We start from the raw sequence: 62,186 nt of genomic DNA, 5'->3' as shown, positions 1-62,186 counted from the left end.
ATTTTTTTTTTATAAAAATAAAACAAACTATATGAAATAAATATATACTTTATCTTTTATGTGGAGATAGGGAATTCTAACTGATCATTATTTGAAGAAATCTAACTTTAAAGTTTTTCAATTAAATTTGTACTCTTTAGAAATTTAGGTTTTAGGAATATTAATAATTTCATATCACCAAAGAATGATAAATGGATGTTGAGTTAGTGATTTTTTTTTTTTTTTGTTTAACGAATATTGCTAGGGTAAATCTATCAACACGGATATGAATTACAATCTGTCAATATTTAATTTGTTTATATTAAATTAAATTTATTTTTTCAAAAATTCATTTATAAATAATAATTTACATTAATATATTAACAAATTAAAATATATGTTGATATATGACAAATTTATTTAATACCTTTAAATTATATTTAAAATATATATATATATATATTTATAAAAAATAATAAAAATGTTATAAACATTAAAATATTTATTAAAAATATTTACCAAATGATACATATAATATATTATGGTTTATATATGTAATCTAAGTGAATAAAAAAATAAAACACTTTAATATTATCAAATTGTTTAGTAAATAAACTTTATCATTGTTGAAAAAGTAATATTAGAGTGACAAAATTGTTTACGTTTACCATATTCATCAAATTATTATTGAAAATATAACTCATACAGGAGATACTCTATGAGATTTTTTTAATAGCTAGCCATTTTACCTCGTGTGATGTGAGGAAAGCCATGAGTAATTGGAGACCAAAATAAAATAAAATATCTGACGGGACCCACAAGTCATGTATCCACTTACATCGAATCACCTTTCTTTTTGTCCTCTTTAAATATATATATATATATATATATTTGCCTTTTTATCTTTTTTCTTGAATTATAGATATATTTTATATTAAAAACTAATGAAATATCATTTAGACATGGTAGAATCATAATCTAAAAGTCTGTTTCCATGGTTTTATCGTCAGACCAAATCCATGCATACGTCTTTTACTTTTTTTTGACTTTTTTTATTTATTTAGGAAGTGTATTTAATTTATAATTTTAAAAATTTTTAAAAGTCTAAAAATATTCTATTTAAATTTTGAAGGAGTCCAAGTAAATTTTCAAATTTTAATGGATTTTATAAAAATATTTTATTAGATTCTTATAAATTTTTTATAAAATCTATGGAATTTCATAACAATCCATTAAATTTTTTAAAATTTATAACTCATTTTAAATCTATAAAACTATAAATTGAATACATCCCTTTATATTTTTCCTTTCTAGAAAAAAAATTAATCAATTCATTCAGTTTCAATGGTTTATCTTTTAAGGGACCATATAGGGGATCATATATATATTTTTTTTGGTACATTATATATGTGGCTTATATCATTTTGATATGTTTAGCTTTGGGTTGGGATAGAAATGATAATATATTAATTCTCTTTTATCGGATATTTTTGTCATACTATGTATTATGTATGGATAAGGATCATATCCAACAAATTTTTCTATGCTGATCTACAATCTCTTAAATATTAAATGTAAATAATATATTAACTAAATTAATTTTATTAGACAAAATATGAATAAAAATGTCATTTTAATTAAAAATTAAAAACTTTAGCAAACAATGATAAGCCAATAAAATATATATATATATGTACACTATTCTAACATGCTGACTTGATACCTATATTGAAAACGTGCAGAATATCATCTCGGGGACTGCAATATAATGCCAAACCCACTTGTATCATACAAACATCTTATGACCGCACAGTCACTATCCTTCATTTATGTCTTATATATATCCTCTCTAATTTTCTTTTATTATTTTTAAAGAAAATCTTCCCTAATTTCGCCACGTGTTTTTATTAACTATAAAACTTTTGCCAGTCCCTCCCAATATTGCATAATTTCCATTCAATTAATTTTTTTTGACAGTTATAAAAATTTAAAATTTTGTCTTTCACCATATTCATTTATTTATTACAACCCTTTTCTTTTGGTAAAATTTATTCTTAAATGATGATGGGTTTTGACGTTTGAGTGAGAAAAAATTGAAACTAGAGTTGTTGATTTTTGATATAAAATTAAAAAGAGTGCAAGTGCAATTTTTCTATTAGTGTAGCAGTTATTTATCTCGATGACTTTCAATTGTGATGATATTTTTCTTTAATATTTCTTAGTATTGAATGATTGATCAATATATGCATTAGTACTAAAAACATTTCCACCTAGCTAGCTAGGTTCTTCGAATGATATTAACTCAATTTGTTACTACACTAGCACATAATATGACTCACACATATATGTATATATCTGAAGTGGACCTGTCCGCACCACACGGAAAGGACCTGAATGTCCATTTTCTTCGCCTGTTTAATGAAACGATGCGTTTGCACCTATTAAAATCAGCTCCAGGTTCATTCTTTCTCTGCTGCCCAACTCCAGCTCCAGCTTGTTCCTCTTTTCCTTTCTTTCCTAACTACCTAAACCAGTTCCAACAGCTCACCCACTTTCAGGTTCCTTCTCTGCCATCCAACAGCTCTAGCATTTTCATATTCCTTCTCTTCCTCTCTCACTCTGCATTTTTCGATCTGCTCACCCTGGAGCTGTTTTTTTTTTTCCTTGTTGAAAATAGGTGTCAATGCACCGTTTCAGTAAATCACATAATGAATGTGTTTTGTTTTATTTTTTATTTTTTAAAATAAGTGCAAACGCACCGTTTCATTAAACGGATGAAGAAAATGGACGTTCAAATCTTTTTCATGTGGTGCGAACAGGTGCTTTTCATAGCACTTCTAATGTGTATATATATATATATATATATAGCCATAATAAAGCAACCTAAAAGTATCTTTTGTGCTGTCAAGGCAGTTTTATTTACCAAGCAAAAAAAAAAAAAAAAAAAATCAACCTAAAAGTAATAATATAATAATATTGAATGATTACCCATATAAACTCCAACCTAATTCATAATATATGTATATATATAAATCCCAAACTAAAATTTGGCGCAAATTTTTTTTCCTAAAAAAAAGAACGGTGTTTCAATTGCCATACATCTTTATCCACCAAAAAAAAAAAAAAAAAGAGTCAATTACCTAACACTTGTCAAGACTCAAAAATTAATGTTACCCTACATTAATTTCGGTGCTTTTCTTTTGCACAAAGTCAAGTATGCGTTTTTCTTTCTTCTTTTTTTTATTTTTTTAAAGTCAAGCATGCATAAGCTCCATTTCAGTCCCATTGACTTATTAGATTCAAGAAAAAAAAAAAAACAAAAACATTAATAATTAATGCTATATATATAAAACAAGTAGAAAATAATAAAATTAAGAAAGAAGCTCCTAACACCACAATATACATGGTAAACGAAATTGATTCACTTAGTATGTCTTTTAAATCTACTTCTATAAAATCATGGGTTCGATACATTTATAGGAATGCCATTTGGCCATCTATTTGTGACCTAAAAAGATTTTTTTTTTTTTTTTCCCAAGACACATCATATTATTAATAATAAGGGGTTTCACTGGATTGAGCCTCCAAAACCATGATAATCTGCCACATGTTATGATGCATGTTCATATTTATAGAATTATATTATTTCGAAATTTAGATAATGATAACGATGAATTAACCAACCTAATTTTGTATGATAATGGCTGTGACCGACCATCACCACCCCAACATAAACTATACACCATAAACATAAAAGTATAAGAATAAATAATAATAATAATAAGTGACATTTCATACCCAAAAAAAAAAAAAAGAAAAGAAAAGAAAAGAAAAGAAAAAAGACAATAATAAAATAAATGACAAAGAATATCGTCCAATATTGATTTGCGTCAGTATTTCCTTTTATTTAATTCTATGGTGGAATTTATTTAATTTTTTATGGAATGGAGAATTTTTTTTAATTATTGTTTTAAGTGTGGACAAAAAATAATTATCATTTTATAGGTTTCATACAGTTTGAGAGCATTTTTGGTATAGAGACCAACTTCTAGTGTACCCAAACCGTTGTATCAAAATATTACCCAAAAAAAAAAAAAATAATAATAATAATAATAATAAGATAAAGAAGAAAAGAAAAGTTAACGGGATCTAATCTATATTTTAATCTCTCAAAATCAATCCTTTAAAAATAGCAAACATTTTGGAGGCTGAAAATCACTTTCGAATATATATAAACATTTATATAATTATCATTAATCCTTTTAAATCATACATGAGAGATAATATTTACAATTTTAAGTAACTTTATAAATTCCCAACAATTCAATTAACCTAAATAATCTTTGAAAGAGCAATCCAAGAGATATATCTACATACCCAAAACCATATCTTGGTTGGTATACCATACCAACTCCATATTGATCTTGTTATTACCAAATAAATAAATAAATAAATAAAAAAGGCTCTCTATATTGAGCTTTTAGTCACATGTCTTAGAAGTCTTAATACTCCACATCAATCAACATTATCAAAAATCCATAAAATAGCACTCATGCTTTCAACCACATACAAACAGCACTGGCACCAATCCTTTAAAAAAAGAAAGAAAAAAAGAAAAAAGAAAAAAGAAAAAGTGATTGATAGTCAAACTTCTGTAACATTTATGTATATTTAGGTCTAAGTGAGATGCAAGAAAGCGTGACTGGTCCTCTTGTATCATCATAGCGTGTGAACAAAATGGATTTCAAATGCTATCCATTTTATTATGAGGTCTAGAAGTTCCTTTCCTAATCATCTCACTTTTCTTATTTTCCTGGAAAACCCACCATTTAAGAGTTGAAATAATGGACAACACTAAAAATAATATGGAGGCCAACATCATTCACAAAAGCACACATCCAAAAAAAAAAAAAAAAAAAAAAGCACACACATCAGAGACCATCCAAAATATATATACCTATACACACATATACATATAGTCTTAAAATGAGTTGACTAAGGTGTATAAGTCCATAATCTACAGTTTTGACATGATAGTCGACATTGACAGGAAATGGTGAGCAATAATCATTCTGAAATGCACACATTTAATGCCAATTGCCCCTAATAATAATAAAGTGGAACATTTTGGTTGACTATATAAATGCCTTATGTTCTCTATCATTGACTATTATATACATAAACATATTGGGGATTGGAAAATATATATATACATATATATATATATATATATATATATATAAATGTAAATGCCCCGAGTAAAAATGACATGCCTAAGATCAATACTGAGCCGACTAAGCCTCCACTAGAAAAAAACAAAACTTTATTATTGAAAAAGAGAGAACTTTCCTTGTGTCAAACAAGAACACTTCTAGAAATTATTAAAATGTGTAACCACGATAAAAACACTCTCTAGGCAAAACACAAAGAATCAATCTACAACTCAGGAAATGTTATTTCTACCAATTATTCTTGAATACTTCACCTGCAACCTACTGCCACTCTCAGCAAACTGTTATGTAAAAAATTAGAGAAACCAATAATGGCAACCAAAGGATTTCACTTCAAAATGGAATTTATACCATCAATGGATTCCATGTGATATCTTCTTAAATTAGAGAAACCAATAATGGCAACCAAAGAATTTCACTTCAAAATGCAATTTATACCATCAATGAATTCCATGTGATATCTTCTTCACATTAACAACTATGGAGATTCTGAAGTTGCTTGAGATGAAGAATTATAAACTTCAAAGTAAATTGAAGCATGAAGCTGCCATATTTTGCTTAGCTCCTACAGGTTCAGGAAATTTTCCAAGCAGGCATTTTCTTATAAGGCCCATTTGCTATGTTAGAGATCTGCACCTTCAATTGAATTATGATGGATTCTGAACACCCATTCCAACTTTTTTACCCCCTTCTCTCTCCAAGCACTAACAAAATAATAATAACTAAATTCAAATGAAACCCCATAAATAATTGTGTGGTAATGGTTTTCGGGCTTCCTACAATCAATATTGTTTCAAAGTATCAGATTATCATCCTTCTACAAGGGCTGCAACTATGAATTATGATTTCTTCCCAAATCCCAACTGCTATAAATAATTACAATGTACTTGATAGCCCATCACATTTTCCTTTATCCGGAGCCTAAGTAATGTTAATCAGGGTTGTTATACACACGCTCAAAAAAACACAAAAAAGGAAAAAAAAAAGAAAAAAAGAAAAAAAGAAAAAAAGAAAAAAAGAAAAAAATACAAAGTCAGGTTTTTCGTTTCAGTTTTTCCAAATATATTTGCAACCTTCTTGATCTTAGGACACACGATTCTAGCCTCAAATTTCCTCTAATGTAGAACCATGTTTCCCAGCAATGCCTTTAGCAAACTTTGGCATAGAAATTGACTTAAGCACAGATAGAATAGAATGGAAAACTGGCAAATGGAAAGAACAGAATGTAAGGGGAAAAAACTGGCAAATAACTTGAGCACATATAGAAGGAGAATGTAGGAAAAATAACTTTGGCATAGAAATTGTACACGGCCAAACAAGTAAATTTCAGTCTTGATGTCAAATTGATAACAAATGTAACATAAGCAATTTAATTAAGAAAGTAGATATTAACGAGAAGGTAAAAAATTAAGTGCAAATGACGCTCTACTAAACTACATATAGAAGTTTGATGGAAAAATATAAATAAGCAATGCATCAAAATACAAGACTCATAAAATTTAGAGTTAAACAACAAAACCAAGCTCTTCTATAAAGGGGGAATGGGCTAAAATGTTCGAACACTCGAAAGAAGTATCAGTACTGTTTCAGAACTCGAACATTTTTCCAGAATCAATGCTGGCAAAATCAGGGCAAGAATTTGTATACAGCAAAGGTCTAATTCCTTATAAACAGAAAATTCAGCACAGAATAGTTTATTATGGAACTCTGGAGCATAATACCATATGGATTGCAAATGCATGCTTTACCATGATTAAGTCTAAAAACATTAGACAATCCTAGTAATTTGTCCAACCAAATGATTTCAATGACCCGACAATCATTTTTCAGAGATTAATTTTTGAAGGAACAATGAAAAAGGTATTATAACATGAGGCACAAAACCAAACAAACAAGCAAGATGGAATTCAAGATGTAGCATAGACAACAAGAAGGGCAAATCCAGAAAATAGCAAAGATGGCCAGCAGAGAAGTTTCTGCAAATTAATTCATAAAGAACATAGTTACAAAATGGAATACAAAGATGATGTTCGACCTTCATTTCAATTAGATCCATTGCTTTTTCATCATTTGCAGTCGCACTTCATGCTAGACTATCAGTTATCAAAGTCCTACCAAATCGTATTCCTCGAGATATAAATATGGGAATTTATATACACCGCCAATGACAAGAATGTTTTGCAAAAACAGCATAAAATGTCAAAACATCATAAATATCTATTACAAAAACAGGAGAAATACTAGCCTGTACCTGCATTTCTTTTACAAAACTGTAACAATGTACTCACAACCAAGCCATGTTGAAGATGCATAACTCAACTGGAAGCAATCTAGCATCACAGCTGATAGATACATCTTTTTTTAAACTACCTCATAAATTTAAGTGTCTTTAGCTGATTTATTTTCATTGATGAATGTTCCTACTGATTTGAACCAACGCATTAGATTTCGATGATCTTTTACATACAGCCATGCTTGAAGAAATGGAAAGAGACTATCATTCACACCTCGCTCTTCTATGTAGCTGTGAAATGCATCTCTCATCCTTTCATCCAGATCTCTGCCAATTGGTAAAAATTGACGTCAAATATTGAAAAAGTTATCATGCAATATAATTAAAAGCCATTTTCTATTTATACAGAATCAAAGGGTAATTAAAAAAAAAAAGGAAAAAGGAAAAAGAAAAGGAACAAAGATCCACTATCTGCATCCTAATGAATATTAGAGAAACCACAAAGTGGAATAATCATTCCAATAGCAATGCATCGTAGCTTCAAGAACATTTGATCCAAGAATCAGAATTACCTAAGACAACATTTACCCATGTAATTTCATATAGTGCAATCACCAGATATTAATTACATATAATCTTTGAGAAGCCACTATAATATATAGTGCTAAAAAAATTTATAAAAAAAAAAAAAAAAAAAAAAAAGCCTTAAAACTTAGGCTGAAACCTTTTCATACAGTGAAAGCTGATAATTCTTTCCACAGATTCAGCAAAAGAGGGGCAATTTTGGTTTTCTTTTGCACATTATGGTTGGAAAGAAATATTGGGTTTTTTAAGGATGAGAGTCAAGAATCATCATGTCATTGCATTTTATGGACAGTTAATGATCGATGCATCCCTATAGCTAAGGATAACAATTACGGTTATCTATGTTCTACACATTGTATCAAACTGTGAATGAAAAAAATTATTACATTTGGTTCATACTTTATTTAAGAGTAGATACTACATTAAGCCTGATATCAACACTCTTAAGGCCCACACTTAATAGTGAAGAGATTTTTTGAAGATGAGTAACACAGACAAACATTAAAACTTAAGTTTTTAGTCAAAAGAAGCCTCTTCAGTCACTCAAACACAGAGCTTATATATTGATCTTTCTCTTCGAAGTTGTTAAGCCCTCTTCCAGCCAGCACAAAACCAGAAATGAAATCCCAAAACCTTAAACTATTCAATTATGAACTTCTAACAAGAAATGACTTTCCCAAAGCTTAAACCTCGATTTTCCTCTGAAGTTGTACAAAAGCCGCCAAAAATATAGGGCAATATTCATAGGTGACTGCACCCAGAAGAAAGCATAAAGTCAAATCAAACAGCCCTTATCCTAAAAGGGCAATTGCAATCATCTACAACAGCCCTTACTAGATTAAGGTCTTTGATTAATTCTTTCCCATCACTCAACCCAATCTAGAGCCAGACCTCCCACTTCAACCTTCTTCTTTGACTATCCTTCAGAGCATAAGACCATCAAACAAGGCATATTCACTGGTAAACAATACAGTGCCATGTCATGTGACATATCACTATCTGACTAGCAACTATTTTAGTTATTTGACTAGCAACTTCAACTAATAGTTAGTTCTATTTGGATAACTTGGTTGTACTGCTGTTAAGTTTCCAAATACTGTCCACATAGATAAAGACTAGAAAGCTCTCAGAATACCAATCTGAAAGAGCCTAACTCTCTTTCTATTCACTATCATTATGCAAACAAAAGTAAGAATTACAAGTAGAAACAAGAAACAATCTTCCTTACTCGAAAAGAGGGCCATCGTAGGTGTTGGGTACCGCAAGGGAAAGCGAATCAGCCTTGACCTTGGGTCTCATGGAAACAGAGTGAATCCCCAGAGCATCAGGATATAACCCACAAAGAAAATGCAGAGAATCCGACCGTCCGGGCTTGGAAACATCCACATGAAGGAACAGCTGGTTAATCCCACCATCCTCATCACCATCACCACTATCCTCACCAGCTCCAGGAATAATGTTGGCCAACCGCATTACAGATATGCTAACCTCCTCTTCGCCATAGCTTCGCCTTAGCACCGGGCCGTTTCCATCCAGAGAGCCCTTTACGACCGTGAAAGGCGAAGGAGGGCTCACTTTCTGATACCCATTTGTTGGAATCGACAATAGAGAAAGAAAATCAACTTTTTTATTGAATTGAAAACAACTCTATGTAAAATCCATATATGCCTGTGTATAAAATGTATGTAATAGATATAATGAGAGAGAGAGAGAGAGAGGAGGGTACGAACAGGAGGGGGGGTCATCTTGGAGACTTCGTGGTAGTGTTCTTTGAGGGAGCGGAGAATCATGGAGTTGACGGCGGAGGAGACGGAGGATGAGCTTGACCTCCGGTTTGGTATAAGCCGCCATGGCCGCTGCTTTACTGCGCCGCTTAACACTTTCCTCCACATTCTTTTGCTTTGGGGTTTCCCTTCTGCGCTTGAGGAGTTGTAATAGTCCGAATTAAAATATCATGGTCGGATCGAACCCCCTAAACTTTTTTTTTTTTTGGGTTCTAGTTTTAATTTGTTCATAAACTTTTTCATTTTATATCTATATATATATATATAAAGCAATTTTTTTTAATTTTTTTTTGCTAATATATATGAAGCAATTTGTCCTGTAAATTATGCCATAATCATAATACTAAATTGGTAACCTTTTCAGATTTTTTAGATTTAAAAATTCTTTGCTTTGCATTTATAGATTTGATCATTTATCTCTTAACATCTATGTTCATAGACATCACATAGTTGAACTTTTTTTTTTTTTTTTTTTTTTTTTTTTTTTTGGGTAAAAAGAATGTACATAGTTGAACTTGAACCTATAAGGCCAGTAATTGGGCATTGAAAGTAGGCATGATTCACCTTTTTTTGGTGAACAGTCAGCATGATTTACTTGTAACTAGTCTGTGTGGGAATTTTGCCAATTAGCATCTCCACCAGCTGTATTGTTTCTTTTCTTTTCTTTTTTTAATGGAAAATACTTTCAGATACATTGTTGAGCAAAGCTACTGCTTTAAAAAAAAAAAAAAAATCAAATTATACAAATTAAAAAAAAAAATTACATGTAGTTTTTCTGTCACAAACATATACGTTCAATATGTTAGATTGTAAAATGAGTTTATACACCTACAATAATTAATGATTGATAACCATTACCATATAACTAACGAAATTGACATATCATGTAGCATTTCGATAAACTATCTAAAAGAATTTATTTTCTCTTTAAGCAAAAAACAAAAACAAAAAAAAGAATTTTCTCATATTCATTTTTTTTTTGACAAAAGGTGAATTTTTTTTCTTTTAGTATATCTATTCAAAGACACCAAAGTTCATGTCAAAAATTAAACTAAAAAAAAATTGTATTCCATGTTATGATATAGGTATATATAGTATATGGGATTAGTAGAGACAATTAAAAAACACATTTATAGTTATATATAATATATGATAGCAGTAAAGGCGATTAGGAACTATTTTAAAGAGCTAAATATATTGTGCAGTTTAAATCATCTTCAATAGTTTTGCATATTATTAAAGTTGTTACTGTATTAAAAAATGGATAGCTACTTAAAAAATATATTTAATAAATCTATCTAAACATGTTATTAAACTAACATGGTAAAAAAATAATAATAATAAATATTATTAAATAACCTTTTATTTTTTATAAATCTACGGGACTTTATAAATTTTTTTAAAAAGTAATTCTTTTTTAAAAAGTCAATATTTTTCCAAAAAAATTAAACAAAAAATATATGATTAATAAATAATTATAAATAATTTTTTTAACATTATTATTAAAAAACAATTTTAAATTTAACTATCTTACTAAATTTAGACGTATAAACAACAATCTCTTGGAAATGCTTTTATGATGAATGCGTTTGGCCGCCATGTTTGAGTGAACTCTTTCACACATCGTCTTTGAAATTTGGACTCGGGTTGCACATTGATAAATGATTGATGTTTATGTATGGACTTTCTTCATTGAATAACCTAGACATTCATTTCCTTATTAAATGGGGTAAAGGAAAAAGAAGGTGGTGACGATGAATGATCTCAGAAAACACCAAATAAAAGCCAAAGGCCAAACAGAGAATACCAGACAGTGTTCCCATGGGCCGGCATAAGAAACCTACGAAAGTGACTTTCCAACGTCGAAGCTGTTTGGAGGAATCTCGAAGTCTAATATTAAATACACTTCAAAAACACATAATATACGTGGAGAGGCTCTATGAAGAAATTAAAAATCAAAGTCTAGGGTAATGGTGATCCATATATTAAGGGTAATAGGATGAATATTCTAGATTCGCACGAGGATGTGAAAGTTTGAACAAGTACTACAAAGTCAGGGTTTTACCCAAAAAAAAAGTACTACAAAGTCAGGGTATCTTTATTTTAACCAAGTACTTTGAAGTATGATTGAGACTTATAAAATGTGTATCAATTTCTCTTTAATTTCCATCAACCTTGTGGTTCTATTTTTCCAAATATTTGAGTGACTTCAAATGCAATTTTCTTCTTGTCTTTTTTCTTCTGGTAGACTAATACGATTTTGGGACTCTACTGTATAATAATCTTAAATTAATTAATTACCCAACCGACTAGGTCCATGTAAATTTCTCCCTCTCTCTATATATATATATTTCTATCTTGGGTACTTTCTATGTGCATAGCCGCCCACCACTGCCTTCTTTATAGATTGCATAGAAAAAGGAGAGCTAGCTAGAATATCAGACATAAAGAGAGTAGTCATGGTGGACTTGTCCCATAGGAGTTTGAATGTTCTAATGCTTCCATGGTTAGCTCATGGCCATATATTACCATATCTAGAGCTAGCCAAGAAGCTCACTCGCAGAAACTTCCACATCTATTTCTGTTCCACCCCTGTAAATCTCAATTCCATTAAACCTAATCTTTCCTCTGCAGATTCAAGCAGCTACTCCAATTCTATACAACTAGTTGAGCTACATCTTCCTTCATTTCCTGAGCTTCCTCCTCGTTACCACACAACCAAAGGGCTTCCACCACATCTCATGCCCTTACTTGAAAAAGCCTCTAACATGTCTAGGCCTAATATCACAAATATCATTCGAACCCTTAAGCCTGATCTGATTATTTATGATTACCATTTGCGTAATTGGGTACCAAGATTAGCTTTTTCTCTTAAAATTCCTGCCATTACCTTCCTTACTAATGGGGCGGCTCTGATCACTTTTTTGTATCATTATATGAAGAAGAAAGATGAAGAATTCCCATTTTCTGAACTATGTAAAGATGATTTGAAAGAAAAATTTGTCCAAATGGATTTAACATCATCTTCAAACAATCCGTCCGAGCAACACGAAAAAGGTGATGGTCATCATGAAGATGTCGAATGGAAAGGACCGTTTTCTAGTATGGTTTTGTTGAAGTCTTTTAGAGATCTTGAAGGGAAATATATGGATTATCTCTATGCTTCTTTTGGCATAAAGATGATCCCAGTTGGTCCTCTTGTTCCTGACCTAGTCAACAACGATGACAACGAGGGCACGGACATCATCAACTGGCTAGACAAGAAAGAGAAGTGGTCGACCGTGTTCGTTTCGTTTGGAAGTGAGTGTTATTTGTCAAAGGAAGATATGGAAGAGATGGCTCATGGCCTAGAGCTTAGCAAGGTGAATTTTATATGGGTTATTAGATTTCCTGAAGGAGATAAAGTGAAGCTGGAAGACGCTCTTCCACATGGGTTTTTAGAAAGGGTAAGAGAAAAAGGAATGGTTGTTGAAAATTGGGCACCACAACTAAAGATTCTAAGCCATTCAAGCATTGGGGGTTTTGTGAGTCACTGTGGGTGGAGTTCAGTGATGGAGAGCATAAAATTTGGAGTTCCAATCATAGCAATCCCTATGCAACTTGATCAACCATGGAATGCTAGAGTTGTAATTTCTTCCGGTGTTGGTTTAGAGATTGAGAAGCGCAAAAACAAGAGGCTAATTGAGAGGGAAAATGTTGCTAAAGTGATAAGAGAAGTTATGGTGGAAAAAACAGGGGAGGATGTTAGGAGGAAAGTTATCAAAATGAGCGACAATTTGAAAAGACAAGTTGAGGAAGAGATGGATAGGGTGGAAAAAGAACTAACGCAAATTTGTGGAATTTAATCCGCATGCTCTTTCAAGGCCATTAAATTTTCTTTCTTTCTTTAGTTTTCTTTCTTTTTCTTTTTTTTACCTTTAATAATTGGATATGAGATTTGAACTTAGCCTTATGATAAAAAATAGACTTTATGATCAGACAAAATATAGGAGAATTATATGTTCAGACAAAATATTATTAAATAATCAAACAAGCAAGTTTATTTTGCCAAACCCACTTGCCTTCGCTGGTGTTGATTGCTAAATGTTTTATGCTGCAGATTATAAATTCTGTTTTTTAAGTCGGGAAATGTTTCACATTTTTTATCGGACAAATAATGTAAGCTGAATAATTGCTTGAATTCTCTAGAATCTTTGAGGTGTGCATTAGTCTTATCATTTTCTATCTGTTTCGTAAAGGACAAAACGCATATGGGCATCTGCTGTGCCTTTCTTGGTGAAGGAGAGAGAATTTGACAAGCTGATGCAGTTAAAAAAGAAAACTTTATTGAAAGATTGTTGCAGATATTTGAACTAGTTTCATAGGCTTCATTGATATTGGAGATTGAATCTGGTTAGTATTTTATTGCTGAATGATTAATTCTTGGAAAAAAAAAAAAACTTTTTTTAAAATATTTTTTTTTCTTAAAAAAAAAATAACTCGACTTAATGCCCCTCTAATGAAAATCAAATCCATTGAAATTGACTCTGTATCAAGAAATCTTCTCATCTATACATAACAAATTAAGCACAATGGCTGGCTAGAAATCAGCAAACCTCTCAGGCTAACTATCAAAAAATGTCCCATCATTTTTAAAATAACATAATTTTTATTCACTTTTCACTTGTTCTATCCAATTAAATACCAATCATACCCTCTAAATAAAAATTAACTTTTTTTATTTTTTCCACCTCTTTCTCCTCCCCCACTATCACCTTCTGTGTGAATAAATAAAGGAGTTCTCAGCTCGTCGGATTTTTATTTTTATTTTTTTATTTATTTTGGTGTTTTCCCTTAGGTGGAGGACTACCCGAAAACTATTGGACCAATTTACCATTCACAAATTAAACACTTTTATTTTTTGTCACATTCTATGCAAGCTCTGGTTAATTTACTATGTTTTTCTAAAAGAATAAATTAGTAGAGAGAAATCCCAATTAGAAAAGAAAAAAAAAAAAAAAAGGTAATCTTAAAGAGAGAGGACGACGTCTACGAGTGTTATTGAATTTTCTTATTGTAATGCCAAAAAATAATATAGTTATGCTGTTTCTGCGTTTTGCATGCTATTTTTTATAATAAATTTTATAATAACAAAATTTATGAAATTTATTCCATTAAATAATAAATTTTTTAATATTTTTAATTTTTTAATTGTTAAAGTAAAAAAAAATATATATATATATATATATATATATATATAATCAAATTCAAACTTATTTAATAGATAAAATAAATTATATATTTATCAATGTTATTTTTTATTATATATTATTTTTTAAATAATGCTAAATTTTAGTATTGATAACTATATTTGTTATTAAAAAAATATATTAATATCAAAATGTAAAAATATGGATAAAATGCTCAAATAAAATACCCCCGTCTGATGGGTGTAGTTGTGTAACTGAAGCGGGCGGGGTGACATAAGTGGAAAAGTAAAGTGGAATTAATGGTGGATTCTTAGTGGTATTTTATTAGACATAGAACTCGGGGGGAGAGAGAAAAATATATAGCCATTAATGTGGGAGACAATTACATATACAGTGTGTACTGAACCATGCAATGACCATGCATTTTCCTTTCTTTTTTTTTATATTTTATATAATATTTTGTTGGTCAATGAGAAAAACTGTTTGGATAATGTGAATTTAATGCATGAACAGTGGGAGTGGGAGTTTGTTTGGATAATGTGGATTTTTTATATAATATTTTGGGAAGATCCCTAAATTTCTAATAGATTAAGGAAATTTTCTGGGCCATGAGTGACCAGGAAGATACATTCAATTGGATAAAAACCAAGTTGAAAGTTTGTAGTGTGAAGTCGACGTACGATTTGGAAGAGGGAGGAGAACAAATTGTGGAAAGTTTGTGGAAGTATTTGTGGGAAAGCCAAAACCCATGAAAGAACAAAGTTTTTTATGTGAAAACTGACTAATTCAGGTTTTTCTGTATTTTTGAATTTTATGGCCAGGGAAGTTGACGTAGAAAGTGATGTTTGTATACATGGGTGTAATTGTGCCAATAATGGAATACATGTCTTCTTCCAATGTGAAGTGGCAAGGAGACTATGGTTTGTCAGTCCGTGGGAGATCAGATAGGATTTAGTGGGATGTAATGATTTGATGTTATTTCTTGTAGAAATACTCCCAGTACATGTGGAAGATAAAGAAAATTTTTTTATTTTCAGTGCCATCACTCTTGAGCGTCTATGGTGGCTCGGAAACAAAGTTTATCATGAAGGAAGTGTCAAAATTGTGGACCTCTCACCACCTTTGATAAGAAGCAGATTCAAAGAATTGATTGAAGCTCAGAATTGAGAAGGAAGGAACGGACAAGGACAAGAGCAATCTAGCGAGAGGAACAATCTGTGTTGGAACTGTCCACCAGTGGGATCTATAAAGCTAAATTCGGATGCATCACTGAGAAATTATGGAAGCTACCTGGTTGGTTGTGGTTGCTCATGATAACAGAGGAAATGTGTTGTATATTCATAAAAGAGCCCTATTCATTAGGCTTCCGAATTCTTTTTTAATGACATATTTTTGTATATTCAAAAGTTTATAAGTTTAAATTTTGTTTAGCCCATAGGAAATTTAATAGATTGGCTCACAGTATATATCAATGAATGGTAACCCATTATGTTATTGGACCAATGGAACCAAATTGGTTGCCGTCCTCATGTGTTGATTGTATGACCTAATAAAGTGTATTTGAGAAAACCTTTTGAATCAAGACTTATTATATGGCATTTTTTTTGGTTTCGATAAATTTCTAATTTGAAGTAAAAAAAAGAAAAAAAAAAGAAAAGAGTAACATATAAAAACTAAAAGAAAAAGCTTATATATATATATATATGTTCTTATTTAATGTATGAATAACAAGAGTAGTACTGCATGCTGTTGAAAATTTTGGATAACGTGAATTGTATATACTTAGCTAGTTAGATCTTCTCTTACGACATTATATTTTTATATTGCAATGTTAAAAAATAGAGCATTTTCAATTGCATTATTTTTTTTATTATGTCAAAAAAAGTAGTATTAAGTGTACTCTTTATATATTTCAATAGAATATTGTATAAAATATTAATTATATTTTTATATCAAATTTGACATAAAAAATGCAATTGGGTATTAATAATAGATCCCATTATAATAAAATAGTTAAGAGGATTACATCATTAAATAATAAAATTTATAATTTTTTTTAAATGTTAAAGAAATAGGATCCAGCACAAATTTTTTTATAGATAAAATAATGTAACATGATCAAATAAAATATATATTTGATAATGTTATTTTTTTTTTACCATGCATCATTGAAAAAATAATATTAAAAATTAATACTGATAGTAACATTTACAAGTTAGGTACAACAAGTTAAATATAGGCAAAATTATGTTTTTTTATTTTTTTTATTTTTTTAAGAGAAGTAGACATTTTTCCACTTTTGGGCCCAGACATGGGTATCCGTACCAATATCCCTGGATTTTTATATACATACAAATGGGTTTCGTTGGGCTTTCGTTGGAAGATAAAAGAAAGCTCCAAGAAGCTCTTTTGGAGGGCCTATATAGGAAATGGATTAGCCGAAAGGACATTAGTTGTTGACAAATTGGGCAGGCCGAACGAAGAACTTGTGGTCTTGGTGTCTGGCCAGGAAATTTGTTGTTGATAATTGGGCAGGCTATTTTTTAGGTCTTGGTGGGTCTGACTCGTGGAGTCCCAGTCGATGCAATGCCAATGCAATTTGTGATCAGCAATTAATAACAATAGTGCTTGCGGATTATAAAGGATTTTTTTTTTTAATTAAAGATGCATTAATCAAGAAACAGAATTACACATACCATTACTAAGCAAACCAATAAGCCATTGTGGCCCATCTTCTAAGCAGGGCTCAAAACCAAAGAAATGAGTGGCATATTTAGCGATACTGTGGGCCACATGATAATCTAAACGTTGATAATCTAATATTTATTAGTGTTAGTTACTTGGTAATCCGAACCATATTATTTATATTTTTTTTTGGCTTAAATCCTATTTTTCATATTTATATATATATATATATATATATATTTGTTTATATGATAAAGCGGGTAGTTCTAGTGGTAGAGTATTTTTATTCGTGTAATACATAAGTTTGAATAATGAAAATGAAATATTTTTAGTTGTTTGTAAATTAGATAAATTAATCAAATTAGATGAATTAATAAATAAATATATATATATATTTGCTCATGTGACAAATCATATAGCATTTTAATTGATTTGAGAAAAGGTTCACTTTTTTACAAATATAATCAAATACATATAATTAGTATTTAATAATGGCAAATGGATTGCACAAAAATTCATCATCACTGTGGCAATAAATAGCCAAATATATTGTTCTTAATTTTCATATATATTATCCTTTTAAGAACCGGGAAGTCCATGTCGAGAATTAAAATAAAGAAATCATGCTTTATGTTATAATATTTATTTATTAAACACGTGGTATTGGTAAAGACGACTAAGAAGCACGTGTAAGGAGCAAAACTCAACGTGTCGCTTATGATAAGGACATTTGGCGGACATGCATGTTTGACTTAAATAAACTGATCTCTGTATTCTGAAATTTGGACTATGTTTGTTTATATATATATATATATATATTGAGGAGTGTGCGATCGATGTTTATATATGGACTTTTTATTAATATTTATTTCGTTTTCAGAAGCCTAAGGAGAGATGGTGGTGAAGTTGATACGAGGGAATAAACAAAAACCAAACTCCAAATAATGAATACCACAGCGATCGAATAAGACGGCATTAGAAAAATCACTTTAATAACATGAAAGTTGTAATTAGGAGGAGACTCCTAGGTCTCTAGAACAATATTATATATACATATATATATATATATATATATAAATTTGCTATAAGTCTATATGATGGGATTTTAGGTGTTTGAGATGTTAAAACAAATAGTTTTTGGTAATTGAAAGAGGCTGGTACGAAAAGGTGGGATTCGATGATTTTTTGGGTCTGATGGAGTATATATACAGGAGGTAACAAATAGGTAAAGTGGCCGACTCTATTGCTTTGTTTTTCTCTCACATACAAAAACATATGTATAGCTGGTTAAACTCGATTTCTCAACAAAAGACTTAAACTACCGACTTTAACATGTGGCGTACATTCTTTCTCTAGAAATGTTTTTTCTTAATTTTTTATTCAAGATATTTCTAGATATAACCTTTTTTTTTATTATTTTGAAATAATTTCTAGATATATCCTTCTAGTTAATTGTAGCCTATAAAATATTAGTTTATAATCTTCTAGTTATTTCTAGTTTAGGAAATATTAGTTTATTGTCTTCTAGTTATTTTTGAAAAAATGCACATCACTTTTATCACTATGACTAGTAACGGCATCTATATGATGCTGGAAATAGTATCCAATTGTATGTAATTTAAAGGTAAATTAAACTATATATGACATTTTAAGTTTACATACAATATTTTATAAATTAGTAACTGGATGCGTTCCTAACAAAAATATGATTGTCGACGGATTCAAATAACAAAAAAAAAAAAAAAAATTATGATTGCCGATGGTCGTTATAGCGGAGTTATATGCATAAAAGCTCTAGGAACCATGCAAAAACTACTGGTAGTAAGATGATCTTGGAATTGACAAGCTCTGAAAGTTTCAGAAAAGGGGCATAAAGCCGGTATCTGTATTTTTAATCAATTGCAAAATTCTTGGTCAGAACGTTGTCTCTTTTTAATAAGTTTGGTATTTCATTTTCTCTCTTTTGCTAGAAGAAAAGTTTTTGAGACTCTACAACATATCTATATGTATAACGGTGCTTAAATTTATTACCTAAACATCCATGGTTTTTTTTCATATTTCTAGCTAGCTATACCTTCTATACAGCTAGCACCTTCTTCGTAGACAGCAAAGAAAGAGAGAGATCCATAGAGAGAGAGTCATGGTTGATTTGTCCCATAGGAGTTTGAGTGTTCTGATGCTTCCATGGTTAGCTCATGGTCATATATTACCATATCTAGAGCTAGCCAAGAGGCTCACTCGCAGAAACTTCCACATCTATTTCTGTTCCACCCCTGTAAATCTCAACTCCATTAAACCAAAGCTTTTCTATGCAAACTCAAGCTACTTCAATTCTATACAACTAGTGGAGCTACATCTTCCTTCATTTCCTGAGCTTCCTCCTCATTACCACACAACCAAAGGGCTTCCACAACATCTCATGCCCTTACTTGGAAAAGCCTCTAACATGTCTAAGCCTAATATCACATATATCATTGAAACCCTTAAGCCAGATATGGTAATTTTTGATTACCATGTACATAATTGGCTGCCAAGATTAGCTTTTTCTCTTAATATTCATGCCATTTCCTTTATAACTAATGGAGCGGCAAGTATCACTTTTGTGTATCATTATATGAAGAACAAAGATGAAGAATTCCCATTTTCTGAACTTTGTACTGATGATTTGAAAGAAAAGTTGGCCCAAATGAGTTTAACATCTTCAAGTGATCATGATCCGTCTGAACAACACGAAGAAGGTGAAGAAATTGTCGAACTGAATAGACAGTCTTTTGGTACGGTATTGGTAAAGTCTTTTAGGGAGCTTGAGGGGAAATATATGGATTATCTCTATGCTTCTTTTGGCATAAAGATTATCCCAGTTGGTCCTCTGGTTCCAGACCCTAATGATGATGATGATGATGAGGGCATGAACATCATCTACTGGTTGAATAAGAAAGAGGAGTCGTCAACCGTGTTCGTTTCGTTTGGAAGTGAGTGTTATTTGTCAAAGGAAGATATGGAGGAGATGGCTCATGGACTAGAGCTTAGCAATGTGAATTTTATATGGGTTGTTAGGTTTCCAGAAGGAGAGAAAGTGAAGCTTGAAGACGCTCTTCCAACAGGGTTTTCAGAAAAGGTAAGAGAAAAAGGAATAGTTGTTGAAAGTTGGGCACCCCAAATAAAGATTCTAAGCCATTCAAGCATTGGAGGGTTTCTGAGTCATTGTGGATGGAGTTCAATGATGGAGAGCATAAAATTTGGAGTTCCAATCATAGCAATGCCAATGCAACTTGATCAACCATGGAATGCTAGAGTCGTAGTTTCTTCTGGGGTTGGTTTAGAGGTTAAGAGGAGCAATAACAAAGGGATTGAGAGGGAAAATGTGGCAAAAGTGATCAGAGAAGTGGTGGTGGAAAAAAATGGGGAGGATATTAGGAGGAAAGCCAAAAAAATGAGTGACAGATTGAAAAGAAAAGTTGAGGAAGAGATATTGGATGAGGTGGAAAAAGAATTATTACAAATTTGTGGAATGTAATTCAATGCACCTTCAAGACCATCCAACACAAAAAATTGTAAATAATCCAACGTTAAGCAAGGTTTACTTTTCCAGATCACATGTATTTATTTGTGTTGATTGCTAAAATTTCTGTAGCACAGAATTATAAATTCAATGTTTTTGGTTGAGAAAAAGTCACAACTAATGTATGCTAACTTTTTTGTTTTTTTTTTTTTTTTTTGTGGGTAAATATGTATGCTAACACTTGAATGCTCTGGAATCTATATTTGAGGTGCACGATCCTCCTCAACAAACAATCCCTAGTCTCATTTTTGCCTCTGTATTGTCCAGAACAAAATATGGAGAAGCTCATGGGCTTAGAAGAACTTTGCAACATGGATTTTAACACATAAATGTAAGAGACATTGAAGCTACAAGAAGCTTTCTTGGAGGACCCAGCTAGGAAATTGGGTGTTGAAAATTGGGCAGCCCAGATAAAGAATTCGAACTCTTTGATGGGTTTGCAAGTGTTGGATCAATCATCCCGATGCCAATGCAATTTGAGATTGACAATTAATATGTAGTGTTTGGGTTTGAAAAGGACAATAATGGGGGGCTTGGTTTTTTGTTTGAAAAATGCTAAAATATCCCTAATGCATCTTTCAAATTGTAATAAAATAATAATAACAATAATAATGGAAGAAGTTGCAATTAATACATTATACTTCACCACTGCCTTGAATGAAGAAATCCGATGCTTCACCTATGGCCAACAATTCAACAAACCATGGATTAACAGTGATGAAAAGGTTTCGCCAAAGCTGCTCGCGCCTTTCCATACCAGTTCCGAATTTCCTATCTGCTGAAGTTGCATTAATTTTTTGTAAATTAATGCAACTTCAGACCATCCAACAATTTTCTTTCTTGATTACCAACAAAAACAGTTTTCTTTCTCTCTATTACCAAAAGACAAAAAAAAAATAAAAAAATAAAAAAATAAAAGAAAAATAAAAAATCCATCGGTCCAAGAGTTACTAGGGTTGATATGAAGCTTTATAACATCCTTTCTCAGCAAGAATTTGAATATGATAGAATGTACGTAGCACGAGGTATAAATGGGGTCTATAAATGGGGTCCATGAACTACTGGGGTTGATATGAAACCTTTGTAGCCCTCTTTTTCATCTGCAATTTGGGTATGATAGAATATACCATGAAACATAATTGAAACTTATCAGTAATCAAACTCACAACCTTGAGAACCTATTAGATAATGAGAACATCGGTTTTCTTCTATTTGCTCCATCCACCCCCCTTGGGTGCCCTTTTCTCTTACCTTTATTTGTTTCGATTGCTAAACTTTGCGTATTCCACATTAGATTATTAGTTCTATATTTTTTTGGTCGAAAAATATTCACATCTGATCTTATATGTAACACTATATTTTTGGGTCATATGTATCCTCCATCTTTTAGCAAAAGCAAAACGAAGTTCTTCGCTATTATTTATTTATTATTATTAGTATTATTATTATTTTCTTTTGGTTTCAGTTGGGGGACACTTTAACTCTATTATTGTATATTATTGTATTTATTTATTAGTTCTGAAGACTACCAAGCTCAAAGATTGTTTTATTCATAATTACAAACTGAAACAGCCAAAATAATTACCAAAAAAATGAAAAATGTCGTTAGTGCTGGAAATTGTCCTGAGCTCAGCTCGCTATGACCTGTGTAGCTGTAGCAAGATGGGCTACAAGGCCCAAAAGAATATAATAAATTATGAACGAACAAGATTCCATTCCGAGTTATGTAAAAAAATTTCATTCGAGGATGTCACACAATTTATATTGCTCAATTATATGTAATTTTTCTATAAATTAATTGTAGGTGTTAATCGAACAACATTAAAAACCCGACATCATCCAGTACAAAAACGATTATATATAAAGAAAGATTTGATATGGCAAAAATCTTATAAGAGACATGAGAGAATATATATATATACATATAAAGGGGGTGATTATGCTCCGAACATCCGGATGGGAGCAAAAAACGGACGAAAAACATGCTTCAATTCCTGACCATTGGATGTTAATAATTTGCAATGGATGGTCAAGATTACAATTCATTTTTCCCTCCCATTTTCCCTCCTTCCTCTGCCACCCCTTTCCACCCAACACCACCTCTGTTTTGGTCAAAATTATAAGGGGAAAAAAAAAAATTTCCCTTTCATTTCCTTCATCTTTTCCATCCCATTCAACACCACCTGCCATCAACCACTGTGATTAAAACAACCATCAGCCACCAGCCACCAGCCACTGTGAAACAGATTCAACTATAAAAAAAAAAAAAAATTCCTTCTCATTTCCTTCATCTCTCACTCCTCTTCCACCCCATTCAACACCATCTGCCACCATCTTCTCTCCCATTTCCGTTAGCCATCACACACTGTAAGCCCAACAACCACCAGCCATTAGCCACCAGACATTGTAAGCCCAGCCATTGTGATACAGATTCAACTGTAATTAAAAAAAAAAGGGGGGGGGGGGGGGGGGGGGGGAGGGGGCGACAGTGGAGAGGAGGAAATATCCAACATCGAAGATGAATCCAATAGAGGAAACTCCAATGGCTGGACACAAAGGTATTTCTTGGCAAAAAAATTTGCAAAGTAAAATTTTTTTTTTGTCTTTATATGACCGGATCTTGTGGTTTAATTTTAGTACTTCTGAGTTTCCTGTTGGCCGAGTAGTTTGGTATATGTCACTTTAGATATGCTGAACTTAGCTAGATAGAAGAAATAATTTATTGAGATCTGCTGAACTTAGCTAGATACAAGAAATGATTTATTGAGATCATTCACAAATCGATAAAATCATTCATTGGTTTAGTAATCTTGGCATTTTAAAAGGACTTTGACTATATCTTTAATCGTCAAACTATTTATGGTTACTTGAAAATGAGATAGATATTCAACTATGTGCTTTCTGGAAACGTAATGGGGAATTCTATGGTTTCTGGCTATGTGGTTGAAATTATCAAATATGCATACAAACATATGTTGTGCTTTGCAACTTGGAATTCCATGCAAACTTTGATAAATATAGCACAACGATGTTTAGATACTGCTAGCTTGGCAATTTGGAATTCCGATATGAATTATATACAAATTATATTATATAATATGGTAATGATGCTATGTTGATCTGTTGTTATGTTGTTATACAAATTTATATTATTTAGACATTGCTGCTTGTTATTTTGATAATGATGTTATGTTTATCTTATTATATTAGATGTAAACATTGATGATTTAGAGCTAGAAGCGAATAATCATCATATAGGAGTTGAAGAAACAACATTGTTGTCATGTTCGAATTCTGTTGATGATTTGTACATTCCCCAAGTGTAAGAAATTTACAAACCAAGGGTTAGACAAGAGTTTGAATCGATGGATGAGGTTCATGAGTTTTACAACAAATATTCAAAAGAGGCGGGATTTAGTGTTCGTATTAATTCAAGTAAAAGATGTACGGATACTAATGAATTTGTGAGGAAAGAATTTGTGTGCTATAAAGAAGGAGTATCTTCTAATAAAGCCGGTGAGAGAAAAAGGTGTCGGGGGAAATAAGAGAAAATTGTAAGACGAAACTTGCTGTGGTGAGATCAAAATTGGGAAAATATGTCGTTAGTGTTTTTGTTGAAGGCCATAGTCATGCATTATCAACCCCTAAGAAAGTATATTTATTGAGGTCGCATCGTAATGTGTCCGAAGCAAAAAAAATCACTAACTAAGTAATTTTCAGCAACAAATGTACCAACCCACTAGCAAATTAGTGTTCTTGAATTTTAAGTTGGAGGTATATAGAATATCGGGTGTACGAAGAAGGGTATCTACAACTATGAAACCAAGCTGCGTAATGAAATGAGAGGACAAGACGCAAAATTGTTGAAGGAATATTTCCTGACAGAGCAAGAAAAGGATCTATCATTTGTTTTTGAAATTGATGTAGATGATGAATGTAAATTGAAACGGTGTTTTTGGGCTGATTCGGCTTCTAGAAGAGCTTATGGATGTTATGGTGATGTAATTGTATTTGATACAACCTACACCACTAATCAATATGGCATGATATTTTCACTATTGGTTGGTGTTAACAATCATGGTCAAACAATTCTATTTGCATGTGCATTCTTAAGTGATGAAAAAACTGAATCTTTTATTTGGTTATTTGAGCTCTTAAAGAAGACCATGCCTACTAACAGTCCAAAAATGATTATTACCGATCAAGATTCTGCAATGACAAAGGTTATAGCTCATAGCCTGCCAAATACATTCCATAGGTATTGTAGTTGGCATATACTTGAAAAGTTCTCTATACAGATAGATGCAATCACTTATAGAGATTTTTACAAGGACTTCCAGAAATGCATATGGGAATCAGAATGTCCGGAAGAGTTTGAAAGAAAGTGGGTGACTATCATTGACAAGGCAAACTTATGTGACAATAATTGGTTAAAATCAATATTTGAAATATGTTCAAGATGGGTGCCTGCATATGTTAATCATATATTCTCAGCTAGAATGTCAAGTAGTCAACGTGCAGAAAACTCTCATTCATTTTTCAAGAAGTATGTTTCGAAGAAAAACTTTTTGATGGATTTTATATTTCGATTTAATAGGGCACTTGCACATCAATGTCACGAAGAGTTAAGTGCTGATCATGTCGATATTAATAAGAAGCCTATTTTGAAACTACCATTGGAAATGGAAAAACAGATGGCTAAAATTTACACATGCAAGATGTTTTATAAGTTCCAAGATGAGTTGTGGTATAGCTTAGTAACAACCGTACAATTTATGCATGAAAATGATACTCATAAAATGTATAAGGTCGATAGTAGTCTAGTTGAAGGGGTCTCTATAGTACGAAAAATCGTTTATGATAAAGGTTTGGACTTCGCATATTGTAGTTGTAAAAAGTTTGAAAGTCAAGGAATTCCACATAGACATATTTTAGCATATTTGCGATTATTTGGTAATATTCTTTGCCAAATTAATATATAATGAAAAGGTGGACTAAAGTTGCAAAATCTCAAGTAATAGTTGATAAGCATGGTGTTGAGATACATGAAAAAGGTAGTTCAATGTTTACATGGCGAAGTAAATTGTTTCAACTTGCTTAAGAAGTTATTGATAAATCCATAACAAATGAAGAGGCAAGTGTAATTATAAAGGACGGTTTTTAAACTCTTATTGATAAGATTAAATCTGTAGTTGGTAGCATAAAGAGTGGAGGCATTTCTGAAAAATGTAGTAATGTACATGAGACAACATTGAAAGACCCATCTCAAGTGAGGACAAAGGGATGTGGAAGAAGATTAAAGGGGGAAAAAGAGAAGGCACCAATTGCTGCAAAGTATATGGGTTGACGATGCAATGGATGTGGAAAAATTGGATAATCGCACGACAAAAGAAATTGTCCAGCCTTTACCAATCGGTAAGAAAAGTCTACATTTCTTTGGTAATAAGAAACTATCCAGTCATTATTTTTATGGAATTAGAATGATGTGTTAAAGTACAAACTATTTTGCATTTTTTATTAGGTCGTCACACATTGAGGACAATTCTCAACAAGCCTCGGAAATTGAATATGAAGCTAATAGTTTTAATTTTGTAGGTATGAAACTAACTTAATCGTGTCTTTATGGTTCATACAGTGTCAAAAGTAGTAAGCTGATAGTATTCAACATTTTCTTGGGCTGATAACTTGCTTTTTAACCTGCAAGTTATCTAATAATTTGCTTTGTTGTGGTAGGTTTCCAATAGTTTCATGAGAGATGACCCCCTGCGTGTGTATGATAAACGATCTGCATCTTGTAAGCTATCTATGGTATTGGGGTGGCCATGCTTGTTATCTGTTGCATGGTAGACAGTTTAGTCATGCCAAAGTGTTATTACTGATGCTGGTATGGTATGGTGAATAATGGTTGCATGGTTTATAACTTGCAGAAAAAGATTTGAGGAACCCAATTTATTGAAGAATGGTGATGCTGGTATGGTATGGTGAATAATGGTTAAGATGTTGTCATGGTTGTGGAAACTTTCTCTGAGTATCCTCCAATTGGTCTGCTATCATGGTTATGGAGAAAACCAAGTCTACTGCAAGGAGGAAGTGAAGATATATGTTTAGGAGTGTGGATAAGACCAAGTCTACTGTATTTCTAGAAAGATGGCAAGCTATGATGGGAGCACTGCTTTTATGTCATTGGATTTGATTTTGACAGTATTGTGATGAGTTAGTCCATGGTTGTTGAAAGCTACATTTTAAAGTGGAACTGTTGTATTTGTTGAACTGTTGTATTTCTAGTATTTAGTATGGCTTGCTACATTCTGTTGATATTTATTATGGCTTGTACAAGAGTGGCATCAGTTATTTAGTATGGTTTGCTGCATTCTGCAGATATTTAGTATGGCTTGCTGCATTCTGCTGATATTTAGTATGGCTTGTACAAGAGTGGCATCAGTTATTTAGTATGGTTTGCTGCATTCTGCATGTCAGGACCCGTCCAGAATTCCTTCTCTGGAACCCTAGACAAGCCCTGATCCTAGGGAAATACCACCGATCCTTCCAACGGAAAATCCGGCAGCACCTCCCCTAAGGGTAGGACTTACCAAAAATTACCTGCACTGAAAACACACTTCTATAATCACCCCCTTATTCCTCCCGCAAAACTACAAGTTGTTCCACAATTTACAGCACTTCACAATAATAACAGCAACCCAGTGCATAAATAAAACATAAGTGTCCAAATAGTATACAAAGCTTTATGAAGTGCTAGTCAACAGAAATACAACAAAGATGAAAGAAATAATACACTGAAATGAATGAATACAAAGGTACTTCTCGAGACACGATAGCCGCGGAAAATTGGTTCGCTCCGGAAGAACGTCTACCACCCCTTGCACCTAAGGGAACAGAACTTAAAAACGTGATATGCTAATCATCTCAATGAGTGACCTTAACTACTGAACACTTTTAATGATAATAATAATAATAATAATATAACAATAAGGGAATTGAATTAATACCAACAATTAATAAATAAATAATAACAGTTGGAAATGATAATTTTTCCCTCAAAACTCTCACTAATCACTCCGTTGGAAATGTTCTCTTTTTAAAACAATTTCACAAAACCCGATATTTGTACTTCCCGAAAACTAAGGGATTAAACCATTTGAGAAACAGTAAATAAATAAATACCCCAATATATAATTAAAATGCAATAAATTATAATAAATAATTTTTGAACACCTTTGGGGTTTGAAACTTTATTTGAAAACTACACTTGACACATCACACCATATACCGGTGATGCCCTCCGATACCCAGCGTCCTGAGCATCGACTGGCGGGGAGATCAAAGAGAGAAACTTGCAAACCGCACTTCGGCGTCCCGACAGTACCGCTGCTGAACCATCATCCCGGCCAAGGAGGGGGGCGGCTGTGGCCAATAACAAACTTGCCTGCCCATGGTCCAATGGCAACTCACGGGTGAAATAATAATACTTGCGCGCTGAACCACATATACATATACCAGAACACCAATACTGTATCGATGCGTCTAAAATAATTATTAAACCAACTGTACCGTTTTCCAAAATTACCGTGGGAAATATATCAAAATTTCTCAATTACCATCCCATATATTTTTATTTAACAAACGGTACAGAAATATCGATAACAAATAAATCATAATTTTCACGTAACACGAGATTCAACAATTAAAATACCACGGGCATAATTTATACAATTTAAACAAATATTTTCATAAAATAATTAACCCAATTATGCCCGAAAATAATACTTAAAACCTCGTACGATTATTACCGAAATATACTGTGCTCATGCATAATAAAAAAATTAAATCACAATAAAACCATAATTAAATTGTACCACATGAGCATAATTTAAATACCAATTAAACATAATTAATTGTCCAAAATATTTTTGAAGGTGGATCACTCACCTTAAGTGCGTAAATCAGTTAAGATCATCCGCGGGATCAACTCCACTACTCGTACGCGCACCTAAAACATCCACAGTATACCAACCAAATATATTAATATTTTATTCGGATAATTCCCAAATGGGTACCCGGGGAGCGAACACCAAACGATATCTAAAATTTATGAGTTATATACCGAATCGAAGCTCGAGTGATGAGGATCACGGATTCGGTTTTAATTTCCGGTGATCGGACTTGAGGTGGCCGGAATCTCGCGGGAAAGCTTTCGGGTTTCGACTCCGCAATTCTCCCAAACCATCGTGAATTGGCTGAAACGGATGCCGGATTCGGGTTCAGGAGGTCGAACACAGTCGGGAGGGATCGGCGGTGTGACTGGGTACTCGCCGGAACAGTAACTTCCGGCGAGTCACCGCGGTCACCGGCAACCGTCGCCGGCGGCGGCGCGTGTGGTGGCCGTTGGCTGAGATTTTTTGCAGATTTGTAGATCGAGGGGAGAGGAATCCAACGGGACCGGCGGTGAGACAAACGGAGGCCGGACGGCGGAGAAATCGAGGTTTGAAGAATTTCGGCCCCTCGCCAGAAAACGCTCCGATCCCGGAGCGTCGGAGGTCCGATGGCCGTGAAATTTGGTGGGTAGGCCGGACTTGAGGAGGTGGTGAGGGGTGGCTGCCGCGTGTGGCCTGAAAATGGCCGGAAAGGGGTCAATCGGCGGTGGCCGGCAGTGGAGGGAAAAATTACCCCCGATCTTCGCCGCCTTGATCCGGGCGCGTCCGGCGGCCAAGGCCGTGAAACTTTGGGGTTTTGCCGGAAATGGGGAGAGGGTTCCGTCTGACCAGCGCGTGTAAGGTGAATCGGCCAGAAAATTTGAAAATTCCGGCGGCTGGTTGGTTTCTCTCTCTCTCTCTCTCTCTTTCTCCTCTCACTCTTTCTCTCTCTTCCCCGAGATTTTTGTCAAATAAAAGCCACCATGTGACACTGTTCATTCCACGTGGACCAATCAGGTGATGACACATGGCGTCACTATGCACTTAAGCCAGATATAATAAAATATTATGGTATCCGGCGAATTTCAAACGTCCATAACTTTTTAACCAAATGTTCGATTTAAGCGTGCCGCTAGTCTATGAACTCGTATCAACAAGTATTTTACAACCATACAAGAGTCAAAACAAAATTACACCACAAGAAAAAGTCAACTCCCGGCACCTTTTGGACTGTTTGCACCTCAACTTGTTTTGCCCATAACTTTCAAACCGTAGCTCCGTTTTCGATGTGCTACTAGTCTACGAACTCGGGGCATCATGCACTTCGCCACGGTACCCTGGTCAACTGGAAATTCCAACTGGAACAAAAAGTCAACTTTTGACCCGCTCGGTCAACGGTCAACCTCGGTCAACGTGCACGGATTCCGGTGCGATTTGGGACGGGGTGTTACACTGCATGTATTTAGTATGTCTTGCTGCATTTACTGATATTTAGTATGGCTTGTACAAAAGTGGTGTCAGTTATTTAGTATGGCTTGTTGCATTCTACTGGTATTATACTAAAATTAGTTTGTAAACTTTTTTTGAGTATTCATATGCAATTGTGAAGTAATGTTTTATATTGGTCAACAAAGTCAATAGGACAATAGTGTAACACCCCGTCCCGAACCATGTCGGAAATTTTTGCACGTTAACCGAGGTTGACTGTTGACCGTTGACCAAGGGGTCAAAAGTTGACTTTTTGACCCGGTTGGAATTCTAGGTTGACTGAGGTACTGTTACGAAGTACACGTTGGCACGAGTTCGTAGACTGGTAGCACGTTGAAAACGGAGCTACGGTTTGAAAGTTTTGAGCAAAACAAGTTGAGGTCCAAACTGTCCAAGGGGTGCCGGAGTTGACTTTTTATTCATGCAAGGTTGAGCTTTGACTCATGCATGGTTGTGAAGTGCTCGTCGATACGAGTCCGTAGACTAGCGGCACGTCCGATTTGGACATGTGGTTTGAAAGTTATGGACCTGTAAAGTTTTTCAAATATTGTATTATTTTAATATTATTTTTACACGCATAACGAGGTGCCACGTGTGATTCAATGAAGGTGGCCATGTGTCACCATGGTGAAATGCCACATGTCAATCATGTGTAAAATCAAATTATTTTTATTATTATTTTAAATAATAATATTTTTTTTATTTAATTATTATTATTTTTCCTTTTTCCTTTTTCTTTTTCTTTTCCTTTTTCTTTTCTTTTTCTTTTTCTTTTTCTTTTCCTTCCCCACTGGGAAAACACCAATCCTTTCTTTTTCTTTTTCTTTTTCTTTTTTTTCTTTTTTTCCTTCTTCTTCCCCGAAATACACACACACACGCAGCTTTTCTTTCTTCTCTCCCGACCGTCCCTCTCTCTCCTGTGTTTCAAATTCCGGCCACCCATAGCCCTCACGCGCCAGCCACCAAGGAAGCCCGCCACCTCGCGAGCTTGGCCGCCAAGTTTCACGGCCAGCCACCGCCGGACGCGCGCCGATCGGGCCGGAGAAGCCGCCGGCCGGCCAAGTTTCTCTCTCCTCTTTTCTTGTGTTTTCCGGCCAGCCCACTCCCAATTGAGCCTCCTATCCCCCTATTTTGGGTCCTCTGAATCCAAAAATGGCCTCCAATCCCAGAAATTCGAAGCGGTTTGCGAGATATGGGGAAGTGAACACCGGCCGAAACTTTCCGACCAAATTCCGGCCACCTCCGGCGGAATTGGGGTCGATGGAGACCGGATTTGTGATCCTCGTCCCACGAGCTTCGATTTGGTATATCATTCGACCATTTTGGTTAAAGTTTGTGTTTGAGCCCCGGGTACCGGGTATTATTTACCCGAATAAAATATTAATTTATTTGGCTGTCTGTGAATTTTGTTCTAGGAGCACCGGTGAGTCGTGAAATTGATCCCGTGATGGATCGTAGGTTAATTGCGTGCTCCAGGTGAGTGACCCACCTTCAAAAATTATTTTGGGCAATTAATTAAATTTAATTGGTATTTAATTTAGTATTTAATTATGCTCATGTGGTGTGGTTTAATTATGATTTTAATGCGGTTTAATTTAAATTATTTGTTATGCATGAGCAAGGTATGTTTCGGTATTAATTTTACGTGGTTTCAAATGTGATTTCTCGGGCATAATTAGGTTAAATATTTTATGAAAATATTTGGTTAAATTTTATAAATTATGCCCGCGGTATTTTTATGGTTGCATTTCGTATTTCGAGAAATTGTGGTTTGTTGGTTATCAATTGATTCGTACCGGGTTATTAAATAAAAATATGTGGGATGGTGTTTGTGAAAAATTTGGTATACTTCCCACGGTGGTTTTTGGAAAAATGGTACGGTTGGTTATGTATGTTTATTTTTAGACGCACTCATACAGTATTGGTGTTCTGGTGTATGGTGTATGGACACGTGGTAGTGCGCGGTTATTATCTGGTTTAGCGCACGGTTTTTACTTCACCCGTGAGTTGCCATTGGACCGTGGGCAGGCAAGGTTATTGTTGTGCACAGCCGCCCCCCTCCTTGGCCGGGTGATGGTTTTTAGCAGTCGGTACTGTCGGGACGCCGAAGTGACCACTGCAGGTTTCTCTCTTTAACCTCCCGCCAGTCGGTGCTCGGGACGCTGGGTATCGGAGGGCATCACCGGTATATGGTGTGGTGCGTCAGGTGTAATTGTCGGTGTAATTGCAAATAATGGTTTAAACCCCAAAGGTGTTCAAAATTTATTTATTATAATTTATTATATTTTTATTATATATTTGGGGTATGTATTTATTTAATTGTTGTTGTTAAATTATTTAATCCCTTGGTTTTTGGGAGGTATGCACATTGGGTTTTGCGAAAAGGTTTTAAAAAGGGAACATTTCAAACGGAGCGATTGGTGAGAGTTTTGAGGGAAATCATTATTTTCTAAAGGTTATTATTATTTATTATTAATTGTTGGTATTTGTTCCACTCCTTAATTGTTATTATTTTATTATTATTATTAAAAGGTGTTCAGTAGTTCGGGTTACTCACGGAGATGATTAGCATCTCACACTCTTAAATTCCGTTCCCTTAGGTGCAAGTGGTGGTAGACGTTCTTCCGGAGCGAACCAAGTTTTCCGCTGCTGTTGTGTTTCGAGAAGTTTCTTTGTACTCTTTCATTTCAGTGTATTATTTCTTTTCAGCCTTGTTGTATTTCTGTTGTTTAGCACTTCTTAAAGCTCTGTATACTATTGGAATACTTCTGTTTTATTTATGCACTGAACTGTTGTTGCTTTGAGAAGTGCTGGAATTTGTGGAATCAGTTTGTAGTTTGTGGGAGGTAATTTGTGGTAAGTAAATCCCTTAGGGGAGGCTCTGTCGGATTTTCCTTTGGAGGGTCCGGTAGGGTTTCCCTGGGATCAGGGCTGTCTAGGGTTCCGGGGAAGGAATTCTGGACGGGTCCTGACAAATAGACTCATAATTCTGAATACTTTTTGTTGAGTATTAAATTTTAAATATACAGATCAACAAAAGTCAGCAAAATGTACATTGCCAATCCAACCATATAATTCCACTCCTCTGTCTCTTACAAATGTGCAGGCACAAGTTTGTAGCTTATACCAAGAAGACTAACAAAAAAAAAAAAAAAAAAAAGACACTGAATGCTAACAAAGTCTAATTCTAAGCACAAACATAAATAAACTTTGCTGCTAGGAACTGCTGCCGCTGATAGGCACAAATCACATGGTCACTGTAACACCCCATCCCAAAGCACAACGGAAATTTTCCAACTTTGACCGTTGACCAAAAGGGTCAAAAGTTGACTTTTTGACTCGGATAGAATTCTAGGTTGACTGAGATACCGTTACGAAGTACACGTTGGAGCGAGTTCGTAAACTAGTAGCACGTTGAAAACGGAGCTACGGTTTGAAAGTTATGAGCAAAACAAGTTAAGGTCCAAACTGTCCAAGGGGTGTCGAAGTTGACTTTTTATTCATGCAAAGTTGAGCTTTGACTCATGCATGGTTGTGAAGTACTAGTCGATACGAGTTCATAGACTAGTGGCACGCTTAATTTGGACATGTGATTTGAAAGTTATGGACCTGTAGAGTTTTTCAAATATTGTATTATTTTAATATTATTTTTAAACGTGTAACAATGTGCCACGTGTGACTTAATAAATGTGACCATGTGTCACCATGTTGAGATGCCACATGTCAACCGTGTTTAATATCATATTATTTTATTGTTATTTACATAATAATATTATTTTTTAATATTATTTAATTATTTTATTTTATTTTATTTTCCTTTTTCTTTTTCTTTTTCTTTTTCTTTTCTTCTCCCCACGTGGGGAAAAAAGGGGGGGACACGGGGGAAATTTCTTTCTTCTTCCTCCTTCTTCTTCCTTCTTTCTTCATTTTTTTTCTCCCTCCCGCCGATACATCTCTCTCCCATGTTCATCTTTCTCCGGCCACCACCTTGCCACACGCACCGGCCACCGTCCAAGACCACACGCCAGTGAGCTCACCAGCCAAATTTGGCCGCCGTCCGGCCGGCGATGCTCCTAGATCGGGCCGGTGAAGTCGGCGGCGGCGAGTTTAAATTTTCCGGTGATTCCGCCGTATTCTGACCAACCCAGTCCAAATTAAACCTCTTTTCCTCCTATTTTGGGTCTTCTGATCCCAAATATGGCCTCCAATTTCCAAAATTTGAAGCGGTTTGCGAGATACGAGGAATTGAATCTCGGCCGAATCTTTCTGGGCAAATTGGTCGAATTGAGCTCAATGGAGGTCGGTAATGTGATCCTCATCTCACAAGCTTTCCATAGACATATAATTTGTCAATTTTGGTTAACGTTTGTGTTAGACCCCCCGGGTACCGGGTATTATTTACCCGAATAAAATATTAATTTATTTGACTGTGTGTGAATTGTGTTCTAGGAGCACGAGTGAGTCGTGGAATTGATCCCATGGAGGATCTTAGGTTAATTGCGTGCTCCAAGTGAGTGACTCACCTTTAAAAATATTTTGGGGTAATTAATTATAATTATGTGGTGTTCAATTGATATCTGGAATTTATGCTCATGTGGTGTAATTTGAATATAATCGGGAAAAATATTATTTTATATATATATATTTATCCATTGGTGCTAAACGGAAATTTTGGGGTCATTAAAAAATTCTCGATTATTATTTTATTGTAATTTAATGGTATTTATTACACATGAGCAAGTATTTTCAGTAATTAATTGTGTCTGGATTTTATATTCGTTTTTGGCATAATTGGTTTGAATATTTTAAGGAAATTATTTGTTTAATTGGTGGTTTAAATTTTATAATTATGCCCGTGGTATATTATTTGTTGAACCTCGTGTTACGAGAAAAATTATTGTTTTATCGTTATCGATGTTTTCGTACCGGATATGTTAAAGGAAAATATGTGGGATCGTAAATTTGGAAAACTGGTATATTTCCCACGGTGATTTTGGAAAATCGGTACGGTTATAATTAATTTAGTAATTATTTTAGACGCACTCATACAATATTGGTGTTCTGGTGTATATGTGGTTTAGCGCGCAAGTTATTATGTCTCCCGTGAGTTGCTATTGGACCAAAGATAGGCAAGTCTTATATATTGCGCATCAGCCGCCCCCCTCCTTGGCCGGGATGACGGTTTCAGTAGCGGTACTGTCGGGACGCCGAAGTGCCGTATGCAAGTTTCTCTCTTTAACCTTCCGCCAGTCGGTGCTCGGGACGCTGGATATCGGAGGGCATCACTGGTATATGATGTGGTGCGTCAAGTATAAATTTTCGGATAAAGAAATTTCAAACCCCAAAGTATTCAAAATTTATTTATTATAATTTATTACGTTTTATTTATATTTGGGATATTTATTTATTTATTGTTTATTAAATTATTTGATCCCTTGGTTTTCGGGAAATGCGAATATCAGGTTTTGTGAAAATGTTTTAAAAAGGGAAACATTTCCAACGGAGTGAATAGTGAGGGTTTTGAGAGAAAATATTACTTCGATTGTTTATTATTTATTATCTATCTAATTGTTGGTATTAATTAAATTCCTTAATTGTTATATTATTAATATTAAAGGTGTTCAGTAGATAGGGTTACTCAATGAGATGATTAGCATCTCACGTTTTTAAATTCCGTTCCCCTAGGTCCAGGTTGGGAGACGTTGATCGTCCGGGACGAGCCCGACGTCTCAGTTCGTTGCCGAAAGTACAAAGAGTATTTCTTCCCTTTTTCCTCTCCATCTTGTATTGTTTCATCTGACATTGTATTAATTCCACATTTATTGTGTAATGCTTTGTATACTGTATTGGACGTGTAGTTATTATTTATGCACTGAGTTGCTGTTATTCTTTAAAGTACTGTAAATTTGTGGAAACATATTGTAGTATTGTGGGAGGAATAAGGGGATGAATATAGAAGTGCATTTTCAGTGCAAGAAATTTGTGGTAAGTCCTACCCTTAGGGGAGATACTGCCGGATTTTCCGTTGGAAGATTCGGTGATATTTCCCTGGGATCAGGGCTTGTCTAGGGTTCCGGGGAGGAAACTTGGACGGGTCATGACAGCCACCCTTCCTTGTAGCCTTATGATATGGCCTAAGGCTGCAATTAGTGATACTGATAGGAACTGCTGCTGCAATTAATGGCCATCCTTCAAAGTGCTGGCTTCATAGGCTTCCTGATGAGAGAAGGAAAATGAGGAAGAAGTCCTTGCTCAACACTTGCTGTTCCAAGATCAATAAGTTCACAAAATGTTCCTGCCATTGCCTCACTCTCTTTTGCTCATCCTCTCACATTCTCCTTTCCAACAATTTGAATCAGTGTAGATACAATTTATATGACACTCCAACACCATGTGGCAGTATAAAACTTGGCAAAATACTGAGCATGTTACATTACATTACTTTTCAATTATTACATTACAGTACAACTTATATTACTTTTCAATTATTACATTACACGAAGTATACTTCTCCCACCTTCGTTCTTCATGAACTCAGCATCACTTTTCCTATCATGATACAATATATTTGGAATCAGCAATTGGAAATAACTTCACGTGGGATTAAAATGTTCATCAATTCATCAATATAAAAAAAAATTCACAAGGGAATGAAACGGCCATAAATGTTCAAAAAACAAAAAAATAAAAATAAAAAGCTTAAAATGATTAGAAACCATCAACTAGTAATATGATCATATATACTAAAATTTGAGACTAAAACATGTAATACTCTAACATACTCACACATGTTTTAGAAAGTTATCCAGCCATTTCATATCAACTATTACTGTACAAACTAAGCATATTTCCATTAACCAAAGAATATAGTTGACATGCATTCTTAATAAAACAATAAAAGATCTAAGAAAACCTTAATAGTGATATTTGAAAGCCTTCAAGTATATGAACAAAACATCCCAAGCAGAGCAAACACTTGAAAAGACCTGAGAAACTCATCAAACAAACGAATTATGACCCTTATGTCTTATGCACAGGTTGCTAACCTTAGAATATCAAGCAAGCTAACCATAGAACCCAAGCACAATTTCAACTAGCAAATAAGAAGACCATCTTCTTGCTACCACCTATATTCCATATCGCAACATATCTTTCCCAACAGCAGATGAGAAACTTATATAAACTGGAGCAAAATAAACAGGACACAGATAATAACTAGTTGGACACAATATCATTAAAAAGTGTTTACACTAAAGCAATATGAAATGCAAGACACTCACTGGATGACCAAAAAACTTTTGTATCTTCTTGATGTTAGAACAATTGAAAATCCTCAATATCCTATAGCTGCAGTTGCTAATATATTGCCATTTGATCCAAAGGAAAGACCACCCAATAGGCAATGTTAGCAGAATAATGGATGCTACAATCCCAAAAAAAAAAAAAAAAAAAAATTATGTGGTTCCAAGTTGCAAAGTAGTTCCAATTCCCTTTACCTTTAGAGCATTAACCTTCACACTTACACATATCTACAGAAAAGAACTAAACTAGAATGAAATTAAACAATTATTATAAAGTTTGAGAAATGCAAGGTAAAGCTTTCACAGATCATCAACATACCTGATACAACAGAGCAGTGTCACCCATATTTGAGGTGAATTTGTATGGAGATGGTAAATAATTACCCTTACAAACGAGAAGTAGAGACAATATGGAAAAAAAAATAACCAACCAATTTCAAAAAAACAAATCATAACAAGTAATAAAGTATTTAACTATGACAAAATAGCATTTAGTACATGTTTAGTTTATTAATAGCCCCATATATGGTCACTAGCGAAAGATTTTAAACAAAAAGAATAATAAAATTACAACAAATATAACAATCTTAAATTTGTTTGATTACTCCTCTTAGTATTACTCTGAATTATTTCAAGAGTAATATTTGATTTTTCAACTTGCAAAGATAAACGACGAATTTCACCAATAAGTATATCTATTTTGTCAACTTTAGCTTATCCTTATTTTGCCCAAATGAATTTACCACATTATTTTTTCTGTGACAATTAAATACATATAATTAAAGTATTTTATAGGTGAAAACAAATGAAAATTCTACAAATTTACAATTATGTATGACCTATTTTCCATCTAAGCATTTCCAAAATTGACAATTTGGATTCTTATATGTCCTTGAAGTTTTTAAATGCATGTATTATCCACAAGAGCAAACCCGCATCGGTTGTACCTCACTAGTACTTGAAGCTATTCTTACACAATTAATCACCACTTGTGAGTTCTAAAGAAGACAATGCAAGATTAAATAACCTATTAAATATTACATAAGCTACTGAAATATTTCTACTTTAACAATTTCACCTACCAAATCTGACTCTCTCTGAAGTCTAACAATTCATGATAATACACTATTAAATAGCATAACTATTCATGGTAATACACGAATCTGAAAATGCAGAAATACTAACCTGTGGAAATCAAAGCCTCCAGGAAATGAACATCTCAATCTCTGTCTGAGATCAGAATTGCATCGAACAGAATCAAAATGTTCATGATACAGAATCCAACAAAACAAATAAATATATAAATACAAATAAATATAGACAAAAAAATTGATCCAAACCAAAAAATGAAAAAAAAAATTCATAAATTTATTGAAACAAATCAAATAATGCAAGATCAAACCCTAGGCCATGGCTCTTTTGGCGGGTGGTTGATGGCTGTTGAAAATTGTATGTGGTTCGCGGTGGGAAATGGGTGGTTGATGGTTGATGGGTGCTGAACTCATAGGTGGTGTCGAATGGTTGCTGAACTCCACAGGTGGTGTCGAATATGGTGGACGAGAGGTGGGGGAGGAAGGAAATGGGAGGGAAAAATTTTTGGAAGGGAAATTTTTTTTTTTTTTTCTTACGGTTGAATCTGTATTTTTGGAAGGGAAATTTTTATTTTTTATTTTTCCTTATGGTAGAATCTGTATTACAGTGGCTGATGGCTATTGGCTGTTGGGCTTACAGTGGCAGATGATGTTGAATGGGGTGGAAAAGGAGTGGGAGAGGAAGAAAATCGGGCAAAGTTTTTTCTATTTTTGACTGAACTAACAGGTGGTGTCGAAGAGGGGTGGGAGAGGAAGTGAATGAATGAGAGGGAAAAATAAATTGTAATCTCGACCATCAATTGCAAATGATTGACAACCAACGGTCAGAAATTGAAGCATGTTTTTCACCCGTTTTTTGCTCCCATCAGACGTCCGGAGCATAGTCCCCTCTATATAAAAATATGTATATTTTGAAAGTACAGGGAAATAGAATCCTATGTGACTGCTAAGTGGAAATCTAACTAAATTAAACAATCACACTTTATTTAAATATATATATATATATATATATATATACCTTTTTTTTATTGTTTTTAAAATAAAACCAAAATGCAGTAAGAATAAACCTTGTATCGTCCTCCAAAATTATTCCAAAATTAAGGTTGAATCATTTTTAAAAGATGATAACATTTTTAAAGTTTAACAAACACCCATCTTGAGAAAATGAATCTCCTGAAAAACTGAGCATCGCTAATCATAATGATGCAGATCATGCTCTATAGAGCCAGTGTAGTTGCATGGATGAAGACCTTTGTCTATATTTTTTTTCACTTACTTTATATTAATGCTTTTAGATGAAATGGTGTTGTATATGAAAACATAATTTGATAGAAGAAGGGGGGAAAAAAAAAATAATAATAATAATAAAATAAAATAAATCAAATGAAAGAAAGAAAGATAAGGAGTGCATGACGCAATGGTGACAACACTTGACGTGTGCATGTGTTCGCAGTCAACATTGGATTTTTCAAATATTCCAGCTTCGTTGACCAAAACGGATAACGAAAAGGAGATTCGGCTTTTGGCCTCAAATCTAACCGTACAACTTTTTTCTTAATCATTATGCACACGTGGCAATACCATGCGTGAAGATTTCTTATCCACCATATACATGTATAAATGCATTAATAAATTTACAACTCTGCATAATCACAAGGACAAAAATCTCCTGCTAGAAAGATCTACATACTATGCTATTTTCTGATAATTTAATGAATGGAACACCCTTTTTTTGTTTTTTTTGGGTCTTTTTTTGTATGAATGGAATGCTTAAACGCTAAGATTTCTTATCCACATATCCAAGATTTCTTATCCATCACGGAAAGTTTTTATAATGGATCTACAACAACTCTGCAAGGACAAAAATCATTTGCTAGAAAGATTTACTTTGGAATACACAGGAAACATCTAGAGGATACAATTAATACTAATTGATTATTGCTAATGTGTGTGTTAAAAAATTATTCATTTTAAAAATATTAATTTTAAATTTTATTGAAATGATATGACATCCACTATCAAAAAGCCACACTACGCACCGTTTTATTTATTTATTTATTTTTTGGGGTAATTTATCAAATATCAATTGGTCATGTGATAAAATAATATTGTTTTTGGAATCGTTTTAGAGGGGTCGAATAACATGCTTGGGAAAGGTCAAAATAAAGCGGTTTAAGAATTTAAAAAAAAAAAAAAAAGAAGAAAAAAATTGAAACAATAATTACACAAAGGGTAAACTTTCATCAAAGAAAACGTAGAAAAACAAAGACAAATATTAAATCATAAACAATAATACATAACACTCTTTCACCCAAAAACCAAAAATAAAATAAAAATAAAAATAAAAATAAAAATTCATATACCATAGATGATATTTCGTAGTCGTTGAAAATTATTCAAAACCCATTTCCCAATTACCACATTGTCCCCATACTACATATATATGAAATATCAACAATCACATGCATTCCTTTTGGCAAAGCTGCAAAAGTTCTTTGACCAATCCATCCAACTCTTCATCATCTTTCTTTTCCATATTCTCTCCCATCTCTTTAGCTTTTTGCCTTATACCATCCCCATTTTTTTCGACCACCACTTTTCTTATAACTTTTGCCAAATTTTCCCTTCCAACCCTTCCATTATTGTCTCTCTCAACCTCCAAACCAATACCACACTCTTCCACAAGTCTAGCATTCAATGGCTGATCAAATTGCATAGGCATTGCTATAATAGGGACACCAAATTTTATACTCTCCAACAAAGAATTCCATCCACAATGACTGACAAACCCACCAATACTTGAATGCTTTAGAATCTTTAGTTGAGGTGCCCAATCTGCAACAATCAATCCCTTATCTCTTACCCTCTCTAAAAACCCATTTGGTAAAGCATCTTCCAGCTTCATTACTTCTCCTTTTGCGAACCTCAAAACCCAAATAAAATTCACCTTGCTAAGCTCTAACCCATAAGCAATTTCCTCCATATCTTCCTTAGACAAATAAAACTGACTTCCAAAGCAAGCAAACACAGTTGATGATTTTTCTTTCTTGTTGAGCCAGTTGATAATATCCATGCCTTCTTCATCATCATGGACATAGTATGGAACAAGAGGACCAACTGGTACAACTTTCATGCCAAAAGAAGAAGAAATATAATCCATGTATTTCCCTTCAAGCTCTCTAGAAGATTTAATCAAAATGGTATTATCATTGCTAGACCTTTCATTGAATTGGAAAGCCCTAATTGAAGATTTTTCACTGTTTTGGACTAATTGCGATTTCATATTTTCTAGATAAACTTCTGGAAATGGAAATACATGATCATGATGATGATAATCATCACCACCTTTGTTCTTCAAACAATAAAGGGAAAAAGAGACAAGTGCTGCTCCACTAGTTATAAACACAATGGTTGGGACTTTCAGAGAAGAAGCTAGATCAGGAACCCAAGCTGGAGCAAAATCACGAATGACCAAATCCGGTTTTAAGGTTTCAAGGATTTTGTTGAAGCTAGGCTTGGCCATGTCTATGGCTTTATCTAGGGTGGGCATGAGATGTGGTGGGAGGCCATTGGTGGTGTGGTAGTGAGGAGGAAGTGATGGAAGTGATGGAAGATGAAGCTCAACTAATTCTATAGAATGATTGGAAAATTTTGGATCTGAAAAAAGTTTTTGTTTAATGGAATTGAGATTTACAGGAGAAGAACAAAAATATATGTGAAAGTTTCTAAGAAAGAGCTTCTTGGCTAGCTCTAGGAATGGAGTTATGTGACCATGAGCAAACCATGGAAACATTAGAACTCTCATTTTCTTGATCTGCCTAGTATCCTCCATGGTTAGCTCTCTCTTTTCTCTATCTGTAATCAGCTGTTTAGACAGCGAGAGGGGACTAATTTATAAACTCTTTTTTTATTATTATTTTATGATTTTTCTCTTTCGTTGACTTTTTGAATAGGATTGTGTATTGTTCATGCTTGACCGTGGGGGAAAGATAACTATCGCAAGAAGAAGAAAATGACAAAATAAAAAATGTAAAGTCGGTTAGCAACTAGAGGCACACCATTAAGAAACTTGTTATTTATCCTTACGGGTGACGACAGCTAATTTGTATAATAAATTTTAAGTGATGAATTTTTAAAATTTTAAAAGTATTTTTTTAATAAAAATATTTAAATTATTTTTTATATATAAATTTTATTGATAATTATCCATCAATAATAATAATTTTTATTTTATTTTTATATTTTAATATATAAATTATACAGATATCTATAATTCTATTTTTAATATGATAAAAAGAGACATAATATTATTCTTAATTGTTTAGATTATTTTATTTTATTTATTTTTTTTAAATCTTAAATATATACCATGATATAAGCTTTTAGGAATTGTTTATTTATATATTTTCTTTGGGTAAGTTAACAAAATTTAATTTGTTTTAGAATTGTTTATGCTTTGTCTTTTAAATCTTTAGTTTGATAGGATCAAGATTTAGTGTTTGTTTGAGAGGATTTTTTTTTTTAGATTAAAAGTTCTATTTGAAAGTAAAAAAAATTTTTGTTAAAAAATAAGATATATTATAATATACATTTTTGAGAATTTTTTTTATTATAACTAGATATTCTTTTGTTTATATTTTTATAATTTTATAAAGATATTTTATTATAATTAAGAGAAACATCGATAATATGTACTATAATATATTTTAAAAAATAAAAATATTTGATAAAAATTAATAATATTTGTTAACTAAAAAAATAATTTTTTAAACTATTTTAAAGAAGTTTAAGTTTTGTATTTTTCTAAAAAATTATTTTTTTAACATATATGAAAACTAAATAAATATTTAATATAAATTTTTTTATTTATAATCAAATGCTTATTAACTATTTAAAAAAAATTATTTTTTTAAAATTTATTATATAAACTCTATAAATTAAAATTATATTTTCACAAATTATATCAAATGAATCATTATGGAGCAAAATAAAAGGAATTTCTACGCCTTTTTATTTATGCTTTTGTTTGGAAAACAGTAAAATTTGCCTCTTGCTACCTATTTAAGATTTTTTTTCATTTGTTTAATTAAATTCATTTTATTAATTGTTTTAAAAACTTGAAGACCATACCTAAGCAAGCATAAATAAACTTTCTCCATTTTTTTTTTTTCTTTTTGCCTTTTAAATGGAATGGACAAAGGCTTTCAAGCTGTATGAATTTTTTATATAATATAATAATGGATACCACCTGCTGTTTTTGGTAAATGGATCCTACCTACTGTTGGTTGGTGTGTACACGTACAGATTTAATGGACCCTGATTTTTTATTTTAAATTTTTTGAAAGATGGGCATCGTATAACTACGTACAAGATATACAATAAATTTAAGAAAACAACTGAAAAGACAAGCAAGAAAGTCTCTTACCAAAAAAAGACAGGACATGCAATAAAGAAGCACAACTGTAGAAATTTTTCTCATCTTTCTGGTACGTTCCAGGATGATGCCTTACTTGCTAAGTTTTGTTTTTATTTATTTATTTATTTATTTAATTTTTGTGCGCGTATGTGTATGTGTGTGTACTTAATAAGGTTTGACCAACTTTATGAACTGCATTTATTGATATCTGGAACTTGTTTAATGGGTACAGTGGTGTAATGGACTATTTAAAAAGGTGGGACAATTGTTTTAAAGATTAAATTTCAAAATAGGACCTTCTATTTCAGCTTTTTTTTTTTTTTTTTTTTCTGTTACAAATAGGTCCTTTTGATTCTTAAATTATAATATGTCTCCACACATTTGAATTTTGTGTTTTTAATAAACCATATTTATTAGTCAAATAGATATTTATTTGTTAGCCAATCCAAAATATATATATATATATATATATAATTTTTTAGATAACATAAAAAATGCTACTTATCGGAATCATCACCAATCAAATCATATATCGATATAACATTTTAATTAGTTATTCAAAATAAATTTATTTTTTTTCATATTATATTTTTAATGTTTAAAAAATAAAAATAAAATTAAATGCAAATCAATTATGTTTGTTATATCAATATTGGATCCTTTTGATGATAAGTAGAGGTGATAAGAAATAATAAATTTTAAGACTTTGACCCTTATTTTATCAAACAGTAAGTTAACATGAAAATTAATTATAAAAGTATATATTTATTTAATATAGATAAAAAAATTTATTAAATTTGTCAAATTTAAGTTATTTAAAAATTTACTAAATGAATTATTATTATTATTATTAATTAAATTTGTATTGAGAACGGGTATTAAAATTCAGATTTCTATGCATGAAACTAAAAACTTTGCACCTGGCTATCCCCAAAGAACATTGAATTATTTAATTAAAGAATAATAAATTTGTCATAATTTTTATATTTCCATAGAGCTCCACGTAATGTGAGGGACTAAATCATAATTTCAAAACTAAGGGGCCAAACATATAAAATTTTATTCATTTTTTATATTAAGATAGAAGATACGAAGTGTGATAATTATTAAAAAAATTAGTGATTTTTATCATTGGACAGTTGTTGCATAGACAAGTTGGAATTTATTAAAAAATACAACTTCTATAGCATATTTGTTTTGTTTTGGTTTTTACCAAAATATATATATATATATATATATATATATGTTTTATTTTTTTTATATTACATTATATATTTTCGAAATTTTTTTTTAATTATAATAAAATACTTTGATAAAATTATAAAAATATAAATATAAAAATATCTTATTATAACAAAAAAAAATTCAAAAATATACAGTATATTTTTATTTTTATTTTTTCGAATCTTGATGATATCTTTCCGTACACGTTGTCAATGGTTTTTGTCCATTTCTCGCATAGGGTCCAGGGGCCCTAAAACTGTAGAAAGCTACATTACAATTTTTTCATTTAATGAAAACAACCTAAACTAAAAAATAATAATAAAAAGATTTGCTAGAAAATTGCTCTATATAAGATATACTGAAGATATATAATTCAATTAAGAAAATACGTCTGGAAGGAACAGGGGTGACAGTAAAATAATAAAACATTGTTGAATATTAGTCTAAACTCACTGACGTATACTATATAATTTGAATTTTATGTGTAAGTACATTAATTATTAAATGAGAGTTGGGCAATAATATATGGTCAGCAAACTCGGATATATTTGTTGAACCAAAAAGATAAAAATCTCTAATTTATTCTATTTCTTATGCTACAAGTGAAATGTAACATTCAAGCTATTCAAAAACTTTTACATTGCCTTTATTATTATTATTTTTCATTAGAGTCTAATTATGTACCTTTTTAAAAACAAATTTAGCCTAATTAGCCATGCTCCCAACAAAATGAAAAATAAGTATATTTGGTTGTTTCCATCTTATGTTTGTTGGGATCCTTACAAAGTTGTCATTTCAGTTTTAATTAGGATCCTAATTAAATTTAAATTTGGTCATTCATGATTTTTTTTTTTTTTTTTTTTTTTTTTGGGGTTAATCTCATTTTAGCCTCTATCTTGTCAAGAGCATAATATGGAGGAGCTTGGTCATGGGCTAGAAGTTAGTAACATGGATTTTCCATTGCAAGAGAAAATGAAACTCCAAGAAGCTCTTCTTGAGGGCCTAGGAAAAGGGTATTGGTTGTTTTAAATTGGTCATATTGAATCGAACCATTCAAGTATTAATTGGTGGGTTTGTGAGTCTTGGAGTCCCAATCATTGCTATGCCAATACAATTTGCGATCAGCGATTAACGGAATTAAAAATTAATTTTGTGATTGAAGGTCAATAATGGGCCGGGCTCAATACCCATACGGCTAGATACTGAACTTAAGTTTTGAAACATTGGTCAGGCCCGAGTACAATCTACAACCAGAACGAATCCAAAGTTTTGAATTTGGGCCGGGTTGGGGACAGTCCAATGTATAACTTCTATCACTGGTTAATTGTTATTGTTATTATTATTATTATAAATGACTAATGGTTATTCATTTTCGTTTTTTAATAAGATTGAAGGTTTTTAATGGGTTTGTCTAAACTAAAAAGCACATCCCAAAACTTGAAGGAAAACCTGTTACATGATGCAGCTGCATATACCTTTTAGATATTGTATCCATGCTCCATATAGCACTTTTTCTAATGCAGAAAAGTTGTGGGGATGCTTTTGATGTTTTCCCAAATATTACTTGCTAGATTATCAATCGGATATAGAGTAGTACATTATCATATTGCAATTAGACGGTCTCTTTTGCTATTTACTAATATATATTACAAATAAAATTTAAAAGTGTAAGAAAAAAATTATGATGTTGGCCCAATCTTATGTTTCCACTTAAAACTGGGGATGCTAAGTTAAACAAAAACTGAAATAGTAGATGGATATTATTATTAATGCAAGACTGACTATAATAAATACACAATAACCATTCAAAATATATATATATATATATATATATATACTACTCAACAAATATACTCAGTGAATAATATTACTAAAAAAACAATTAGGACATCCTTAATTATGTTGACAGCTCTTAAAAACTTTTTGATTAACGGAAAATAAAAAGTATACAAATATCACCATACACCAATAAAACCTTTTATAAAACTCCTTATAAAAATTCCGAGACTTTGGCTTCCTTATGACCTTTAAAGTAAAAATTCCAATGGAAAAAATTAACAAAGGAAAAGGAGTACCACAGTCTATCAATTACACAATCTGTAAAAACAAACCCCCAAAAACGAGTATCACGATCCATCAACAAAATACTCAATAATAATGTACAACCCAATTATCATAAAAGACTTTGACCAAATACGGATGATCCTTCTCTTCTCACTTATAATATAGATTATTGAAATATAAATTTTGAGTTTTATATTTGATTAGACTTTTATTAATACTGTATTTTAAATATTATCACATGAACTGACATGCGCAAATTTGCAAAATCTTGAATGGGTTTCAAAAGAGTTTGAATGGATGATCCATGGATTTTTTTTTTTTTTTAAATAAATGTTTACACTCATTTCTTTAGCTTTCCTTTGAATATCCCTCCCCTGTTTTCCTCTTGTCTGATATCTTTTGCTATATTTTCCCTTTGATGACCACAATTATTATTCCTCACAGCCTCCAAACCGATCCCACAGTCCTCTATTAGTCTAGCATTCAGTGTCTGTTTGTATTGTATTGGAGCTGCTATAATTGGAACACCAAAATTTATGCTTTCAGTATGTGAAACTCACAAACCCACATATACTTGAACAGTTTAGAATATGTCTGATCCAAAATTTTTCAATTCTATACAACTAGTGGAGCTTCATCTTCCACCACTTCCTTCACTCCCTCCTCACCACTACACAAAGGCCTACCACCCCCATCTCTTGTCCACACTCTATAGTGCATTCGACATGGCAAGCCCTAATTTTTCCAATATCCTTTAAACACTAAGACCAGATTTGGTCATCCATGATTCTTTTCCGACATGGGTACCTGATATAACTTCTTCTTTAAATGTTCTTTCTGTTGATGTTCTCAATACAGGCGCATCCATGATGTCTGCATAATTCAGTGAGGCAAGAAAAAAAATGAAAATGAATATCCATATCCAGAAATCTTCTCTGATTCTGCGGAAACTAAGCTTTTAAATGCACTTAATGTTAGTGTAATGTCACTTTTGTTGCTGTCATAAGTTGTTTTGTAATGATTAGTTACTGTACTTTCATTTTTTGATAAAACCACTGTTGTATTAGGTACCCAAAGTATGACTTGTCTTTTGGCAATATGATTACTGCAGTAGTAGGTGAAACTTAGGTGGTTTAGTTTTTCTGAAAACTTGTGGTTATATGTTATGTCCAAAATGAACGGGGTGGAAGAACACACCAGTTTAAGCTTCTTTCTCTTTCATTTTTGCTATGTTTTTTGTTCTAAAAATCCAACAAATGGTATCAGAGCTCTAATGATCTTAGTGGGGCTGTGAGTGAAATAGCAAAAAATATAGAAACCTTCCTTCTACCTTTTCTTCCTTGTTAAATGGCTTCAACTCATTTTTCTGCTCCATCACCTCCTATATTTTCTGGAGAAAATTATGCCATGTGGTTTATAAAAATGAAAGCTTACCTTCAAGCTTTTGACTTGTGGGAAGTAGTAGAGACCGAAAGAAATCCTCCCCCTTTGACAACAAATCCCACTATCACTCAAATAAAGCCACATAATGAGGAGGTTGCTAAAAAGTTTAAGGCTTTATCTGCCTTACATGCTGGTGTTTCAGAAGTGATGTTCACCAGAATTATGGCTTGCACTATAGCTAAAGAGGTCTGGGACAAGCTGAAAGAAGAGTTCCAGGAAAGTGCAAGAACAAAACAAATGCAGGTATTGAACTTAAAGAGGGAGTTCGAAACTTTAAGAATGAAGGATTCTGAGTTGGTAAAAGACTTTATTGACAAACTTATGAAGTTAATAAACCATATCAGAATTCTTGGAGAGGAGCTAGGAGATAGAAGACTGGTGGAGAAACTACTGGTCAGCTTACCAGAAAAGTTCGAAGTAAAGATCTCATCCTTAGAGGAGTCAAAAGACATGAATCAGATTTCTTTGTCAGAACTTGTTAATGCTTTACAAGCAACTGAACAAAGAAGATCTATAAGACAAAAAAAAACCTCAGAAAGTTCTTTTTTAGCATTACAAAAAGGTAAGGCTCCAGCAAATAATAATCAAAGGAAGCAGTAAAGTGGAAAAAGTAATGTCAAAGGAAAACATGGTGCTGGTACAAGCAGAGAAGGTGAAAGAAAGAAGTTTATGAAATGCTCTCATTGCAAAAAGGACAACCATCCTGAAAAATGTTGTTGGTTTAGGCCTAATGTTCAATGTAGAGCTTGCAAACAACTTGGACATATTGAAAAAGTTTGCAAAAACAAAGGAGGGCCAGTGCAACAAGCACACCAAGTACAAGTTGTTGATGAAGCACGTCAAAGTGAGGAAAGGCTGTTTGTTGCTACATGTTATGCAGAAAACGACAGCAAAGAAGCTTGATTGGTGGATAGTGGCTGCACTCAACATATGACTCATGATACTGATCTTTTCAAGACTTTTGATAAAAGCTTTGTTTCCAAAGTCCAAATAGGAAATGCAGATTTTATTCAAGTTCAAGGCAAAGGAGAAGTGGCTGTGGAAACTTCAACAGGTACTAAACTCATTTCAAATGTGTTATATGTACCCAAAATTAATCAAAGCTTATTAAGTGTGGGACAAATGCTTAAAAATAGATATTCTTTGAATTTTCAAGATAAGTCTTGCATAATATATGATCAACATGGAAGTGAAATTCTAAATGTTGGAATGAAAGATAAAAGTTTTATGGTAGAGTGGAACAAGAAGGGAAATAATGTTTTTTTTATGCCAAAACTAGTTATGAATCTAAGGTGTGGCATAAAAGACTTGGTTATTTTAACTATGACTCCTTGAATCTAATGCATGAAAAGAAATTGGTGGAGAATATGCTTGCTGTTAGCAAAAACCTAGAAGTGTGTCAGCTTGGTAAGCAACAAAGGCTGCCATTCCCTTTGAAAGCCACTTGGAGAGCCTCTGAAAAGCTTCAGTTAATTCATAGTGATGTATATGGACCTATGAGTGAGAATTCTATCAACGGTAGTAGATATTTTCTCACTTTCATAGACGATTTCTCCAGAATGTGTTGGGCGTATTTTTTGAAACAAAAATCTGAAGTTGCTGAGATTTTCACCAGCTTTAAAGCACTGGTAGAAAATCAAGCAAAATGTAGCATCAAGGTGATACGATCTGATAATGGAACTGAATATACAGCTCAAAAGTTTGAGTTGCAATGCAAAGAAGCTGGAATTCAACATCAGCTGACCTCTCCCTATACTCCTCAGCAAAATGGGATTCGTGAGAGGAAGAACAGGACTATTATGGACATGTGTAGATGCTTGTTGTTTGAGAAGCAATTATCAAAGAAGTTTTGGGCTGAAGCAGTGAACACCTCAATGTATTTGCTAAATAGATTACCAACTAAAGCATTGGAGTTTAAAACTTCATATGAGGTGTGGTATTGGGTCAAGCCTACTGTGGAGCATTTGAAAATATTCAGGAGCATTTGTTATACACATGTTCCTGAAATTAAGAGAGATAAGTTGGATCAAAAAGATGATATGGGAATTTTTGTTGGTTACAGCAGCAACACAAAAGGGTACAGAGTATATCATTTGAAAACTAACAAGCTAATTGTTAGTAGAAATGTTAAAGTAGATGAAGCTGCTGTTTGGAATTGGGAAAAAAGTGAAGTTCAAGTCTCAGAAAAGAATTTTGTCCAAGAACATGACGAGATTCAGGAGGAGAATGATTCAAATGATGAAGATGCTATTGGAATCCGAGGTACAAGATCCTTAACTGATGTATATGAAAAAAGCATCTGAGGTACAAGACCTTTGACTGATGCATCTGAGATAAGCATTCGAGGTACAAGACCTCTGACTAATGCATCCAAGATAAGCATCCAAGATACAAAACCCTTCACTGATGCATCCGAGAGAAGTGTCCGAGATACAAGACACTTGATATCTGAGATATAAGATCCATATTCGATATCCGAGATACAAGACCCCTATCCGATGTCTGAGCTATAAGACTCCTGTCTGATGTCCGAGATACAAGATCCCTGTCCGATATCCGAGTTATAAGACCCTTGACTGATGAATATGAAAGATGCAACCTAGCATTGTGTGATCCAATTACTTTCAATGACGTAAATCAGTTTAAGACATGGATAGAGGCCATGAAAACGGAAATCAATATGATAAGAAAAAACAAAACTTGGGAATTGGTGAACAAACCCCAAGGCAAAAAGGCCATTGGAGTGAAATGGATATTTAGGACCAAGGTCAATGCTGATGGTACAATAAATAAGCATAAAGCAAGATTGGTAGTTAAAGGTTATGTGCAGCAACCCAGTATTGATTATGGAGATATGTTTGCACCAGTTGCGAGACATGAAACTATACCTGGCAATTCGTATTCATGGGTCGTGTTCGTGTCAACCCATTTAATAATCGTGTCAAAAATGCCTAACCAGAACACGACCCATTTATTAATCGTATCAGGTATCCAAAACACTAACCCGACCTGTTTATAAACAGGTCAACACGACACGATCTGTTTAACACGATTATTTTAACGGGTCGTGTTAACCTACTAACCCGTTAACCTGAAATTGACCTATTAACCCGAAAAGTAACCTATTAACCCGTTAACCCGAAAATTAACCTATTAACCTGAAAACTAACATATTTATTAAAATAACTTGTTTAAAATGCCAAAAATTATAATTCACAATACATAAGTCTTAATATGTGCTAAAAAAGACAAATTCAATACACCAATATAAATTTTAATGTCCTAATAATAGTAAAACACTAATACAAAATAAAATAAATGGTATCAAATTGTTACCATAATACATATAAAACCAAAGGAAAAAGGACATAACTATCATTATGCTCCAAATTTATTTATCGATGTCCAAATTCCAAACCAAATATGTCAATTTTTGGTGCTCAACAATCCAGCCTGAGGTCATAATATCAAAGTAAATAAAAAAAAATCAATTAAATATAATACAAAAGTTAAAATGTTAAAATAGGATAAAATAAATTAAATAAATTTTAACATTGATATTACCTTATGCTTGGGTATTGGCATAATTAGAGCATTGACTTGAAGATTCTTCTTTATTAATATCACAGCTCAAAACATCTTCAGTAAGATCCTCAAGTTGTGCTTGAAATTTTTCTTGCATTCCATAAATTAGTGAAACAAAAACATTATTAATAAAATAAATTAGTGAAACAAAAAAATTATTAATATATGCAAATGAAATAAAGAAAACATTAATAAAAATAATTACCTCTTTCCCCAAATAACCAATTTCTTGTACAAACTATTGCTTCAACAGTGCTATGCTTTAATGAACTACGAAATTGATCTAATACTCGTCCACCAATGCTAAAAGCAGATTCAGAAACAACAGTGGATATAGGGATACTCAGTAGATCACGAGCCATTGAAGCAACTTCAGGATAACGAAACTGATTTGCTTTCCAATAATCAAGCACATTCAATTCAATTTCAGTAACCATCTTTGGCTCCTCTAAATAAAGCTCCAATTGTGATTTTTGTGTATTGGCACCTAACTCTTCAATTTCACAAATATTAAATTCCTACATTGTTAGAAAATAAAAATTTCAATAAGATTATTTTTCAAAAAATTATAAATAATCACTAATTAACACAAATACAAACAATTAAAATTAATAAAAAATTTAAGAGTTATTTACCTTTAAAATGGAACTAGCTGTCTTTCTAAAAGAAATGACATCTTCTCCAACACCACAAGATGTGTTACTCTTTTCTTTATCCAAAGAATGTGTAGAAGATGTCAAAGATCTTTTTTGAACATACTCCTTAAATATTGAAAATAATTTGCTCTTCACACGTATAAACTCACTAGATCCACTTGCTCCATAAATTTTTCTATAACACCAATCTACAAATTGAAGCTTATATCGAGGATCCACAACCACTGCAATGGTTAATATCAAACTAAATTCTGACCAATACTTCTCAAATTTTTTAAGCATTTGATTAGCCATGGTTCTCAAGTAATCATCCTCACTTTCAATATTTTCCTTCAATGTAACATAACAAAAGAAAACCGAGGAAAAGTACAAATTTGAAGTAGGATATTTAGTGCTCCAAAATATGCAAGTGATATCATAAAACAAACCCAAGAATCTACTTATCTTTTCAATCTTCTCCCACTCATGACTAGAAGAACAACTCTTATAATTTGAATCACTTAGTTCCAAATGACAAAAGGCACGTCGATAGTACAATGCACTTTCAAGCATTAAATATGTAGAGTTCCATCTAATAGGCACATCTTGTCTCAAACCTCTCTTAGAGTCCATTGACAACAATTTAACACATTCTAAAAACTTCTGTTTTCTTACTTGTAACCCTCTTACATATTTAATACTTTCCCGAATCTTATGAACAACATTATCAATATCTTTCAACCCATTTTGTATTACCAAATTAATGATATGAGCACAATATCTAAGATGAAAATAATCACCATCACAAACTACAGCCCCCTTTAATTGCAATTGAGTAACTAACATATCAACAGAGACATCATTGGCAGAAGCATTATCCAAAGTTAAAGAAAATAACTTTGTCTCAATTCCCCATTCACACAACAAAGAGTATAGTTTTTCTGCCAATGCTATACCGATATGTGGAGGTGGCATATAATAGAAATTTAAGACTCTTTTTTGCAAGATCCACTCTTTGTCAATGAAATGGCAAGTAAGACATATATATCCATCAGTAGTTGCAGAAGTCCATAAATCAGAAGTCAAACAAATTCTACCAGGAGTTGCATCCAACATGCATTTTATCCTACATTTTTCCTTCAAATGCATTTTAAGAACATCCGACTTAGCAGTATTTCTATAAACAAGTTGTATATCAGGATGTAAATATTGAAATATGGTTCTAATTCCCTCATACTTAACAAATTGGAAAGGCAAATCATGCATGATTATGGCCGAAGTTACCAATTCTCAAAAATGCTCAAAGTCAAATTTAGATGCATTCAATGAGATAGTCCCTCTATCTTGAGATATCAATAATTGACCAATATCACGAGTGTCTCTTTTCACACAATTTTTCAAATGACGCATCAAATTTTCCGTTCCATATTTACTATCACAAAGATAAATGGTACCACAATCTTTACATTTACATTTTTGCTTACCATCAACATCCAAAGGAAGCACATCAAAGTAAGACCAAACCTTTGAAGTGAGTTTTCTCTTGCGTTTCACTTTATGCCCACTTGTGACTCCCTCCATAGGACTTGCAACATCTTCTAAATTAATAGGCATTTCAAGGCTACTTGATTCAAGATTTATTTGAAGTCCATCCATGTTTTCAAACAAAAAAAAATTATATATTAAAATAAAATATTGTAACAACCTTATAATAAACATGTATATAATTTTTTGTTTCCAAATCACAAAGAAAAATATATTCACACATATGCACATATATAATTTTTTTATTTCCCAAGCTATAAGAGGTATAAGATGGCTAAATATCTATGCAATCTTCCAAATTAGTTGAAAGATCTCGCAGCAAAATATCTCCCAAATTAGTTGAAATGTCAAATATTTTTGTACTTTCATTTATTGAGATGTTGTTGCATGCAACCACTGGATTTATTCCACTAATCAATTTTTGCAAACGCTACTTGTGTTGAGAAGGAATTTGTTTTTTTTCTTTTAGAAAAAAAATCTGACTCTATTATCAAATACTAAATAGATAATGCAACCAAAAATAATAATAATAAAAAATGTTTTGTGGTTAATTGGTTATAAAGTGATTATTAATGTTCATTTTTCAAGTATAACAAGAAAACTTTCAGATTATATCTATCACCATAATAATGACTATGAAAATGACAACTACTACTACTATGCCAGCATGGATTAAAATCCTTTTTTCAGTTGCAGAGAACCAAAGAATAGATGCCAGCATGGATTAAAATCTTTTTTTCAGTTGCAGAGAACCAAAAAATAGATTTAGCTCATTTTTTCATGGTTAATATTTATAAAGGGAAATTTTATTAGGGTCAAAATTTGAACCTTCAATTTGAAAGTATATTCCCTATTTGGTTTAACCAATAAATATCGATTATAAACTTAATAAACTTCATCAAATAAAAAAATACATACTTAATAAACTTTTTGACAAAATCATAGACTCCAATTAGTACCCAGGAAAGCAATGAGAATTTTGCAAACATCTATTGATGTAAAATGAGTATCAATATACTATTGGCTTTATAATCCCATAGAAAATTTACTAGTTGGGCCAAAAACATCAACTACTTCTATCCAGAAAATGAAATTCAAACATGCATATTTGATATTTGGCTAATGTTCTCAGAGAAATGTAACACCCCGTCCCGAATCGCACCGGAATCCGTGCACGTTGACCGAGGTTGACCGTTGACCGTTGACCGAAGGGGTCAAAAGTTGACTTTTTGACTCGGTGGGAATTTCGAGTTGACCAGGGTACCGTGGCGAAGTGCATGACGCCCTGAGTTCGTAGACTAGTAGCACGTCGAAAACGGAGCTACGGTTTGAAAGTTATGGGCAAAACAAGTTGAAGTGTAAACTGTCTAAAAGGTGCCGGGAGTTGACTTTTTCTTGTGATGTAATTGTGAGTTGACTCTTGTATGGTTGTAAAGTACTCGTCGGTACGAGTTCATAGACTAGCGGCACGCTTAAATCGGACATCCGGTTAAAAAGTTATGGACGTTTGAAGTTTACCGGATACCGTATTATTTTAATGTTTTTGGGTCGTGAACAGTGAAATGCCACGTGTCAGCTTCTGAGTGGTCCACGTGGCATGAACAGTGTCACGCAGGGTTTTAATTTTGAAAAACTCTCGGGGAAGAGAGAGAAAGAGAGAGAGGAGAGAGAAAGAGAGAGAGAGGACCCGCCGGCCGCCGGTCATTTTCACGTTTTTCCGGCCTAGTTACTGTACACGCGCCAGACAGAAAGCTTGCCCACCTCATTTCCGGCAAAACCTCCAAATTTCACGGCGAACGGCCGCCGGACGCGCCCGGATCGGACGTCCGAAGTTTGGCGGCGATTTTTCCCCCTCCACCGCCGGCCACCGCGAATCGGCACTATTCCGGCCGATATACAGTACACGCGCCATACACCCAGCATCCTCTCCTCAAGTCCGGCCTACCCACCAAAAATCACGGCCATCGGACCACCGACGCGCCGGGATCGGAGCGTTTTCCGGCGAGGGGTCGAAAATCTTCAAACGGTGATTTCTCCGCCGTCCGACCTCCGTTTTGCTCACCGTCGGTCCCGTTGGATTGCTCTCCTCACGATCTACAAATCTGCAAAATTTCACAGCAAACGGCCACCGTCGGAAATTACTGTTCCGGCGACGGTTGCCGGTGACGTGGCGGCCCGCCGGAAATTACTGTTCCGGCGAGTACCCCGAAAATTCCAGCCAGCTCCAGTCCGCAGTGTTCGACCTCCTGAACCCAAATCCGACTTCCGTTTCCACCAATTCGCGACGGTTTGGGAGAATTGCAGAGCCGAAACCCGAAAAGCTTCCCGATAAAATTCCGACCCCGTCGGGTACGATCATCGGAAATTAAGACCGGATCTGTGATTAGCACCACTCGAGCTTCGATTCGGTATATCATTCGTAAATTTTAGTTATCGTTTGGTGTTCGCTCCTCGGGTACCCATTTGGGGATTACCCGAATAAAATATTAATATTTGTGGTTTTGGTACTGTGGATGTTTTAGGTGCACGTGCAAGTAGCGGAGTCGATCCTGCGGAGGATCTTGATTGAGATACGTGCACAAGGTGAGTGACCCACCTTCAAATTAATTTTGGGAATTTAATTGGTGAATATATAATGTGTGATTTAAATAATTGGAATTTAATTTCTATGTGCCAAATATTTATTTGAATTATTGTGGAATTATTTGTGAATTTATCGGATTTAAGAAAATGTGTATTTCACCAATTTATGCCATGTGGAATTATTTTATGGTTTTGAGGATTTTGAAATTGGTGTGGTTTTAATGGTAAATTGGGCACGATTCGATTTTCAAATATTTCAAGGAAAATATTTGGTTATGTTGGTGATTTCAATTTTTATGAAATATGCCCATAAAATATTATGGGATTTGATTATGATATTTCGAGAAATTATTTATGCTTGGAAAAAATGTGGATATTTGAATTGATGGATTTGGGAGTTGGTGGATTTGAAAATCATGGAATTTATGGCATTGATTACAAAGAAATTGTGGGAAAATTCCCGGTTCAAGCGGATGGATTATGCCCGCTATGCTTATGAAAAATGTGAAATTTGTTTTATGATTTAAATTTATGGATTTTATAATTTTTAGATGCACCGTGCACGTACTGGTGTTCTGATTATGTGATATGGTATATGTGATATGGTTAGTGTGCACACGGTTGTGATTAGCGCGCAGGTGGGTGTGAGTAGCGTGCGGTTGATATTATGAGGGTGTCCTGTGCATGCCATCGGAGAGGGCGGCCACCCCCCCATGGCCGGGACACCAGGTTAGCAGCGGCGCAGTGGGACGCCACGCGACCGTATGCCGGTTTCTTTCTATAACCTCCTGTCTGGCGGTACCTTGGGACGCTGGGTACTGTTGGCGCCACTGGTATATAGTGGGTGCATCAAATGATTTTCAGAACTGTGTTTTAAAAATAAAATGTTTGGAAACTGAATTGGAATTAAAAATATAATTGTTACCGCTTCTGGTATTTAATTGATGTCTTGGTTTTCGGGGAATATGGATAAAGGGTTTTGTGAAATTGTTTTAAAAGGGGAACCTTTCCAACTGAGAGAATTGTAAGGGTTTTAAGAGAAAATATTATTTCCAAATAATTATTATTTATACCTATTACTGTGATATTATATGGTATAGTAGTAGGGTCGCTCACTGAGATGATTAGCATCTCACACTCTTAAATTCCGTTCCTCTAGGTACCAGGTTGTCGGTGTTCACTCGGAGCGGACTTGATCTTCCTTGCTGTTTTAGTTCGGCAGTACCCTGTTATTCTTTTATTGCAGTTGTAATATTTCTTTCACTCTTGTTGTATTTATTTTGCACTGGATTACTGTATTTATTTTTTTTAAGTGCTGCAATTTGTGGAATCGATTTGTAGTACTGTGGGAGGAATAAGGGGATAATTTTAGAAGTGTGTTTTCAGTGCAGGGAATTTTGTGGTAAGTAAATCCCTTAGGGGAGGCTCTGCCGGATTTTCCGTTGGAAGGTTCGGTAGGGTTTCCCTGGGATCAGGGCTGTCTAGGGTTCCGGGGAAGGAATTCTGGACGGGTCCTGACAGTTGGTATCAGAGCTCTAGGTTCTAGTATTCCTAAGGGACTGTGCATTGTTGTGCATCCTATCCGTGTTTAATCTCTCGTTTTACCCGTGTGAAAGCGTTCTTTCTGTTTGTCTCGAAGTAAATTCGTTGCCCGAGTTTGAATAACTCTAATCTTCGAGGGTGTCAATTAGGATTATCTAGCCTAACGGGAAATTCCTATGCCCTAGTCGATGGTCGAGGATGCCTTTTCTTTTTGAAGGTCAAGCTTATCATCGTGAATGGTATCCGTTTCGTTCATGGAGAAGAGGGATGATTGCCTAAGGATGTGTGTCGATCGATTTCAAGGCGTCAAATATTTTTCCGATCGTTTATCAAAAAATTAAATGCTTTTCAAAGTGGTATTTGAAATTAAAAGTGTTTTATTCAAGTATTTTTGGTTTTTGTTCGTACATGTATTTGTATGTTATATTGTGTAATATTATACTGCACCATATGGAGGCGGCGAACCAATGTGGTCCATGTAGAGCTAGCCCCATGATCATGTTGCCTACGAGCCCGGGGAATTGGACGGCCAATATAGGCAACCACCCTGGTTTGTATTGGTAGCAGAGTGTCGGCGACAGTTGGAATCATGGATTACGTAACATGTAGAAGGTGTCGTACGTACCTCCATTACAAGCGTGCATATTTTATTTTATGCTATGGATTTTAAGATATGATTTTCAATGTGGAGTTTTAACAATTGCCTATGCAAGTTAGGTATATTTGAAAAATATATTTTATTATTTGTTTTATGTTATGGTTTTTCCAAGAGCGACTTAAGGGTTAAGTATCGCCAGTCGAGAATCCAAAGCAGGGTATCGTTGAGTTCAAAAAGGAGATCTTAAAGGAAGCACGCGATTCAAAGTATGCGATACACCCCAAGGGTACCAAGACGTATGGAATGCTCACTGGATGACATGGTGGTTTGGCATGATAAAGGAAGTTGCAAGATCCGAATAAAGGTACTTAGGTCACCGATAAGTAAAAGTAGGGAGATGTAAATATGGATTTCGTGCTTAAACTATCATTCACAAAGAGAAGGTACGACAGCGTGTAGAGAATCAAGCAAGCTCCGGATAGCGACTAAAGTTCTACTTGGTGGTTGATGAGGTTAATGAGATGAGGATGATTCCTTAGGCATGGTTGGATGTTTAAGCATGGTTATTTTTCATTCTAGAAGCTAAGATCTTGATATCTTATTTCCTTGGAGATTTAAGGTTCGTATTGGTGGTGCTTTATCGATTCAAGGTGGTTGATATTGTTGGTGATAATTTACAATGATAAGGAGTATGATTTTTGGGACGGAGTTAGAATTTAAGAAGTGTGGAATACTTTATTGGGTTAAGGATCTAGTGATTTGTTCATAGTATTGGTGGTGATGCTAGAATTAAGATTTAAATTCCTTATTGCTTGAGGTGTGGATTCATGGAATTTATTTGAAATGAGGGAAACTTAGGGTTTTCAAGAATGGTATTTGGATGTTGAGAATTTTATTCATGACCTTGATGAATTTAGTTGTTAAGACTATTGGTTAATCAATGAGGAGCAAGGGTTTTATAATTGTAAGTACTAGGAGGGTAATCGAAGACAAGTGAATTAATCTCAACCTTAACTTGGTGATACCAGTATTTGAGGAAATTAGACTTAAGTTCTAATCTAACCTTTTAAAGTGCTGATCGAGTCACGAGAGTTGGTTGTTGGTTTAAGGATGCATGCTTTAGAAGCACCTTGTGGTTAGCGTTCGACTATGACCAAGACTTGCAGATCGTGTTCTCGTGGACCAATTTGAATATCCTTAATTAGTGGGCATGAGAAGGAAAGTTGCACAAGAGGGAAGTTAAAGTCACTATTAGGCGAATGTAGTGGCAGATGCCTTAAGTAAGAAGGCTACTGGATCCCTTGCTCACATCCAAGTCATCCAACTACCTCTCATGGTGGAGTTGAAGAAGATGGGGGTGTTAATGCATATGCATCCTTCAGGAGTTCTCATGGCTAGCTTCCAGGTACGACCGGTGTTGGTGGATCGAATAGTAGAGACCCAAATGGAAGATCCTAAGTTGAGGACAATTAAGGGCAAGGTACAAGAAGGTCTTGATCCGGAATTTTCCATAAGGAGGGATGGAGCCCTCGTGTATAAAGGACGACTTTGTGTTCCGGATATTCCAGGACTCAAGAAGGAGATTTTAGAGGAGGCGCACAGCTCGATGTATGCGATGCATCCTGGGAGTACCAAGATGTATCGGACGCTTGTTAAGTATTATTGGTGGATTGGTATGAAGAGAGAAGTGGCAGACTTTGTATCAAAATGTTTGATTTGTCAACAAGTGAAAGCAGAAAGACAGAAGCCTTCGGGACTACTCCAACCTTTACCGATTCCCGTGTGGAAGTGGGAAGAACTCAACATGGACTTCGTATTCAAGCTTCCTTCCACACCTAGAAGGTACGACGGCATTTGGGTAATCATTGATCGTCTCACCAAGTCGGCACACTTCCTACCGGTACGAGAACGTTTTTCGCCCGATAAGTTAGCCCAGTTGTTCGTGCAACGCATTGTAAGTCTTCATGGAGTACCGTTAGCCATCGTCTCCGATCGAGATCCGCGCTTTACTTCACGACTATGGCGGAAGTTGGCTGATGCACTAGGAGCAAGACTTAACTACAGCACCGCTTTTCACCCACAATCTGATGGACAAGCAGAGCGCACAATCCAGACATTAGAAGACATGCTAAGGTCTTGCATTATGCAATTTAGCGGTAGCTGGGATGAACAACTGCCACTGATAGAGTTTGTCTACAACAACAGTTATCAAGCGAGTACTGGAATGTCCCCGTATGAAGCTTTATATGGGAGGCAGTGTCGGACACCTTTGTGTTGGAGTGAGGTAGGAGAAGAGAGGCTCCTTACAACAACTAATGCGGTCGGATCTGAGTATTTAAGGATGACCTTGGACAAGGTGAAGATCGTTAGGGATCGATTGAAGGTTGCCCAAGATAGACAGAAGAGTTACGCCGATGTGCGTAGAAAGGATTTGGAATTCGAGGTAGGAGATTGGGTATTCCTAAAACTATCTCCATGGAAAGGAGTAGTAC

The 62,186-nt window shown here is 33.7% G+C and overlaps 6 protein-coding genes and 1 long non-coding RNA gene across 7 annotated transcripts; 3 read left to right on the top strand and 4 right to left on the bottom strand.

Annotated features, from left to right (window-relative positions):
- Positions 1 to 7,310: 7,310 nt before the first annotated feature.
- Positions 7,311 to 10,030, bottom strand: LOC107404376 (uncharacterized protein At2g39795, mitochondrial). The gene is made up of 3 exons (XM_016011321.4): positions 9,759 to 10,030; positions 9,257 to 9,606; positions 7,311 to 7,770 (listed from the first exon to the last, which is right to left on the bottom strand). The coding sequence occupies exons 1-3, from the start codon at positions 9,918 to 9,920 to the stop codon at positions 7,590 to 7,592; spliced, it is 693 nt and encodes a 230-aa protein (XP_015866807.2). The 5' UTR covers positions 9,921 to 10,030; the 3' UTR covers positions 7,311 to 7,589.
- Positions 10,031 to 12,173: 2,143 nt separating this feature from the next.
- On the top strand, positions 12,174 to 13,992 carry LOC107404373 (beta-D-glucosyl crocetin beta-1,6-glucosyltransferase-like). The gene has a single exon (XM_048471058.2). It carries the CDS (start codon positions 12,272 to 12,274, stop codon positions 13,655 to 13,657), a length of 1,386 nt encoding a protein of 461 aa, XP_048327015.2. The 5' UTR covers positions 12,174 to 12,271; the 3' UTR covers positions 13,658 to 13,992.
- A 4,276-nt stretch (positions 13,993 to 18,268) lies between these two features.
- LOC107412975 (beta-D-glucosyl crocetin beta-1,6-glucosyltransferase-like) lies at positions 18,269 to 21,634 on the top strand. The gene has a single exon (XM_016020821.3). The coding sequence runs from the start codon at positions 19,827 to 19,829 to the stop codon at positions 21,201 to 21,203; it is 1,377 nt and encodes a 458-aa protein (XP_015876307.3). The 5' UTR covers positions 18,269 to 19,826; the 3' UTR covers positions 21,204 to 21,634.
- A 3,453-nt stretch (positions 21,635 to 25,087) lies between these two features.
- On the top strand, positions 25,088 to 26,595 carry LOC125421511 (protein FAR1-RELATED SEQUENCE 5-like). The gene is made up of 2 exons (XM_048470701.2): positions 25,088 to 26,114; positions 26,441 to 26,595. Exons 1-2 carry the CDS (start codon positions 25,088 to 25,090, stop codon positions 26,593 to 26,595), a joined length of 1,182 nt encoding a protein of 393 aa, XP_048326658.2.
- Positions 26,596 to 36,586: 9,991 nt separating this feature from the next.
- Positions 36,587 to 39,869, bottom strand: LOC132804954 (uncharacterized). Its single transcript, XR_009640269.1, has 2 exons — positions 39,154 to 39,869; positions 36,587 to 38,353 (listed from the first exon to the last, which is right to left on the bottom strand). It is a non-coding gene; the product is annotated as an uncharacterized LOC132804954 (long non-coding RNA).
- A 1,411-nt stretch (positions 39,870 to 41,280) lies between these two features.
- On the bottom strand, positions 41,281 to 42,960 carry LOC107412980 (UDP-glucosyltransferase 29-like). The gene has a single exon (XM_016020827.4). The coding sequence runs from the start codon at positions 42,889 to 42,891 to the stop codon at positions 41,518 to 41,520; it is 1,374 nt and encodes a 457-aa protein (XP_015876313.2). The 5' UTR covers positions 42,892 to 42,960; the 3' UTR covers positions 41,281 to 41,517.
- A 10,451-nt stretch (positions 42,961 to 53,411) lies between these two features.
- On the bottom strand, positions 53,412 to 54,692 carry LOC132805041 (zinc finger BED domain-containing protein RICESLEEPER 2-like). The gene has a single exon (XM_060819792.1). The coding sequence runs from the start codon at positions 54,690 to 54,692 to the stop codon at positions 53,412 to 53,414; it is 1,281 nt and encodes a 426-aa protein (XP_060675775.1).
- Between the last annotated feature and the right edge of the window lie 7,494 nt (positions 54,693 to 62,186).

The sequence above is a fragment of the Ziziphus jujuba genome, chromosome 8, assembly GCF_031755915.1.
Source record: "Ziziphus jujuba cultivar Dongzao chromosome 8, ASM3175591v1".
NCBI classification, from domain to species: Eukaryota; Viridiplantae; Streptophyta; class Magnoliopsida; order Rosales; family Rhamnaceae; genus Ziziphus; species Ziziphus jujuba.
Note: the sequence above shows the minus strand (reverse complement) of the source record. Positions and strands in the feature narration are given on the sequence as shown.

Coding starts and splice junctions, on each gene's coding strand:
- LOC107404376 (XM_016011321.4), bottom strand. CDS start 9,920: ATGTGGAGGAAAGTGTTAAGCGGCGCAGTAAAGCAGCGGCCATGGCGG. Junction 9,607..9,758: donor CCAAGATGACCCCCCCTCCT/GTTCGTACCCTC, acceptor AATGGGTATCAG/AAAGTGAGCCCTCCTTCGCC. Junction 7,771..9,256: donor TACGATGGCCCTCTTTTCGA/GTAAGGAAGATT, acceptor ACCAATTGGCAG/AGATCTGGATGAAAGGATGA.
- LOC107404373 (XM_048471058.2), top strand. CDS start 12,272: ATGGTGGACTTGTCCCATAGGAGTTTGAATGTTCTAATGCTTCCATGG.
- LOC107412975 (XM_016020821.3), top strand. CDS start 19,827: ATGGTTGATTTGTCCCATAGGAGTTTGAGTGTTCTGATGCTTCCATGG.
- LOC125421511 (XM_048470701.2), top strand. CDS start 25,088: ATGAGAGGACAAGACGCAAAATTGTTGAAGGAATATTTCCTGACAGAG. Junction 26,115..26,440: donor AAAAATCGTTTATGATAAAG/GTTTGGACTTCG, acceptor TTAAATCTGTAG/TTGGTAGCATAAAGAGTGGA.
- LOC107412980 (XM_016020827.4), bottom strand. CDS start 42,891: ATGGAGGATACTAGGCAGATCAAGAAAATGAGAGTTCTAATGTTTCCA.
- LOC132805041 (XM_060819792.1), bottom strand. CDS start 54,692: ATGCATGATTTGCCTTTCCAATTTGTTAAGTATGAGGGAATTAGAACC.